General features: G+C 42.0%; 1 protein-coding gene across 1 annotated transcript; it reads left to right on the forward strand.

The window, feature by feature from the left end:
• The first annotated feature begins 18,456 nt into the window (after positions 1–18,456).
• On the forward strand, positions 18,457–59,568 carry LOC126248364 (phosphatidylinositol 3-kinase regulatory subunit alpha). The gene is made up of 10 exons (XM_049949292.1): positions 18,457–19,135; positions 21,644–21,778; positions 45,894–46,389; positions 53,274–53,402; positions 55,483–55,690; positions 55,799–56,029; positions 56,219–56,495; positions 56,603–57,027; positions 57,112–57,360; positions 57,437–59,568. Exons 1-10 carry the CDS (start codon positions 18,539–18,541, stop codon positions 57,690–57,692), a joined length of 3,003 nt encoding a protein of 1,000 aa, XP_049805249.1. The 5' UTR covers positions 18,457–18,538; the 3' UTR covers positions 57,693–59,568.
• The last annotated feature ends 12,521 nt before the right edge of the window (positions 59,569–72,089 follow it).

Below are 72,089 nucleotides of genomic sequence, written 5' to 3' on the forward strand. Positions count from 1 at the left end.
CATGTTAAAAAAGTCGCGAATGTATTTGTATGCCAAAATTTTTGGGAATATTTTTAAAGGTGCTGAAGAAGGTAGAATGAGGGAGCTGGTACCCCAGTTTTCAGTCAGTCTCATAAATAAACGGGAACATATTTTTTGTGCTCCGATTTGCGCATTTTTCCGCTGGTAGACGTACAGTCGTAAAATCTACATCTACATCCATACTCCGCAAGCCACATGACTGTGTGTGGCGGAGGGTACCCTGAGTACCTCTATCGGTTCTCCTTTCTATTCCAGTCTCGTATTGTTCGTGGAAAGGAGGATTGTCTGTATGCTTCTGTGTGGGCTCTAATTCGTCTGATTTTATCCTCATGGTCTCTTCGCGAGATATACGTAGGAGGGAGCAATATACTGCTGGACTCTTCGGTGAAGGTATGTTCTCGAAACTTTAACAAAAGCCCGTACCGAGCTACTGAGCGTCTCTCCTGCAGAGTCTTCCACTGGAGTTTATCATCTCCGTAACGCTTTCGCGATTACTAAATGATCCTGTAACGAAGCGCGCTGCTCTCCGTTGGATCTTCTCTATCTCTTCTATCAACCCTATCTCGTACGGATCCCACACCACTGAGCAGTATTCAAGCAGTGGGCGAACAAGCGTACAGTAACCTACTTCCTTTGTTTTCGGATTGCATTTCCTTAGGATTCTTCCAATGAATCTCAGTCTGCCATATGCTTTACCGACGATCAACTTTATATGATCATTCCATTTTAAATCACTCCTAATGCGTACTCCCAGATAATTTATGGAATTAACTGCTTCCAGTTGCTGACCTGCTATTTTGTAGCTAAATGATAAGCGATCTTTCTTTCTATGTATTCGCAGCACATTACACTTGTCTACATTGAATTGCCATTCCCTGCACCATGCGTCAATTCGCTGCAGATCCTCCTGCATTTCAGTACAATTTTCCATTGTTACAACCTCTCGATACACCACAGCATCATCTGCAAAAAGCCTCAGTGAACTTCCGATGTCATCCACCAGGTCATTTATGTGTATTGTGAACAGCAACGGTCCCATGACACTCCCCTGTGGCACACCTGAAATCACTCTTACTTCAGAAGACTTCTCTCCATTGAGAATGACATGCTGCGTTCTGTTATCTAGGACCTCTTCAATCCAATCACACAATTGGTCTGAGAGTCCATATGCTCTTACTTTGTTCATTAAACGACTGGGGGGAACTGTATCGAATGCCTTGCGGAAGTCAAGAAACACGTCATCTACATGGGAACCCGTGTCTATGGCCCTCTGAGTCTCGTTGACGAATAGCGCGAGCTGGGTTTCACACGACCGTCTTTTCCGAAACCCATGCTGATTCCTACAGAGTAGATTTCTAGTCTCCAGGAAAGTCATTATATTCGAACATAATACGTGTTCCAAAATTCTACAACTGATCGACGTTAGAGATATAAGTCTATAGTTCTGCACATCTGTTCGACGTCCCTTCTTGAAAACGGGGATGACCTGTGCCCTTTTCCAATCCTTTGGAACGCTACGCTCTTCTAGAGACCAATGGTACACCGCTGCAAGAAGGGGGGCAAGTTCCTTTGCGTACTCTGTGTAAAATCTAACTGGTATCTCATCAGGTCCAGCGCCCTTTCCTCTTTTGAGCGATTTTAATTGTTTCTCTATCCCTCTGTCGTCTATTTCGATATCTACCATTTTGTCATCTGTGCGACAATCTAGAGAAGGAACTACAGTGCAGTCTTCCTCTGTGAAACAGCTTTGGAAAAAGACATTTAGTATTTCGGCCTGTAGTCTGTCATCCTCTGTTTCAGTACCATTTTGGTCACAGAGTGTCTGGACATTTCCTTGAAAATAATACTTGTACAACTGCAAGATCTCGCTGATGATACGTGGACTGTCTATTCAGTGTAAGTTGCCTGATCGGGCCTAGGAAGCCGTAAGCTGGTTCACTGCGAAACATAAAATAGATATTATTGTGGAACATTTGTTGTTGTTGTTGTTGTTGTTGTTGTGGTCTTCAGTCCTGAGACTGCTTTGATGCAGCTCTCCATGCTACTATATCCTGTGCAAGCTTCTTCATCTCCCAGTACGTACTGCAACCTACATCCTTCTGAACCTGCTTAGTGTATTCATCTCTTGGTCTCCCTCTTCGATTTTTACCCTCCACGCTGCCCTCCAATACTAAACTGGTGATCCCTCGGTGTCTCAGAACATGTCCTACCAACCGATCCCTTCTTCTAGTCAAGTTGTGTCACAAGCTCCTCTTCTCTCCAATTCTATTCAATACCTCCTCATTAGTTACGTGATCTACCCATCTAATCTTCAGCATTCTTCTGTAGCACCACATTTCGAAAGCTTCTATTCTCTTCTTGTCTAAGCTATTTATCGTCCACGTTTCACTTCCATACATGGCTACACTCCATACAAATACTTTCAGAAACGACTTCCTGACATTCAAATCTATACTCGATGTTAACAAATTTTTCTTCTTCAGAAACGCTTTCCTTGCCATTGCTAGTTTACATTTTACATCCTGTCTACTTCGACCATAAAAAGTTATTTTACTCCCTAAATAGCAAAACTCCTTTACTACTTTACGTGTCTCATTTCCTAATCAAATACCCTCAACATCAACCGACTTAATTCGACTACATTCCATTATCCTCGTTTTGCTTTCGTTGATGTTCATCTTATATCCTCCCTTCAAGACACCATCCATTCCGTTTAACTGCTCTTCCAAGTCCTTTGCTGTCTCTGACAGAATTGCAATGTCATCGGCGAACCTCAAAGTTTTTATTTCTTCTCCATGGATTTTAATACCTACTCCGAACTTTTCTTTTGTTTCCTTTATTGCTTGCTCAATATGCAGATTGAATAACATCGGGGATATGCTACAACCCTGTCTCACTCCCTTCCCAACCACTGCTTCCCTTTCATACCCCTCGACTCTTACAACTGCCATCTGCTTTCTGTACAAATTGTAAATAGCCTTTCGCTCTCTGTATTTTATCCCTGCCACCTTCAGAATTTGAAAGAGAGTATTCCAGTCAACATTGTCAAAAGCTTTCTCTAAGTCTACAAATGCTAGAAAGTTTGCCTTTCCTTAATCCTCTAAGATAAGTTGTAGGGTCAGTATTGCCTCACTTGTTCCAACGTTTCTGCGGAATCCAAACTGATCTTCGCCGGTCGGCTTCTACCAGTTTTTCCATTCGTCTGAAAAGAATTCGCGTTAGTATTTTGCAGCTGTGACTTATTAAACTGATAGTTCGGTAATTTTCACATCTGTCAACACCTGCTTTCTTTGGGATTGGAATTATTATATTCTACTTGAAGTCTGAGGGTATTTCGCCTGTCACAACATCTTGCTCACCAGATGGTAGTGTTTTGTCAGGACTGGCTCTCCCAAGGTTGTCAGTAGTTCTAATGGAATGTTGTCTACTCCAGGGGCCTTGTTTCGACTCAGGTCTTTCAGTGCTCTGTCAAACTCTTCACGCAATATCATATGCCCCATTTCATCTTCATCTACATCCTCTTCCATTTCCATAATATTGTCCTCAAGTACATCGCCCTTGTATAGGCCCTCTATATACTCCTTCCACCTTTCTGCTTTCCCTTCTTTGCTTAAAACTGGGTTTCCATCAAAGCTCTTGATATTCATGCAAGTGGTTCTCCTTTCTCCAAAGGCCTTTTTTATTTTCCTGTAGGCAGTATCTATCTTACCCCTAGTGAGATAAGGCTCTACATCCTTACATTTGTCCTCTAGCCATCCCTGCTTAGCCATTTTGCACTTCCTGTCGATATCATTTTTGAGACGTTTGTATTCCTTTTTGCCTGCTTCATTTACTGCATTTTTATATTTTCTCCTTTCATCAATTAAATTCAATATTTCTTCTGTTACCCAAGGGTTTCTACTAGCCCTCGTCTTTTTACGTATTTGATCCTCTGCTGCCTTCACTATTTCATCCCTCAAAGCTACCCATTCTTCTTCTACTGTATTTCTTTCCCCCATTCGTGTTAATTGTTCCCTTATGCTCTCCCTGAAATTCTGTGCAATCTCTGGTTCTTTCAGTTTATCCAGGTCCCATCTCCTTAAATTCCCACCTTTATGCAGTTTCTTCAGTTTTAATCTACAGTTCATAACCAATAGATTGTGGTCAGAGTCCACATCTGCCCCTGGAAATGTCTTACAATTTAAAACCTGTTTCGTAAATCTCTGTCTTACCATTATATAATCTGACACCTGTCAGTATCTCCAGGGTTCTTCCATGTATACAACCTTCTTTGATTATTCTTAAACAAAGTATTAGCTATGATTAAGTTATGCTCTGCGCAAAATTCTACCAGGCGGCTTCCTCTTTCATTTCTTAGCCCCAATCCATATTCACCTACTATGTTTCCTTCTCTCCCTTTTCCTACTGACGAATTCCAGACACCCATGACTATTAAACTTTCGTCTCCCTTCACTATCTGAATAATTTCTTTTACTTCATCATGCATTTCTTCAATTTCTTCTTCATCTGCAGAGCTAGTTGGCATATAAACTTGTGCTACTGTAGTAGGCGTGGGCATCGTGTCTATTTTGGCCACAATAATGCGTTCACTATGCTGTTTGTAGTAGCTTACCCGTACACTTATTCGGGAGGACGACGGTTCAATCCCGTCTCCGGCCATCCTGATTTAGGTTTTCCGTGATTTCCCTAAATCGCTTCAGGCAAATGCCTGGATGGTTCCTTTGAAAGGGCACGGCCGATTTCCTTCCCCATCCTTCTCTCACCCGAGCTTGCGCTCCGTCTCTAATGACCTCGTTGTCGACGGGACGTTAAACACTAATCTCCTCCTCCTCCTCCTCCCGTACACCTATTTTTTTATTCATTATTAAACCTACTCCTGCATTACCCCTATTTGATTTTGTATTTATAACCCTGTATTCACCTCATCAGAAGTTTTGTTCCTCCTGCCACCGAACTTCACTAATTCCCACTATATCTAACTTTAACCTATCCATTTTCCTTTTTAAATTTTCTAACCTACCTGCCCGATTAAGGGATCTGACATTTCACGCTCCGATCCGTAGAACACTAGTTTTCTTTCTCCTGATAACAACGTCCTCTTGAGTAGTCCCCGCCCGGAGATCCGAATGGGGGACTATTTTACCTCCGGAATATTTTACTCAAGGGGACACCATCATCATTTAATCATACAGTAAAGCTGCATGCCCTCGGGAAAAATTACGGCTGTAGTTTCCCCTTGCTTTCAGCCGTTCGCAGTACCAGAACAGCAAGGCCATTTTGGTTAGTGTTACAAGGCCAGATCAGTCGATCATCCAGACTGTTGCCCCTGCAACTACTGAAAAGGCTGCTGCCCCTCTTCAGGAACCACACGTTTGTCTGGCCTCTCAACAGATACCCCTCCGTTGTGGTTGCACCTACGGTACGGCTATCTGTGTGGAACATTTATACTGTGTATTTCAGTTTTTAATGTCGTCGTCGTCGTCGTCGCTGTTGCTGTTTTAGTAGCTGAAAAAAAAACCACTTCACTTGGTCTTTTGTTTTCTTAAAATATTTGACAACATGTAAAAACCAACATTCAAATAAATCGTAGAAATCTTAGTATTTCGCGCTCAAAAGTACTCTCGGATGTTCAAATAATACTCTCACATCTACTTGCTTTCTGAGTGTCACACTGTTAAATGTTAAGTAATATTAACACACTAATATTCCACTGAAAACACTGTTCTCTACCTCAAGAAATCGAGTTTGTTAAATTTATTTCGCTTCCTATCACCTCCCCTTTCCATTTAAGCACTCTGATCGATTTCGAAACGTATACCGCATGCATCTCGCCATCGCCCATGCAGGGTGGCCAAAACTTTCTGAAAAGCTTGCAGGGGTGTTGCGGGCTCGGTTCTGCTGAGAAATTATTGTTCAGATAAAATTCGGTACCCTGCGCCGTTTCAGAGTTAATTAGCATTAAGTTAGCCAAATTGAAGCGGCCCGCCAGGTACGGAGTTGCAAAATGTGTGCTTCTTTTGGTTTCCGAAAACCGAACAAGAGAGCGGCGCAAAAACTGGATGTGGGGCGGTAGCAAAGCCAACGGCTGAACAGTCTTGTGCGCTGCCATTTATGCTATGAGAGCAACTGACACTAACTTGCGCGCAACGGTCTGATGGCCGAATTTAAATGCTAATTAACTCGGAAACTGCGCAATGTAGCTATTTTTTTTTCTTAACAATTATCTATCAGCACAACCTACCCTGCAACGCCCTTACGAGCAAGGGACCGATGACCAAGCACTTCGGTCCCTTTCCCCCTCTCTCTTAAACAAACCAACCCTTACGAGCTTTTCAGATTGTTTCTGACCATTCTGTATATACCTTCTGAGCTGGAACATACAACACTGCAGGCTTACGGAACATATCCAACATTCGGGCCAGTCTCGGTCATTTTGGCAATAGATCGCCAGTGGCTCCACCGACTTCATGTTCAAAGTCCACTAGTACCCTCTTTTGACACACACACACACACACACACACACACACACACACACACACACACACACCCTTTCGAACACAACCCCCCGCAGTTCCAAGCTGAAAACCACCTTCATGGATGGGGGATAGACGGCTACCATATAATATTGTTTCCGTGGGGCTGCGGAGGTGGGTTGCGGAGTTAGAGCGGCACGCACGAACAAACCACGTACTCATATTTTGATTCCTTTGTCGTGGCAAATGAAAATTTCTGCTATACTGAGATCCGAACTGTAGATTTGAGTTGGTCCTGGGAGCGTGCACACTCATGGCATTGTCTGATCCAGTTTGGAACAAATATTCGTGTTCACGACACAAAATATAGTTGGAACTGCAAGAGTTGATTTCAATGTTTCCATATATTTCTAGTTCTTTTCAAAGCTGTGTGAAGTTCTAATTGTCGCCGTCATGCCCGTGAACTTTTCAAGCAGCTCACATTTTTTTTTTTGCTATTAAAATTTGGTTCTTTGAATTGTTTACTGTCGAAATTATTTGGCACCGGACTGTAAATTTATATATAGTACTCGTGGACGCACTTATTCCCAAGGTACACGTGTCATTCCCAAGGTACACGTGTCACAGTAATGAAGTTTCTAACCGAGTACTTAAGTAATACGTACCCAATCGAACTTTTACTCAAGCTGTTTTCCTTAAGAATAAAAGAAATTTATGAAAGTTGTCTTCAAACTAGTACTAGTTTATAATGCACAATGAATTCACTATGCTTTAACTTCAGAGAAAAATGGCCTGATGATATCTTTGACTCACACGAGTCCGTTGTTACTTTTTGAGTTATTCATTGCTCTTCCAGTAGATAGGGTTGCCATAATATATTGAATCTTCTCTCAGCCAATACGAAACTTCAGTTAATACATGATTATTACACGTCGTTGGACGTTTCCGCACATCGCGGTCCCCCGCGACCCGACTCGACCAGCTTCCTGCTTCCGACTGCATCAAATATTATTCCATCCTGTGTCGATTAGCATAGAACTGACGTTAATCCACAAAAATTAATGTTCTCGCAAAACTTCACTCAGTTGGATGCGCCATGGCGCGCAACCGCGACCTGCCGTACAGGTTCACTCAGTCTGAATCATACCTGATGTTACGATCGCAGGTTCGAATCCTGCCTCAGTCATGGATGTATGTGATGTCCTTAGGTTAGTTAGGTTTAAGTAGTTCTAAGTCTAGGGGACTGATGACCTCAGAAGTTAAGTCCCATAGTGCTCAGTCATTTGAACCATTTTTAATTTTCGTGGAAAACGACTACCGTCCCCATCGAAACGCCCGCTTTGGTGTGATATTCTTAAATGAGGACACCGCTCGAATGGAATGGTCTGAATACTCATCAGACTTGAGTTTTACAGCGCTTGTATCGGATACTCTTGCGAATGTGTTGCACTGCTGATGACCTCGCCGTTGAGAGCACGTTAATTCCAAGATTTGTTGCGTAGAGAATGGCATCACCTTAGTTAACAAGAAATCCACAGAACTTTTGAACAGCCTCATTGAGTGTGTCCGAAATCCTGTCATATCACACAGAGATGTCTGCGTGATGATGGTCCCAACTGCCTCTTTTTTTCCAAGCATGGGGCACAAACAAGAACTGTCTTCAACGATTTTCCTTTAGAGTGCCCGTGGTGGGAATTCCTGCCGTCGGTATATTCAATATAGACTATCTGCCAAAAAGATGCAGCGCCCAGAAGACATGATCGGATGTCAGTCTGACTTCACACACACACACACACACACACACACACACACACACACACACACACACACCAATCGGCGTGTATGTAAAACTGATTAAGAATTGCAGTTCTCTGTGACAGAACGGCCATCAGAGTGCGTCAGTGCCGCGCGGAGTAGCCGAACGGTCTAGGGCGCCTTGCCACAGTTCGCGCGGCTCCACTGCCGGAGGTTACAGTCTTCCCTCGGGTGTGTGTGTGTGTGTGGGGGGGGGGGGGGGGTGTCTTTGCGTAAGTTAGTTTGTGTGTAAGCCTAGGGACCGATGACCTCAACAGTGTGGTCCCATTGGAACTTGCCACCACTTGAGTGCATTAGTATTGTTTGTGCTTAGTTTTTCTACCATACCTGGTAGGGTATATAAGGGGCGTGAAAACCCCCAGATGTTGAGCGATCACTATGAAGGGCACGTAGATCCCGCATACTGTTTTGAGAGGGCGTTTTCTGAGAGAGCGTTATCAGTGCCTGACAGTTTGAAAGGGGCCTCATTGTGGGTGTCAATTTGGCTGGCTGGTCGAATAGTTCAGTATCCAGATATGTGGGGCATTTGGATGTGACACTGGCCCTACGTTGGACTGCGTGGGAACGTCCCTACGTGGGTCTGCGTGGGACCGTGAGGGCAACCTTATCGTTGCCAAGTTTCCGGTCGATCCCATCTGAGCCGGCCAGAGTGGCCGAGCGGTTAAAGGCGCTACAGTCTGGAACCGCACGACCGCTACGGTCGCAGGTTCGAATCCTGCCTCAGGCATGGATGTGTGTGATGTCCTTAGGTTAGTTCGGTTTAAGTAGTTCTAAGTTCTAGGGGACTTATGACCACAGCAGTTGAGTCCCATAGTGCTCAGAGCCATTTGAACCATTTGATCCCATCTGAAAACCGCAAGGGAAGATCGCGGTATTGTGCACCGAGCACATCGTTACCCTTCACATCTTGGTCAACCATCCGAAAACAAGGAATGGAATTTCTGCAACATTTTGTGTCATCCCGCACCATTGGTCGGAGGCTAGCAGCAGCCGGACTATGGAATTACCGTCCCATACATACGCTTAAGTATTGGAGGGTAAAAATCGTAGAGGGAGATCAAGAGATGAATACACTGAACAGATTCAGAAGGATGTAGGTTGTAGTAGTTATTTGGAAATGAAGCAGCTTGCGCAGGATAGAGTAGCATGGAGGGCTCCATCAAACCAGTCTCTGTAATTAAGACGACAACAACAACAACACATACTTTGCCGTTAACACCACAACACAAAGAGCTGCGATTAGAGTGATCCAGTGGCCGGGAAACGCGGACTGCTGGTAAGTGGCTTCCCATTGTGTTCAGCGATGAATAGAGCTACTGCACTACTCTGGATGACTATCTTTGCGAGTATGATGGCGAATGGAGGAGAAATCCCATTCTTCCAATGTTTGGGAGAGGCCCGGTGATGTTAATGCGGGTGGCATGGTATGGGGACCGATCGGGTGTGATGGTAGTGACGGAGAGAATTCTGACCGAACTACGGCATGTCATGGACATCGTTCGACCTTATGCTACGTCTCGTGCGACAGTGTAGTGGAGCCATTTTTCAACAGAACAATGCTCATTCACTCATGGCTTCTCAGTATGAACAGTGTGCGTGATATTGAGGTATTCCCATGGCCAGAAAGATCCCCATATCTGTCTCCTATAGAACATGTGTGGAACCATCTCTGGCGTCAACACCGTCCCAGTGCTAGTGTCCGGGCAAGCTTGCCGCAGGAAAAGATACAACGGATGTATGCATAAAGGCCAGAGCGGACGCAACGTCATACTGATGTGGGCTCATACTTCCAAATTCTTTGTAAACTTGGCTCGATTTTGTAATCACTGAAGTAACATCACATATACCCTCAACCTGTAAAGTTCCATTTCATTTCCTCCTCCACTTCTGAGTGCTTCACTTTTATTGTCTGGTTGGTTGCTTGGGCCCAACCAGCGAGATCATCGGTCCCATCGGATAAGGGTTGGATGGATGAGGAAGGAAGTCGGCCGTGCCCTTTCACAGGAACCATCCCGACATTTAAATGAAGCGATTTAGGCAAATCACGGAAAACCTAAATCAGGGTGCCCGAACGCGGATTTGAACCATCGTCCTCCCAAATGCGAGTCCAGCGTGCTAACCACTGCCCCCAAATCGCTCGGTTTTTTGTCAGGTAGTGTGTGTTCTCATGAACTTCTGATGCCTCAACCCCCACGTTAACAGAATGATGATGATCTATGATAATTCCTAAAAATGTAATCAGTAACAATTGTCACCTTTCTTCTTCTCCTCCACGCTCAATAATTAAAAACCTTCTAACAAAAATTAAAAAAAGATTAAGACAGACTGACGCTACTAAGTGCTCAAGTATGGAGCGTACATCCCTCTCCCGTCCTCTATACCCACAAAATCCTAACGCGACGTATCATTCCTTTAGCTAATTTATCGTGGGTTTCTGTTTACCTCATGTTCCGTTTCTCCTTTCGAACTCTAGAACACCATGTTCAGTACTTCCTTTATCACACCTGTTTACATTTCTGAGAGCCCAAGAACAAGTCTGCAGTAAACCGCTTATCCAGTGCAATTGAGCTGATTAGTTTTTATAAAACTGACCCCAACGTCAGGACACAGTTAAAATTCGAAAACCATTAGCTTATTAATACCTACGAGAAAAAGTCTCTTAGTTCCAAGACCGGAAGAAGGGCGACGCCGGTCGTAAATTTTTAAAATATTTATTGCAGATCGATTTCAGCTACTGTGTTGCTATCTTCAGTGCTGCAAGAATGGAAGACCATAACGAGAATCAGGCATTAAAATACACGGTGACAATTACTGAACTATATCAAGAAAACGTAAATTAGTTACAAACTACGGCGTGCACACACTTTATTCCACCTGTAAACGTCACTACCGATATTCGGATTTAGTTTATGCCATGTTCGATATGCCTGCCACCATTGGCGATGATATGGCGTAGATAAATAGCGAAGTTCGGCATGACCCGCGGAAGTGTCGGAACATCGATGCTTCGATGACCTCCTGAATGGCTGTTTTCAGCTCGGCAATGGTTTTGGGGGTTATTGCTGTACACCTTGTCTTTAATGTAGCCCCAAAAAGGAGTCTCATGTTTTCAGATGCGGAGAATATGACGGCCAATCGAGGCCCATGCCAGTGGTATCTGTGTACCCTAGAGTCAGAATGCGGTCCCCAAAGTGCTCGTTCAGGACATCAAACACACTCCTGCTTCGATGGCGGCGAGCCCCGTCTTGCATGAACCACATGTTGTCGAAATCAGGGTTACTTTGGATAATGGGGGGGGGGGGGGGATGAAATCATCTTCCAAAACAGTACCATTAGTTAGTCACTGTGCCATAAAGGAATATCGCTCCGATTATTCCGTGACTTCACATTGCACACCACACAGTCACCCGTTGGGGTGAAGAGACTTCTCGATCGCGAAATGCGTATTTTCACTCCTCCGGGTGAAGAGACTTCCCAATCTGGAAATGCGGATTTTCAGTACCCCATTGCTCCATTTTTGCTTATTGACGAACCCATCGAAATTAAAGTGGGCTTCGTCGCTAAACCAAACCATGTGTATGCGCGTACTAATTCCCATCACGCCCCGTGGTCAACCGTGCAATTTGAACGTTTATATACCAGTTATAAATCAAGCCATGATGACTCATCGTAAATAAAATCGTACATGATACCACACTTCTATTGCTGCCCTCATTTCCATGCAGCTAACCTCGATATGTGACGTCAGTATTAATAGCGCCCTCTTTATTATTGTCAGAAGTATACTACATTTTCAAAAATATTTTTTAAAAAATAAAATGTATTAGTTTTACGTAAAATCACAGTGGCATCGTTAATACTAAAGTATATTCATTAATTATGCTAAAACTAGAAGGAAGACTCCACATATAGGTGGCACAAATTGAAATACGAATAACATTTCTTTTTGTATAGAACAACAAATCAACACTAATATTTTTAAAGAATTACAAATTGTGGAGACATATCGCACCCACACAGGGAACCCCTTGAGTGCGATGTCGCAAAAGGCCCATGATGTTTACGGCATTAGACGCCAGAAATTTTGCCTACCATGCAACTACAATATTACCTACTAAGGGCAACAGAGGGACGGCACTGGAGGTATCCAAAGGTGAACACAGCACGCGGCTACGGAGCGTAGTTGAACTGCTTAGTCGACGAGTAACTCAGAACATAGCTACAATGCTAGCTACCGGTGTTGATTCAAAAGCACCGAGCGAGGTGGCGCAGTGGTTAGCACACTGGACTCGCATTCGGGAGGACGACGGTTCAATCCCGCGTCCGGCCATCCTGATTTAGGTTTTCCGTGATTTCCCTAAAACGCTCCAGGCAAATGCCAGGATGGTTCCTTTGAAAGGGCACGGCCGACTTCCTTCTCCATCCTTCCCTAATCCGATGAGACCGATGACCTCGCTGTTTGGTCTCTTCCCCCAAACAACCCAACCCCAACTCAAAGCAGAGCAATGGCAACTATAAACAAAACAAACATTGCGTTATATCTGCAACAACAGTTGCCGAAGTTGACATTTTGTCAGAAAGGAACGCAAGGAATTTTGCTGAGTGAGAAAGAAATGGCAGATTAAATATTAGCGTTTCTGTAAGATGAGTCAGTAAATTGTGTGGTGTCGTATACGCTCGACTGTGCGGACAGTGTACATGAGGAGTACAATGACGACGACATGTGCCTAAAAAGTGAGAATGATACTGAAACATGTTTCGAACTATGTAGTTCATCATCGTTGTCGGACAGGGAGCCACAAATCCTGTCTCCAGTGAAACGTAGTAGGGGACAATCGTTGTCAAAGGAGCGGATACTAAACATAATTATTTACATCGAAGATCGTCCTCAGCATAGTAAGATAACAATTATGGACATATTTCGAGTGAGTCCGCAGAAATATGACCGTGTAGAGCATAAGAAAAAACCACGGATATTCAGAGGAAGACAAGGTGCACTTGTTACAAAAACTGATGTTTCCGCGTTTCAAGGATGCTCGATACAATTTACAGGATATGGATGATACTGACTTACTATGCTATACACATCGAATTACGCGCGACATAGGTTACAGTGATTTCGAGGGAAACGGTGGATGATTGCAAAACTTGAAACAGTTCTTCATGTTCGGAAGACGTAAGATAACGAAATTCAAACAAACCGTCAACTTGACGATGCACAGCAAATTGCCGAATTTGCCCTAAAATTTGTAGATAAGATAAACAAACATATCCCATCATTCAGTAAGGAATTTGTTTTCAACTCCGACCAATCGGGATTTGAAGAGAAATGCATGTGTCTACATATACAGGAAAGGAACCTTGGAAATTAGAAATACCAAGACCGTTGTATCAAGATCAACTAACATCAATGCTTTAACGCATTCGTATGCAATTATGCCGACTGTTAATTTGGATGGTAGATTGGCTGGAAGGTTATTTATTGTGATGCGGGAAGTTGAAGGTGCTCTTCACCGTAGGATTCTTCCTTGTGTGCGTGATCTTACAAGGACGGTAGTGAATATTTGCGTCACAGCAAGCAAGAGTGGGAAAATGGGCGTAAGAGATCTACAACTAAGGTATGAGCACTGCTTTTGGCCAATAGCTGGTCAAAATAACTTGCTTTTATGTGATTCCTGGACTGCGTGTAAAATCTTGCTCTTTTAGAGCAAACTGTCCCTCCTGAAAAGTGTGTGACATAGCTAGTTCCACGATAAGCTCCGCAACAAACTGTTTCGCACTCGGTTGCATGCCATCACATTCCATCAGTTCTCATCACCCTGTTACACCAATATGATTCTATATGCATTCTTGAAGAGTAGATTCCTAGCTGAACGTCATGCGCGGTTTGTAACTCCCAAGCAGTTCGCCTTCGATTTTGATGGTGCGAATCTTTGCGATCAGTGTGGCGCGCCATTTTTCATTTGGTGTTCATTGTGCAAGTTAATGGTTTGTTTTGAACATTTCTTGAATGTCGACGATGTCCATCACGAAATTGGGTGCTTCTATTGCTACCTGCTCATTGAGCAAGGTGGGGTGGAAAGATTTCTGATAAAAAAAAATCTCCATTTCGCCAAGATGATCCAAAAATCTGTCCGTATATTGTCTGTGTAGCAGCCTCAGTTGCGTGGTCTGATCATGAAGTCTACGCCTAGTGTCAGCAACATGCACAACAAAATCTGATTTTTCTATTATATCCTTCCTATCTAATCCCACAGGCTCACAAAATCTAATCTCCAGCATTCTCCCAGTTCGCCTTAACGTAACAGGCTTTGCAATGTCCCCATACAGATGATGTGGTGTCCGTATTTGTATTACTCTTACAACGTAGTCGAACATTTGCATCCTATTTCTTAAACAGCAACTAATCCTTGCATGTTCTGAGCTATGTATCCTACAAAAGCTGCAAATGTGGTAGACAGAATATTCAGTCGTTTGAACAGGGTCGCACCGAAAGACCTGTAGGAAACTGGATGGTCGTATCGACAGATTGCTGCACGTGTTGGGCACAGTGTATCGGTAGTGTGTCGTTGCGTTCAACAGTGGTCTGTGGAACATTCGCACACCCGTTGACCAGGTTCTGGACGCCCTCGTAGTGCAGACGCGCGTCAAGATCCACGAGTTGTGCGAGCAGTGGTGGCCGACTGAACGTCATCCAGGGACGAATTCCGGGGACATGTTAGGCTGCATCTGGTGCGACATAAGGGACCATTGGGAATCGTCTGCTTGCAGTAGGATAAGATTACTTGTGTCTTTGGCCAGCCTACCACTGGATACCACAATACCACCAAGCATGGCTACCGTGGCGTAGTGAAAGAGTTGAGCGGAGAGTGGAATGGTGCTCTTGTCTTCAGTGATGAGAGTAGGTAATGTATTTATGCGAGTGATGGACATGCATGTATATGGCGTAGACCTGGTGAGCTGCCTATTCCCAAGTGCATTCGTCCACAACACACAGGTCCCATCCCAGACGTCATGGTTTGAGGGGCCATCAGTTGCAACTCGCGATCTCATTCGGTGTTTCTGCGAGGTAAAAGTATGTGTCGCTCGCTACATAGCATAGGCTGTTATCCCCGTATTACTGCCATTTCTTCCACAGCGAGAGAGATGCTTTTTCAGCAGGACAGTACACGTCCACATACGGCCGCTGCGACGCAACGTGCTCTTCTGGTGTGGCCAGCAAGATCACCAGATCTCTCGCCAATTGAACATGTATGAGACATGATGAAGCGGAAGCTTAGTCGTTCTCCAGGGCCTGCAAGAACCATTGCCGAATTGTAACAAAAGACGCAAGACGCTTGTGACAAACATTTGCTGGATACCAGTCTGCACCTTTATGATCATTTGCATGCGAGAAGACACGCCACCGTTGTCGCCAGAGGAGGGTACACTGTGTATTGATGCGACTGTTTGGGCGCCCTTTACTGTGAAGTGTGTGTTTCATTTTGTCTGAATTTACCATATACTCCTCACTTGTCAGTAAAATGATCTTATGCTTAAGGGTGTTGCATTTGTCTCGGCAGCCTGTATCTGTTCAAGAAAAGAAAAAATAAAGTAAACTTGTGAATACAAGCTTACCAAGTTGGCAACTTAATGAACACATACTTTTCTGCCTTCTTACCAAACCAGTGCGAAGATAGCAATAAATAAATTCAGATATAACCGATCTGTAGATTTACTGCCTATGTTTATACACTAGTTAGTGTCTACAAATTTTTTAGTATTTTTTACGTTGTGGATATAAGGGAAAAAGTCTGAAACTGAAATAATATGAAACGTATGAATCCCAAACGTTAGTCTGTGATAATTTTGCGGTTCTAGCTTGTCAGTGTTCTATAATACATTCGGTGTCACGCTGTTGTAGGAACATGTTCGGAACTAATAATGAGCCTTTTGTGACGGGAAAACGCATGATAAGTTTCCTTAAGTAAACGACGGTACCGGGGAAAAAAGCTGTTCTGTAGTGTTAATGAAAGTGTAGAAAATGCTTTGTGCTGATTTACGAGGGAACAGCATTGTAAGGAATGGCTCTTCAGTACCCTTAGTAACCAATTTCGATGGTAGAGATGTAGGTCCTCCTACTCAGGCAATGCTGACCTGCATGACATATCTTTTCTAGGCAGTCACACTCTGCAGGAAAGGAATATGTAATTCTTGAGCGCTTAGTGATGGAGGATTCGCGTTATGAAATTCATGAGTCCTAGTAGTGAAAGAACTAGCGGTGAACTAAGGCCATAGTATATGATGTATATTATAGTAAACCTGTGTCTGTTGTTAGTCTCTTGTATGTGCTCATTTCAAAAATGGTTCAAATGGCTCTGAGCACTATGGGACTTAACTTCTGAGGTCATCAGTCCCCTAGAACTTAGAACTACTTACACCTAACTAACCCAAGGACATCACACACATCCATGCCGGAGGCAGGATTCGAACCTGCGACCGTAGCGGTCTCGCGGTTCCAGACTGTAGCGCCTAGAACCGCTCGGCCACCTCGGCCGGCGTGTGCCCATTTCACAGTTCATTTTCAGCGACTTAAGTTCATTGACGCCCTTGAATTTAATCATCAGTAATTGATTATATCTCTGCGTCGGAGAATGCCTCGGAAGGCCCAGCGGTACTGACTGACCACCGTGTCGTCCTCAGCAGATAGGCGGATATGGAGGGGCACGTGGTGAGCACAACGCTCTCTCGCCCGGTTGTCAGTTGTCGTGACCGGAGCCGCTACTTTGTCAAGTCCTCAGTTGGCCTCACAAGAGCAAATGATTACATTGGTGAATCAGTGTTCCATTGTGATGAAGATGGGTTATATTTTTGGCTGCATACTCCACATTCGGTGTTGTCATTGCATGGTGATAGTTGTCATACTAAACTGATTAACTCGTAGAGACGTTATACACTTTCTACACGTCATGTAAAACGTCTAGACAGACAATATTCTGAATGGTTAACTCATATAAACCCCAACTCGTTACAAAAGGGAAAGTTAACGAACCTTTGACGCTTGATTGGCGACACGAAAAAGGTAGAGATTATGCGAATAATATTTTGCAGCCGTTCGCTAATGCTCCAGCAATATCATTTCATAGGTGAGGCCCAGTTTTTTTAGAGTGGAGGTAGAGGATGGCACCTGCCCTTGATTCAAGATAAGTAATATACGTGTTATCTTCTTTGTTTTTCGGCCTCTTTTTTTCTCATTTGGCGCGCATACTAGTTGTGTAGGCCAATTGTCTTTAGCAGCCGAATAAATCTTATTAACATCATACGCGTTACGCTTTATTTTAGAGCATCTTCAGTGGTTAGGTTTTTTTTGTTTATTGCATTATTATTATTATTATTATTATTATTATTCCACATGTGTGCTCGAGTTTTTGCAGAGGACAGTGGTACTTCCCCATGCAGAATGTGAATGTGCAGTGAAAGTGCTGTGTGCAAAAATTCAACGCATACATGTGGAAAACGAAGAACACAAACCACAAAAGCACCTGACTAATGAAGATTATTTAAAATAAATCGAAACGCATCTGGTCTTAAAAAGACATTTATTACCGTTGCTAAAGACGGCACTTAACATGTACAAGAAGTAATATGCGACTGATCATGCTTTGCCTTTGTCCCCTTAAACTATTAATACGCAAACTATTCTAGCTTAGAGAAAGTATTTAAGAACAGTCGTAACATCACCAACTGGATAAGCAGTAATACACACACTATGGGGTCTCCACAACCCAGAATGTAACGTTCACACTGCTCATTGACAGACAGCAAATTGGGTTCTGTCGTAGTCTACCTTAACAGCAGTTTCAGGAATGAGGGGAGGGGGAAGAAGGGTTTACTCGGACGAGAGGCAAAAATAATCTAGAAAACGTTGGCTGTGCTAAATGTGAGTACGTGCGCCACGGCGTTGCCCAGCAGCCGGCAGCCTGCTTTGTTCTGTATGTGGCGAAGGTCGTGCCAATAATTGTGCCGCTCGGCGCGCTGCGTGCTGGCGCGCATGCTCTGTGGAGCGGCTCGCTTGTCGTGGTGGCATGGTGGAGAGGGGAGGGGGGGGGGGTGGTCGAGAGGAGGGGGAGGTAGCGGCCTCGCGACTACCTTGCCAGTGCGAGTGAAGCCGGCGACGTGCGTGTACGCCGCACTGGCCGCGTCCCAGGCGCGCCGCATGCGCTGTCGCAGTCTCCGTGCACCAGCGAGTCATGAGGCGCACGCTGCTAGTAGAGTCTAGCGTACCTTCGTCCAATGCACTCAGTTCTGACAATGACGAAGAAGAAGACGTTGTCTCGGTGCAACAGCCAGCCTTGAGACGTTCGCGGCTGCACAAGTCCAACATACCACTCCATTCTGACGACGATAACGACGATGGTGTCACCGAGGAGGGTCCCACTTACTTTAAGCCGAACGTGGACGAAACTGCCAACATTGACTCTGACAGTGACACCAAGTCGTACGATAGCAAAATGCCAAGTGCTGCCGGCGCGGTAGCGTCGGCGCCGCCGATGCCACTGAACGTGGACGCGGACAACTACATGTTCCGGCCGCGTTCGCTGAGCTTCACTCAGGCGTCGGCGCCGGCGTCCGTGCCGCCGCCGCCGGCGGCGGCGGCAGTGGCTAGGACGACGTCGCTGCACACACTCGTCTGCTCGTGCCACCTGTCATGCTGCTGCATGTGTGTGTCGCTCTCTGCCACAGATTGCCACGCCTGCTTCCACAACGTATGCCTGCGCTTCGCCAGCAACCATGTGTGCCAACGAAACAACGAGATCTTGCCGCCCATCACCCATCACAAGGAGAAGGTAAAAGTTTCTCTATTAACCTTATTTTGTGCTGACAGCTTCGCACGGTAGAACGTGGAAATTATATTAAGACGGCCCACGACCTGCTGTGCATGCTTAATGATTGCGTGATTGAAATTTATAAATTGGTAGTTACAGTTAAACAAGATTAAAATAAATAGTTTGTCTAGGCTGTCGTATGTTATGCGCATTTTATGTTGTAGTTTGTGTTTTATTTGTACCGATTACCGCCGGATAATACTGTTTGGTCCATGGTGGTTTAGGTAGTAGGGAGTCCCCTCCATTGTTATACCTTAATGGAAATAGCCTGTCATTTGTATAATTAAATCTGCCGTTCAGTGATCTATTTTCCGCTCTATGGTTTATTTACGATGTGCTTGATTTATTGATTCATTGTGTGGATTGTTACAGAAACATTGTTGATAGTCCCATTCTGTGAAGGCTTCATACGTTTTCCATAGTATATGTTGTCCTGGAAAATACTCGTAGAATATTCACTTTTTCATTTTGGAGTTTACCCTCCGCCAGTTGTTCTATAACGCGGCAATTGCGGTGTCCGAAAGTACGGATCGTCTATGGAGAGCGGAATGTGAAAACAATTTTCTTATCGCTGTGAAGTGTTAATAAATATTCCGAATTGTAATTTACGTATTTTTGCCCAAATGCGTTTCAGGCCTATAGCCTATTGTTTTAGGCTAACTTTCTTTGCGAAAAATAAGTTTCTTGTTATAGCGCCGTAATTGAATATATCGTCGTGTATGCCACAGAGTGGAGAATCGCCTTGACGGCAAGAAATTTGCGTAAGGTCAGTGCCACTGTTCAATGCCGAAGATTCAAGGATTGCTCCTTCTGCCGTTTTACAATCCGGTGCAGGTATGTCGCATTGTGCTGTTATTTTGTTTTGTGTCATTTAAAATAGATATTCGATGTAACTCTTCACTGTCGAATGACATTTTCCTTAGTACGCCGGGTACAAAAAGTCAACTTGACATTTCTGATACGGGAAAATTCGTTTTGATGTAGTCAAATGCTGTGCAGTACACGACTTTGTTATTCATTATGCTAAAATATCAATTTATCAGCTCTATGCCGCCACAGGAGAAACTGTGCGCTGCATAGGTACAAAGGCCTCGTTATTTATATCTTATGAAATAACGAAAAAAAAACTTTCTCATGTCTCGCCAGCTCTGTCAGGTAGACTGATATTGTCATTCTCGACAGCCTGTCGTAATTCTAAGTCTGTATGTGTTACTTTCCTGTTCGTGACTGTAATAGCCCCCCCCCCCCCTTTTCCATATTCCCCAGTGATCAGTGTGTGTGACACCTGACAGTGCCAACAGAAATAGCCTTATCTACACATTTACTCGCGCAAAATTCCATTCTATATAATTCAACTATGTATTAACAATAAATCGCCGTTTTAATTACCTATTCTTGTCACTGTGTCCGCTAAATGGAAGCTATGTAAAACGCGACAGCATTAGTAACAAAATGGTTAAACTGTTCAGTAATGTGCCACGATGTTAGTAAATTGTCATCTTACTGGAAATGCGAAAGTATTTTGTTCGTTTTCAATCTTCTTTCATCAGGGATCCGACCTTAAAGTGAAAGTTGAGTTTTGTGTATTTCGTTCACGAAATAAAAATGGGACATACATTGCATGAAATACTTGTCCCATTTACATACCTTGTATATTGTATAGTCACACCTGTTAAGATTTCATGTAGTCCGTGATGCGTTTTGTGCCTGTGGAAATCATTGTTTAGGCACAAACTTACATGCTACTTTTACTGCGAATCATACAGAAAACATGCGTATTGTTGATAGATGACAAAGGCGAGCGCGTTACGGACTTAAAAACCATTTCATTATATATTATTAATTTTCGTAATTGATGCTGATTAGGCTTTGATTTCAGATTAAAATTTGTTACTTAAAGCTAATACCTCATCGTCACAGTAACCACCTATTAGTGGAAAGGTTTACGCATGTCCATCTCAAACTGTAAGAACTGACGCCAACCAAACAATTTACGAAGGGGCGTTACTGGGATCCCCGCCTTATTTTCTGCTGCAATTCTCGTCTGCTGGGAAACAGATTCCCTAGTTCACGATTTAGTGTTTTCTCTCCGTGTTGTTGAAAAGGAAATAAATGGGGCAAGTGTGCCTACACTGTATGGTAAACGTTACAAAAATCGGAATTGCCCGTATTTTGAATGCTCGAAGCATGGCTGTGTTCCACTTTGAGGTCAAAGCTTTGCATGTATGTGGCAACAGGGTTCAGCTATGCCGCAGCTCAAAGGCAGTCTGCTGCCATTGGCAGACAGCGGGCCAATCACAGACAGGCGGCCACCAGCGGCTGTGAGTTGTTGCCGGGCCACTCCCTGGTTTGCTATACATTAATGCCGAGTAACCTTTTCTGAATATCGTATTAACCCGTCCTCACGAGCCTTCGACCTAAAACCCAATAAAGACTTTCTTTAGACTCTTTCTTTCTCAATTTTTACAGCCCATCAGCGAATGGACGTCCGCCAATGTTGTGGAGTGGATGGCAGCTCTCAATTTGTACCGCTATGCCGGCGTGTTCAAATCGAAAGATATCAAAGGCTCTGATCTCATTCTCTTGGATCGCGAGAAGCTGATGGTAAGTATACGGTAAATTTTATTTATGATTGTAAATGATTTTTTTTAGGACCCAATGATAATGAGAAGAAAATTGATTCTAGCTGTGCTGGCGACATTGTCAGAATTAAATAGAAAGCATAAATTTCCACAACGAACAAACTACGTACGTAACATCAGATGCCAGTAAACCCGCGACTGCACCTAATAGGAAATTAGCAATCCATATAGAATGATTTTGTTTTGTCCTTCATGTGTTGAATATTTTTCAGTTTTCCTCAATTTTATTATTATTTTATCCCCCTCCTGCTCTTACCATGCCACAGCTTCATCTTATAAACAGTGATGGGGCAAATGCTTTTCGTAAGATTTCCCAGTGTATGCTGACGCTTTCTGTAACCAGTCACCAGGAGAGCTGTACGTAATACTTGTCATGTTTATTATTAAGAAAGCGCTCTACGTTCCATTGTTAGATTTTGCATTTGCGTTGAAATACAGGACTCCTACCGGAAGACACCCATATCTCAGGTTTCCAATAAAAACAGCAATGGAAGTAAAATTTAACTAGTCCTACGTGGGCTACAGGGCCATGTGTAGAATATAGTTTCGAAAACATCACAATATAATTACTGTTAAGTATCTGAGTAGCATCCAGTTCCCGTTCTGTACGTAGCCTTTTTCTGCCCCAGATACTTATAGAGCCTGTAGTGTCGCGTTGTACTGTACTGTCCATGCATTTATCGGGCATCTGTACCGAAAACTCATTTTCAAGCAGCTGCTCTCTTGCAATGTTTAGCAGTGGGTTCATAGAACCAGTTTGACTATTTCTCGGTTGTTCCACTCTGGAATGGCCAGTGGGAAAAACTAACACCTATATCTTCCCGTGAAAGCTCTGATTTATTTTATCACGACGGTCGTTTCTCCCCAAGTACGTAGGAGTCTAAAAAATATTTTCACATTCGGGGGAGAAATTTTTTCATTGAAAATTTGTGAAAAGATATCGCCGTGACGAAAAGAACCTTTTTTCGTTTTTTAACTATGCGACCTAACTTCTGAGGTCATCAGTCGCCTAGAACTTAGAACTAATTAAACCTAACCAACCTAAGGACATCACACACATCCATTCCCGAGGCAGGATTCCAACCTGCGACCGTAGCGGTCGCTCGGCTCCAGACTAGCGCCTAGAACCGACGGCCACTCCGGCCGGCAAAAGGACCTTTGTTTTAATGACTGTCACCCCAGCTCGTGCATCGTATCCATGACACACTCCTGTATTTCACGATAACACAAAACGAGCTGTCATTCTTTGAATTTTTTTCAGTGTCCTCCGTCAATCCTATGTGGTAAAGATCCCAGAAGAGGTTGGACAAGTGCATATTGTTGACACGCTCTCTAGTAACTGTGTTGCATATTCTAAGTGTTCTGCCAGTAAAACGTACTCTGTGTGATCATTCCACTTGAAGCAGTTCGTAATTGTATTCCTGGTATTTATTTGAATCGATAACCTGTAACTTTGTATGATTTATCGTGTGAGTGAAATTTAACGGAATTTTTAATGCTAATTGAAGGACTTCGCACTTTTTGTTGTTCTCGGTCGATGGCCACTTTTCGTACCATGCACATATCTTGTGTAAATCATTTTGTAATTCGTATTGATGTTCTGACGTTTACCTGACTGTAAACGAAGATTCTTTTAATATTAACTGAATTTTCCGTCGGTGCTTGGCAGAATATGATGATAATATTAAGAATGAAAACACTTCCTAACGTTTATTTGGTAACGTACCGGTTTTCGGCTTCTCGGGCCATCTTCACGTGACAGCTGAATGTCGCAGCCGTCCGGTGTGGCCGAGCGGTTCTAGGCGCTTCAGTCCGTAACCGCGCTTCTGCTGCGGTCGCAGGTTCGAATCCTGCCTCAGGCATGGATGTGTGTGCTGTCCTTAGGTTAGTTAGGTTTAAGTAGTACTAAGTTCTAGGGGACTGATGACCTCAGATGTTAAGTCCCATTGTGCTCAGAGCCATTTGAACATTTCAATGTCGCAAACACAGGTAAACACGATTCGCGACTTACACAGACATAATTTGTACAGAAGGTTCAAAAAATGAGAAAGTGATTACCTATGAAAAATTGCGATAATTCATTCAGTAAAACAGGGGTAAATGTAAAAATTTAGTTTACCCCGTTTTATATAGTGTAATTATTGTAATGTTTTCCTATGTAAACACTTGCCATTTTCGTATCTTCTGTACAAATTATATCTGTATAAGTCGCATATCATGTTTCCAGTATGAAGATTCTTTTTATCATAAAAATATTCCATTTGATATGTCCCTGAGGATTCAAGGAATTATCAGTTTCGTAGTGGCAGTGGTGGGGGGGGGGGTGGCATTAAAATTGTAGATGGCGAGCAAAGAATGAGACTACAGTAAGAACGTTCTCAAATGGATGTAGGTTGCAGTAATTATTCAGATATGAAGCAGCATGCACGGAATAGCCATGCGTTGACGGCTACACCAAACCAAACACGACAAAATATTTGATGTAAGGCTCTGACACTGATTAATTCATATTAATACTGACCGCCTTGTGTCAGCTGCCTAAACTAGTTGCTCGGTGTCATAGTTCGTCGCGTTCTGATTCCTGCATGGCTCCCAACTATCAACGCGGCGTGTTAATTGGAAGGTGACTAGCTGCTTCACTCTGATGCGCCCTTAAGATTTCCCAAATGTCGAAACGGTTATATGTCTACCATTTTCCAGAAGTATACTTAACGTCTGTTGATCCACAAGGCTGACCGATTTTTCAAGTTTTTAAGTTCGGTTACCGCTAAGTATGGTGTCATCTCCAGTTATCCGCCATACTGAATTTATAGCCATTTAAACAGCTGTCATTTTGCTAGATGCAGGTCTTCCTTTGTTACACGTCCGGATAACCGTGCGTGTTAAAAAGTGCCACTTCCGTGACAGTTAGGTCCGCCTGACGGATCGACGATGGGGGGGTCGGTGTGCCGCCAATCTCGATGTCGGTTTTAGGCGGTTTCCCACATCCCACAAGGTGGGTACTGAGCTGGTACCTAAGTTTCGCTTCACTTATAAACTTCGCAAACATTTATAAAACTTTCGCTCATTTTCACATGAAAAACCCTGCATGCAGTGAGAAGGGGTGCACATATTCCTTCCTTGAGGAGGAGGGGGGGGGGAGAAAGAGGAGGGGGGGCGACATGGGATGGCGACAGGAAAGGCATCCGGCCACCCCTTTAATTAACCGTGCCGTATCAGTTAACCATGGCAACCCTACGCTGATGCCGGACAAAGACACAAGAAAAAGAGTAGAAGGTATTTATATTGTGTTCATGATACTGATCTCAAATAAGGAAAACCTACCTAAAGATGAAACGTAGTCGTCCTGTTACTATGAAGAGACAAAAGAGACACTGAAAGGGAAATTTTTGTGCTGTAACTAATTTGGTTATGAAAAGAATCGATATGTGGTAGTTTATAATAGTATTTGTGCACGAAAAACGGAAAAGAAGGTAACCACAAAACAAATGTTGACTTCTGTCTGTAAATAAGATCATCAGACGAACGTTGCAAGCAAGTGCGTGGATGAAAAGACACTCTAGAGATTCTTCTCTTTTCATACAGAAATAAGCTATTAAAATTCTTTTAGCGCAAATTTTCCTATTTGCAAGCTTGTTATGTGACCAAGCGGGGTGGCGCAGTGGTTAGACACTGGACTCGCATTCGGGAGGACGACGGTTCAATCCCGCGTCCGGCCATCCTGATTTAGGTTTTCCGTGATTTCCCTAAATCACTCCAGGCAAATGCCGGGATGGTTCCTCTGAAAGGGCACGGCCGACTTCCTTCCCAATCCTTCCCTAATCCGATGAGACCGATGACCGCGCTGTCTGGTCTCCTTCCCCAAACCAACCAACCAAGCTTGTTATGTGTAAAACTTTTACATTACGAGGACAGAAGTCCGTCCGTCGTAATACTAACTAAACTGAATGTGATAATTTATGTGCTGAGCCAGATGCCAAAAAGATGCTGTTGAATTCCCTTAAATTTATCAGACTTATGTAGACCTATCTTCATACACTGCCTCTCTGGGAAATATGCTCTTCAGTTACGCTTCAGAACGTTCTGAGACAATCTAACGCCCGACTTGTTATTGGTGTAGCTAGTTGACCTTAAGTAGCTTTTACTTAGCCGCCGGGGCACTCGGCGCTAAAACTCATTCAGCTTTCTGCGTCAGAAGGGAATGTATGCTAGTCGCTATGTTGAAGAGGGTTCTGACGTTCTCTCTTCCTCCGCGGTAAAGGACCGAGTTGTTGCACTTTTCGTAAGTTACATATTTCCTGAGAGCAAAGTACTTTCTGCAATATCAATTGCAGATTTAGTGTATTACGTTTGACTGCTGTTCAGTGGGTATTTTGGGCATTTAGAAATGTCGAAAAAACGAAGGTAATCGGTCGGGTCGTGCCCTTTCAAAGTAACCGGCCCGGCGTTTACCTGGAGCGATTTAGGGAAATCACGGAAAATCTAACTCCAGATGGCGGAAGGCGGATTTGAACCGCCACCTTCCCGAATGCGAATCCATGTGCTAACCACTGCACCACCGTTTATACCGAAGAACGTGAAATGAAGTCGTCAGAAAATATGCCGGGTGTCGCGTTAAAAGATCATCTGTTTTCCCCCAAAGTGAGTGTTTTTTGGCGAATGTGGGGATAGAACTGTGTGCAACCTATTCTGTCTGAAGTTGAGGTGATTCTCCCCTTCTAAATACCATACTGACGTTCGGACCTTAAGTCGCAATAAGAGTTACCCGTCGTAACAAACTCACCGTTCCGTAACTCGTCCATATTACTGTCGAGATATCAGTGACCAACGAATTATTAGCTTCCAAAAGCGTTTCAGTACATAATTGAGTGATCTTGAAAGCATTACGATCAAGAGTATGAATGGCGCGACTAGTTTCATAAACCTTCCTGGTGTTCACATGGCGTGAGGTAGATACGCCACGCTGAACCTAAATTATCGTGGCAGATCGAAGATTTCATCCCAACTCGTCACTGTTAAGAGTTCAGTTTCTCGACTACTGACCCGTCTCGCTCCATGTCTGAACTTCATATCAGATAATAATTGCAAGGGTCATTTTTTGCATGCTTCATATTTAAGCCGCAGAAATCTTCTTGAAAACTGTCGATGTCATTGTCATGTGGTGTATAAATTGATGTCTGGCCAAGTTATGTAAAGGATGATGCACTGCCATTGTAAAATGATACCTCACACCTTAAAAGGCACTAAAACATTGATAAGCGACGGATCTTAGCCGTGTGGGGGCAAATAATTGAGTGGTGGGTATCTAAACCAGAGTTCTAAGCCAAAGTTACCCTTTCTTGCTCACCTCTTTGGGAAGGGCCAAATCCTGAATGAATAATCCAGATACTGCGTGAAAACTGAGAAACAACTTTTAGTCCATAAATGTTTTTTTTTACTTGCCTTGTTAGAACAACTGTCATAGCTGAAGATAAATAACAAAATTGCGCCAATGCTTTTTCCTGTTTTTCCCATGGAATCAGTGTTCTGTAGTTCTACATTGTACAAGAATGTAGTGTATTTCATCCTGTCGCTCCCTTTCGCTTCGAAGTCTTTAATTTTTTACTAGCAGCTCTTTCGTGAAAATTGTGTGATACTACAGGTGTTATTCCACAGTAAATGATACGCGCTGTATGGTTTAGGCAGCCTCATAGCATCTGGAAAAGTGTACCATTCTAAATTTGCCGTTTTCAGTTCCATGATTACATACAATCGCGCATGACGTTCCAAAAATGTCCAACGTATTTAACAAGGCACATATGCAACTTCCAACAGACATATCGCTATTTCCCAGGCATTCTAAGCCTTAGTACTGTGCTCGAGGAACGCTGTATACTGGCGAGTGCAAAACAATACTGGGAGTAGAAGTGGCTTCAGCGTAATAAGCGTTTCAAACACTGTCAAGCTCTTTGTATACACGGTGGCGTGTCATCTATCTAGTGTGTAAATGGTTGCGTGCGAGCGCACCCTTCTACTTCCGACACGTGTGCATACTTTCTGCGCTCGCCTGATGGGACGTGACGTGGAAAGTAGCGACTAGACACAAACAGCGCCTCACATTCAAGCAGGCTTCCAAGCTGGAAACGTTTTGCGTAAGACAGAGGCTGTAAGTAATGTTATCTGCATAAATCGTACGGAAATTTTGTTGACTGTGAAAAAAGGCGATCTGGTTGTAATGAAGGGTAGGCAACTACGGATGCTGACTGTGGGAGAGCAAACACTCTTTTTATGGGAAATCCTTATCGGTGCAATTGAATTGATACAGTGCTTCCTGACGGACCTCTACAATTTGCAAATGACTATCTGATCACTGGGAAGTTCTACGACAGGGATTCAGGAGTTGGAGGTCAGGAAAAATGTTGCTGAAACTCACAGTATAATGCACGTGATAAAGAAGGCGGAGATGGATATTAAATAATTTTACTATGCAGCCCTGAAACAGATAATGGGAAGCCAACTGACAGGTACTGTAGTGCATGTGTACATCCCAAATCTTCAATTTTACCTTCAAGCTTACCTTCAAGTTTGGAAATCCTTTCTGTCTTGCTAGTATTTCCCTGTGCATATTTTCACCTCCTTCAATAAACATTTGGTGGAGCAGAACAAAATGAAAAGTCCCAATACACCAATCATTCTGTTTTAAATTATCACATTTGGAACATCGATAAAAGAACTTTCGGAAAGACTTAGGGGTGTCAAGGTGTGGGAAAATACACATTCTGTTAATACGACACACTAGCAAAGGTGGACGGTGAGAATTGTAATGTGGTGTATTTATGCAATCAGAACAGTACCGTGTCGCCCTGTACGGCGCTCCATTGTGTCTACTGGTGACATGGCGTAGTTAGCATGTGAATTAAGAGCGGATTAATTTATAATAAACGGCTAGTACCTCTCTCAGTACCGCACAGGCTCGCAAATACTCGTCCATTGCTACAGCAGTGTAGCGCACCAGCCGCTTTGACTTCCCTGTTCATGCGACGTGACAAGGTATTTTACGAACAAAAACTTTAATTCTAGCTTTTGTGGTGTAAAACTGCTAAGAAGTTACTTTACTGAGTTGTCATCAATAAAGATGTAACCTAGGAGGAGAAACAACTGTTGGTAACACGAAAGAAATTGTTTTAGCTACAAGATGTAAAATTTTAGTCTCACGGAAACGCCTGAACACTCGTCCATTCATCAATACGGCAGAGATATAAATAAAGTAGTTGCCTTTGCAGGAAATATTCACTGATACGGCTGGCTAAAGTGGAAATAGTTTTGTATAAGCAGGATCAAGGATGGAAAAACAGTACGCGATCATCAGTTAGGTGGACAACGGAAGGTGGCCTCTAATACCTGTTGCGAGTCTGACGATAGCTTCAAACACCTGCGGCGTAGAATGCGGAATCAGGAAGTACGACAGCAGCAGACATCCTATCGTTTATGGATGCGAAATATCAGCAGAGTGGCAGACAGACGGACAAAAATTGGCACTTTCTGATTAGAAGCGTGTCGTAATTTCAGTCCATGTAAGAGACTTTCAAACTCCAGTACAGAAAATATTTAAAAACAATTGATGACTACGTGCTCGCGACCCAGAATTGCCAGTAAAATTAACTTTTGTGTGTGGTATACAGTGAGAATGCCGAAAGGCAGAATACCGCTAGAGATATTCAGAGTAGATGTGGATAGCAATACGGGACGGGGAAGGCTACTAATAAGATGTAAGCGTAGCACCGACATAAATACTGCAGAGATGAGTAAGGACAGATACTGGCGGGAAAGCAGAGAAAGCACATAATGAACTAGGAAAAAAAGCGATGAATAGCAAAGAAACAAATATGAAATTCGTTTTACTCTCGACAAAAAATAGCCCACCCTTTTTTCCCGGCCACAAACCGCGCGTTAAGAAATGTTCAGTGTCGTGTTAAGGGTGGCGGCGAAACTGGCGCGCATCACTGCTGTAGTGGTCTAGTAGAATATCTGGAAGCCTGTGCGATAGTCATGTTATTCATGTTACAAGTGCAAAGTAATGTGATAGACATTTCATCACCCGAACTGGTTTTCTTTGATAACGGCGTTACATTTTTTCCCATCCCTCTGAACCATAACAGATCAGGAAGTGTTGCGCGTTTCCGTTGCGTCTATGATCTACCGCCACATCGATTATTAACAGGTTCCCAACGAGGGCATATCGTCGGAGCTCGTTTAGTTAGCACATTAACGACACACAAATCTTATAGGGGTATTTGGAGCCACTGTATCTGTTGTACAGGGTTATGAAGTAAAAGAAGTCTGCTAAGCGCAATACGACACTGATAACCAGGAAGATCATCGTTACCTTTATTGAGGTATGTGTGAAACAGAGTACATACAGCGACGCGTACTCAAACAGAAATATCATCGTACACCTGTTATTGTCAGGCCTCGGGAAACAGTGATTTCAAAGAAGAAAGGTGCACAAAACCTGGACCACCGATTACCTGGACCGGAAATGCCTTGTGATCCGACGAGTCCACGTTGATAATTCTCTACTGCAGGACATGTTTACATGTGGATAATAACAGGGATGGTGTATAATCTAGACTATCATCTTCCGTCTTTGAAGCAGGTGGAGATTCAGTCGGGGGCAATGACGGCTATATTATGGTCACAACGGGTGAAATATGTGAAACTATTTCAGGTGGCCACGTTCACTAAGTCGTACACGAGTTATTCCAATCAGGGGATCGCATCTTTCAGCCTCTCGCATTTCCGGAAATGTTTGAACTTGATCAAGAAAATGAAATAATGTCTTCACTGGCCTCCATAGTCAGTGGCTTCGAATAGTAACATTCCCCGACCATCTCTCTGGTAATGATAAATTTCTTTGCAAGAAATTATAAGAAACAGTTTTGCCCACCATTCAAGATTTATGGAAATTGATGTCAACTAGTACCCAAGCAGTTTTGGACGCCAAATGTGAGCCTATACAATATTAGGTTGTTTTATCCAATCCTTGTATCCGATTTTTTTAAATGGTGTATTTCCATATATCGATGTACCTCGGTTACTGACAAATCGGGCCGGTAGTGTCTACTATTGTTCCTTTCGTTTTACGTACTGCAGTTTTTCTCACTTCACGCCATCTGAATCAGTATTATCTATCGCTGAAATACATTCCGCAAATCGTAACAATGTTTGCACGTATTGGTTTTCCTTGTCAAGCTATCAATTAGGGATTTTTATTTCGCTATTACTATTTTCCATGGAAAATTTCGATGTCGTGATAACTATTTATAATATCATAAACAATTATCACGACACCGAAATTTTCCCAGGTGGCACACAATATAGAGGGTCTTGGTGCTTCTGTTTGCTTCACCACATTATCTCCACAAAGCAAGGTCACTTTTAGGATTGTCAGATCCCTCTATACATGCTTAGTTTCAAATCTGTGCTCATCATTAACACATCAGTACCGAAAGGGTATTTTATTTGAAAATAGTACTGTGTGGTCAAAGAGCACGACTAACATTGCTCCGCACTTGCATGGCACGGATTCAAATATATTGATAGCCTGTCGTCAACTAAGTGAGATGTCCGCCTCGGTAGCTGCGCTGTCAGCGTGGTGGATTGCTAAGCAGAGGGGCCCGGATTCGATTTCCGGCCGGGTCGGTGTTTTTCTCCACTCGGGGACGTGGTGTTGTGTTGTCCTAACGTTCGTATGTTCCTAATTGACATTACATTATTGAGATGGCTGAATAGAAACGGCCCAAAAGCCAGTAAATTGCAAAAAAGGAAAAAAGCCGAGATGTACAAAGAAAGCATTGTAGTTCATAAAATGGAATTAAACACAAGTGGCACCAGCATACGGCAGATCAAAATTACATCCAATCTCTTCTATACAACATAGAGGCTTCAAAAAACGTGACGTGGATATTATTACTTTGGCAACTCTTTATTATTGCCTATACCAGTAGTTTGTCACTACGTTATTGAGATAATTCACACGCATGTATATGTGGTTTGTGTTTGGAGACTTGAGCCTTTGCAGAATAAACGCTGCTTCATTCGGTGTGCTCTTATCCACGATATCCCTTCGACCAATGTCATCAGTCATTACAGGGTAACGTCTTGTTGCTAATTCACCTACTTGCATCAAAAAGTTATGAGATCTATTAGTTTCAACCTATATTGTGTGTGCTGTTAGTGTTTTAATGTCATACAGGTAAACATTTTGTGACGCATATTCCGAGGGCTGCCTTTGTTTCTGACTATAGTTTCCCTGATCTCCAAATACCTCCATTCGTTCGAAAGCGAAGTAACATTCGTGAAGTTACTCTTTGTGACGGTCCACTGGCATTTGCGTCCTGGCGCTGTGCCTAACCAGCTTCTGTCCTGCCATTACTATTCCATGTTACTGAGATAATGCATCACTTTTATTCATATTAGCCCGAGCTCCGGCCGCTTCTGGAGCACTAGTGCTTCACTTGCCAGTCACGTATTTAGTTCACAGGTAACTAAGCGAGCCGGGCGGCTTTTTGCTTCTTCCTGTATCAGTACAGGGTGCTTACACTGTTTTATCCGGAACAGTTTATTGTCTTTAGGATATCATGGTCGTTCTTCCATGACCAGCGTGCAGAGTGATAGTTGTCAATGAAAAGACTTCTGCGGTTTGCAATACTTGACTATTAAAGAAAAAGAATTAGGCACCACTAGAATTTTTAGCTGCCAACAGTCAAAACTTCCTCTAAGCGGTATTCTGACTATGAGCCAGCCAGCACCTTTTGCAACTGAATTTTGTTTCTTAGCCAAACACATTTGATAAAACATTTTAGGCACCTTCAGTAGTCTTCTATTTTCTGTTCGTGTCCACTGGCTCTTCGGTTAGCATGTGTGGAATTATAATCGCGAAACTTCTCTCTATAAACGCCTGCAATGATCTTACTGTTGCACTTGATCGTGCTACCACTCTAATTTTTAGAGCGAGTTGCGGAGAGAAGTGCTGCCGTTCAGAGTGGCAGGAGGAGAGGGAATAAACTTCCTCCCTAAAGTAGTGTTACCAATGAAAAGAAAAATGCAAACGTAATGAACACGTATATGTTTCATGTAGAACGTGAAATTACCGAGTACGGAGGAACTGCATTATAAAAAAGAGTTTTAACAAAATTTCGAGGTAACAAACGTTGAGCATAGGCTTTATTGTTATTATTATGCAGAAGAGTTCCTAGACTGCAAAGGCTGGTGGTTGCTTACTGGGGACTATGGAACCGACGAGTAAACAGTCGTCAGCACGGTGCATTTACAGAGGTTGAAACATACACAGGGCAGGCTGCGCTGTTCTATTTGACCACAAACGCTACCTGTGCAAATTTCCTCAATATGTGGTCAGAACAGTGTTCTGTGTGTTGTGCATTATACCGGAGCTAGGTGAATTCGAACGTGGGCAAATCGTTGGCGCTCGAATGGTGAGTGCTTCTGTAACTAATCTAGTCGAAGTGTTTGGTTTGTCAAGAGGCACTGTATCAAAGATTTGTAACGCACACAGGAAAAGCGGAAAAACATCATCAGCTAAGTCACAATGCGGACGGACGCATGTGTTGAGTGTTCGTGACGAAAAGTAAGAGGACGACAGCTGCAGAAGTCGCTGCAGAACTGAATGTCGCACTCGCGAACCTTGTCAGTACAGAAACAACACAAAGTGAGATCGTCCCGGCGGAGGTTCGAGTCTTCCCTCGGGCATGGGTGTGTGTGTTTGTCCTTAGTATAATTTAGGTTAAGTAGTGTGTAAGCTTAGGGACTGATGACCTTAGCAGTTAAGTCCCATAAGATTTCACACACATTTGAACTTTTTTTTGGCATTTCAAAACCGCTCGTCAGTGATAGAAATGCCCATAACAGGAAAACCTGGACAATGGAGCAATAGGAGAAAGTAATTAGATTGGATGAGTCTTGTTTGATACTGTTTTCAAGTTCTGGCAGAGTTCACGTCCCAAAAGTGAAATATGGCGGGGGTTAGGTGATGATTTGGGCACCCATATCATGGTATTCCATGAGCCCCATGGCTCCTCTGCTAGGTCGCTTTACTTACAAAGATTGTGACCATTTTGGCTGATCAGTTCATTCTCATGGTACAACATTTGTTCCTCAATGGTGATGCTGTGTTCAGAGACGACAGGGCCCCTTCTCACACACCTCACATTATCCCGGACTGGTTTTCTGAGCAAAAGGATGAATTGTCGCATCTACCCTGACCACCAGATCTAAATATGGTCTATTTTGGAGAGACTGGTGCGTGATTCCTATCCATCGTCATCATCGCAACCTGAACTTGCCACTATTTTGCGGGAAGAATGGTAGGATTTCCTACGCCTATTACGTATGGTTGTATGTTACGTACGTCGTTTCCATATTTTTATCCACTCGTCTACTTGTGGAGTAAAATTGCCTGAATGCGGGATGGGATTCTTGCAGTGCTTCCTCCATTGTGTTAATTTCTACGCGCAGTTCTTCACGCAACGGATTGATATGTTAATGTAGAACGAAATACTCGATGATTTCTGCAGTGCCGCCATCGATTCCATAAATCATCCCTCACAGTAGACAGAAGATTCTAAAAGAATATTCGGTGCACAAATAATGAATAGACGTAGAACTACGGTATATTTGATTATTTTTTCACATACCCAAAGTGTCCTGGAGGTGACAATCACTTTACTGTCCTGGAAAATACCTTGGTATCAACCAGACACTGACTGTAGCGCATTCCCATTCTAAAGTCTTGACTTACACAAGTTGCAATTATAGGATCTATGAAATTAGTTACAGTGTAACTAATATTATAAATTAAATTAATATTGTATAAAATGAACGTCACTTGCCCTTATCGCACTTCCAAGGGATAGAGCCACAATTACTTTTGTCTCTGTGGATGTAAAGTTTGGCCGGCCGGGGTGACCGAGCGGTTCTAGGCGCTACAGTCTGGAATCGCGCGACCTCTCCGGTCGCAGGTTCGAATCCTGCCTCGGGCATGGATGTGTGTGATGTCCTTAGGTTAGTTAGGTTTAAGTAGTTCTAAGTTCTAGGGGACTGATGACCTCAGAAGTGAAGTCCCATAGTGCTAAGAGCCATTTGAACAATTTTTTGACGTAAAGTTTTATGTTGTGCAAACTAATAGGTACTCACTTCTCACTTACATCTGGTTAGATATCCAACACAAACATAAATTCTTGTGTGTCAATACATTACTGAAGCAAAATCTTTTCGAAAGGCGGAAAACACCAAATCTACTTGGTTATTTTGTTTACTGTTAATAGGATATTTGTGTGAAGAGCAATCGTTGTTGAACACTATCTTTGTTTTGGGACTCTTGTCAATGAGCATTGAGAAGACGGCTTCCTTAAAATGAGGACATGATAATTGAACTCTGAATGTACACACATCAAAAACAGTTTTGTATCACCCCAGTTCCCAGAACTCCTGAAGATAGACGTTGATTGTGGATACTGTATCACAGACAGTCCCTTTGACTGGTCAGAGAGGTCACTAAACCCGCCCAAAGATGTAAACAACCATGCATGAACAGCGCCTATTAGACGAAAGGGGTCAGACAGCCGATCAGTACCAGTTATTCCACCAAGAAGGAGGTACACGGCTCGTGTTGTCTGTAGTTCAACCATGCCTAGACGGTCAATACCGCGGTTCGATCGCGTCCGCATTGTTACTTTGTGCCAGGAAGGGCTCTCAATAAGGGAAGTGTCCAGGCGTGTCGGAGTGAACCAAAGCGATGTTGTTCGGACATGGAGGAGATACAGAGAGACAGGAACTGTCGATGACATGCCTCGCTCAGGCCGCCCAAGGGCTACTACTGCAGTGGATGACTGCTATCTACGTATTATGGCTCTGAGGAACCCTGACCGCAACGCCACCATGTTGAATAATGTTTTTCGTGCAGCCACAGGACGACGTGTTACGACCCAATCTGTGCGCAATATGCTGCATGATGCGCAGCTTCACTCCCGACGTCCATGGCGAGGTCCATCTTTGCAACCACGACACCATGCAGCGGGGCCCAACAACATGCTGAATGGACCGCTCAGGACCAGCATTACGTTCTCTTCACCGATGAGTGTCGCATATGCCTTCAACCATACAGTAGTCGGAGACCTGTTTCGAGGCAACCTGGTCAGGCTGAACACCTTACACACACTGTCCAGCGAGTGCAGCAAGGTGGAGACTCCCTGCTGTTTTGGGGTGACATTATGTGGGGCCGACGTACGCCGCTGGTGGTCATGGAAGGCGCCGTAACGGCTGTACGATACGTGAATGGAATCCTCCGATCGATAGTGCAAACATATCGGCAGCATATTGGCGAGGCATTCATCTTCATGGACGAGAATTCGTGCCACTATCGTGCACATCTTGTGAATGACTTCCTTCAGGATAACGACATCGCTCGACTAGAGTAGCCAGCGTGTTTTCCAGACATGAACCCTATCGAACGTGCCTGGGATAGATTGAAAAGGTCTGTTTATGGACGGTGCTACCCCTTTCTGTGAAAGAATATGACCTGGCCTCGCTTTCTCTTGTATAAAATATTTTTCTGTTCAGTAAAGAATGTTAGGAGTGGCGCTAAAATCCTGATATAAATTTCGACTGCTCACGGATGATCCCAGCTTTTCTTCTATCCACTTAGTACCGATACAAATACCGCTCATTTTAGCGGTGCGGCAGTTTTACATGAAGCAGGATTACGTAATTCTCTCCATTTGGGAAACATTTAGAAAGTGAGTCTTTTTGTTGTTTTTGCCACTCCTCGTTAAGTATCTGACCAATAATTTTTGTGCCACTGGCAACCTTAACGTATGACCAAAATTTATCGGTGTTTTGGACGTGGTCATGAGGTAAGGTTTTGCTTCGGTAGTCTTGGAAATGAGTTTAAATTAACACGTTTCTGTCCGAATCTCTAGTCGTTTCATTGTGATTATAGTGAAGGGGGCACTTTCTCAAGAAGCGTCTTACTATACTTTTTATATCATGCGAGGCTGTCAACCATTTTTAACTGCTCTGCAGGCTACAGGTTTTATGCAACGTTTTAACAGCTATTTATCGGAAGACTAGCCACAGACCACTACATTTCCAAAGCCAAAATTAAGCAGTTCAATTTCTCATGTTTCATATGCTACACGACCTCCTGCCAGAGTAAATACGAAATTTTTACACGTTTTGTTGGTTTTCTAGCCCTTCGGCCTCTTCGTAATCATTATTACATCTTGGTCATTGTCACGGATCCTAGTTTCTATGCGAATAGAATATCTTCCAAGGCATCTGATTACTTCGTCTAGTAATTTTTCATTGTTAATGGCTTCGCAAACAGTCCTCTTTACGTACAAAAATAGGGAAAACACAACACATTACCATATCTAACACCGTGTATGAAAACTGGTGACATTCAAAATAGCTATCACTCGTCGCGGAATGGATAAAATCAGCTCCTGTATCATTTTCGAAGGAATCTTATACCATTTTTGCTACAAGTTAGTGGCAAGTTCAGGTAACGTTCAAGAATGTGGATGGAGATCACACACCCTTCTTTGCAAAGTAAACCATGAATGCTCAGTATTGAGATCTGGTAATTGTGATGGTCGCGGAGATACAATAATTCATCCTGGTGCTCACAAAAATAGTCCTAGACGATGCGAGCTGTGTGAACAAGTGCCCTGTCCTCTTGGAACACAGCATCACCATTGGGGATCAGATATTGAACAATGGGATGGACGTCATCAACCAAAACGGTGACGTAATTCTTGAAGTAATGCGACCTTGTGAAGTACCCATGGAACCCATAGCACACTATGGTTTCCCAGATCATCACCGAATGCTCGCCGTGTTTCAAACAGTTTGGAGCACTGTACAGCAATACCCATCCGACCGAATGACACACTTCCATTGCTCCACAGTCCAGGTTTTATGGCTACGGCACCACGTTTTGTTATTACGGGCATTTGTATCACTGATGAGTGGTTTTGAAATTCCAGCTCGCCTTGCAATTCTATGCTTCTGGGTGTGTCTTCCTGTTGTTTTTGGTGCTGTGAGGGTTGCGAGTGCGACATTCAGTACTGCAGTGACTCTTGCAACTGTCGTTAGAGCAGCTCCGACATCATGCACTGTCTACTGCACAGAAGGCTGTTCTGACCGCGATTGACACTTGCAACGTCACGAGGGCATTGCTGAGATCAAATACAACAGTGCGACCTTCAAGAGGTTCAAATTGCTCTGAGCACTATGCGACTTAACTTCTGAGGTCATCAGTCCCCTAGAACTTAGAACTAATTAAACCTAACTAACCTAAGGACATCACACACATCCATGCCCGAGGCAGGATTCGAACCTGCGACCGTAGCGGTCGCTCGGCTCCAGACTGTAGCGCCTAGAACCGCACGGCCACTCCGGCCGGCCAGGGCGACCTGCGGGCTTGGCTAGCATCCGCATCTGTGTTCAGGCATGCACGTCTCGTGCTGCTTCCGTATTTTTGTCCAACCTCTGTACCTATGGGTATATGGGAAACGTAACTGTGGACAGGGCCGTGTATATGATCTGTAGACCCCTAGGCGGATCTAAATATTGAAAATACTGCTGTAACTAAGTCGAAGCAAAATCAGTTTCAGAATTAAGTGTTTAACGCACTATTTAAGGCTTACTATTTGTTTAAAGTTTTATTACTCCTTTTATGATAGAGAAGACAAGATAGAGAAAGAAGGAAAATATGATTTCAAGGACAAAGAAGTAATGGATTTGACATTCAGGGAAAAGAGGAACAACAATTGACTAAATGAAGTAGAGGCAGCAGACGGTAAAATGGTGAGTGAACCCCAAGCAATAATGAGAAGATCGAAAGAATATATAGAATGGCTATACGCTGCAGACAGACGACCAAGTGAAGAAGAGCTTGGGGTAGAAAAAGATGAAGTTTCAGATGATAACTAGTGAGATTGATGCATCTATGGAGGAGCTGAAAAATGGAAAGGCAATGGGAATTGATGAGATTGCTGCGGAACTGTTAAAGTCATTGGAGAAAGGAGGGAAAAGGGAGTTGATTGAATTGTGTAATCAAATATACATGACAGGAAAATGGTCAAAGGACATTACAGAAAGTATGTTAATACCTATAGAAAAGAAAAAGAACATCGAAAAGTGTGAGGAACGTAGAACAGTATGCCTGATGTCGCATGCAGCCAAGGCTGTATGGAAAGCTGAATTGCGTAATAGGAGATGAACAATTTGCTTCCAGGCGAGGAGTGGGGACTAGAGATGCCATTGGGCGACTGAGAGTCATAGGGGAGAGGTACATGGAGAAGAAAAGGAAGCTGTATGTTGTGTTCATTGATCTTCAGAAGACTTTTGACGGTGTCATATGGGACAAACTAATGGAAATCCTAAGGAAACATGGAGTTGACTGGAGGGATATGCGGCTAATTAGAAATTTATATTTGAACCAGAGAGCAAGAGTAAGAATAGGTGGTGTGATGAGTGAAGAAATTGAACTGGGAAGAGGTGTAAGACAATGTTGTTGTTTTTATAACCAACGCTGTTCAGCATCTATATGGAGGAAATTAAAGTTTTGATGAAAGAAGAGGAGTTTGTATAGGGGGTCGGAGAGTGAAGTGTATAAGATTTGCAGACGACATGATTGTGATGGCAGAGAGTGAAAGCGAGATGGAACAAATGTTAGATTATCTAAACACAAAATTACAAGAATATGGAATGAAGATTAACAAGAAGAAAACGAAAAGCATGGTAAATGGTGGAAAGGTGAGAAAATGTCGTATGAAAATAAGTGGTGAGGAAATAGAGCAAGTGAATAACTTCAATTACTTGAGAAGTGTAATAACTGATTATATGTATTGCTCAACAGAAATTAGGAAAAAAATTGCAATGGCAAAAGAAGGATTCAAGAGGAAACAGAAATTACTTTGCGGACCACTAAATAAAGATCTGAGGAAAAGACTTGCCAAATGTTACATCTGGAACGTAGCACTGTATGGTATGGAGACCTGGACATTGAGGAAGGAAGATGAAAGAAGATTGGAGGCACTAGAGATGTGGATATGGAGAAGAATGGAAAAGGTGAAATGGGAAGACCGAATAAGAAATGAAGAAGTATTAAGAAGAGTTGGAGAAGAAAGAAACATGTTGAAAGTCATCAGAAAGAGAAAACTGAACTGCATTGGACATTGTTCGAGGAGGGACTGTTTATTGAAGGAAGGAATGGTGGAGGGAAAAAGGGGAAGAGAAAAAAGAAGATATCAAATGCTGGACAATATCAAAGGAGACAAATATTCAGACATGAAAAGATTAGCTATGGACAGACAAAAGTGGAAGAGGCTTAACCCGTAAAAAGACCTGTCGTAAGGCAGAATACCATACTACTACTACTACTACTACTACTACTTATGATTTTAATGTGTTGATGAGAGTAAGTAAATAAAAATAATTGAACTGTTTACAGTATTCGTAGAAATTTAACATCACTATGAACATCTACAATTAAAAACAATGTTGACATTCATATCCATAGACATATCTTGCGCAATAGATTAGACTTGGTAATCTAGGGACACAGAAACCTCAACGGCAAGCAACATTTCAATGTAAATTGAAGAGTTGGTACGTAGATGTATATGTAATATTGAGCTCATCACTTCCCCATCTCCAGAGTTCTGAGGATGATTCTGGATGACAAGTGAAAGTATATCATTGATGTTTTTGAGAGTAGCAAATGAACTTACCTATAACTTGATTTTACTGTTATTTCTCTTTTGTAATCTTTCGTTTAGAACCTCCGCTTTTTAATTCCTCTCCATTTTAATGGCGATTAATGTGCTTTTTACAGCGGTACGCAGCGACAGGTATACTTCCGTTACTTTACTGGTATTAGCTTGCAATGACGGGTACAATACTGTGTAATGCGCTACGATGATGGCATTTGTTTATCTTTTGAATTTCCCGCGAAAACGCCTTCGATGACATTATGACGTCACGAGTCAGTAATCAGTTTGTCAGGCGCTATGGAAGTTACGATAATCTTGTAAGTTACCCGTAGTATCGAGTCAACGAATGATGTTACTTGAAAATAGTTTTCCCTAGCTTCAGCAGCTCCAGAAATCGGGGTTCCGCGTTATGTAACTCATTTCAGAGTCCTAAAATTCCGTTAGTATGCATCCAAAAGTCTTAGCGATTTTGCCAACGTAAATATCACGCGTTTGATTGGGAGAAAAAATAAATTTGACGAGAGGGGCAGAGGTTTATGACGTGAATCTTATCTGCTGTCCATTGAAAAATTCAGGTGAATAATCAAAAGATGTGGAGGTAATTACTTCGTGTGGACTTGGTTTTAAATATTTGTGGCGCGGCCCCTATGCAGCGGCCTGCCTGTCAAGATTTTCTCGGAGTCCATCAGTTATTTGGCTGTCGGTATGGGCAACATAACTTTGTCTCCCCTTGATAGTTAAGTTACTCCAAACGCTTTCGCCCGAGTGAGTAATCTCTCCCTCAGCAGACTTGATATTTGAGACTAGTTCATCTCCAATGCTTTATACCCTGTCCTTTCAATAAAAATCTGAGATATCTCACTACTGCTAATTTCTGATTTTAGGCAGCTGTCGGAACCGCATATGACGTGAGCTCCTCTCTTATTAGGAACTGTTTAACTCTGGTACGTTTTTTGCCAAAGTTTCCACAATTTTTCGTTGATACATCTGCCCACATACTAGCCAAGCCAGCGTATGTTGCCTGACGGAAATTACCTTCTACCACTACTAGTCATTTCCTTCCCTCTTAGATTCGCAAACAAAGCAAGAGAAAAACGACTGAACTTAAATTTAACTTCATGATCCTAACGCGAAATGGACGTTTGCGGCAGTAGAGCCGTTTTGCAGTCAGCTTCAAACACCGGTTCTCAAAATTTTCTCGGTGGTGCTCCGCAAAGAGAACGCCGTATTCCCTCCAGGGATTCCCATTTGAGTTCACGCAGCCTCTCCAAATACTCCCGTTTTGATCGAACCTAGCGCTAACAAATCTAGCAGCCCGCCTCTGAACTGCTTCGATACCTTACTTAATCCGACCTGGTGAAGATCCGAAACACTCGAGCAGTACTCAAGAATGGGTCGCACTAGTGTTCTGTGCACCGTCTCCTTCATAGACTAGTTAATTTCCTAAAACTCTCCCAATAAATCGAAGTCGACTATTTGCGTTCCCTACTGCGTCCTTAAGTGCTCTTTCCATTTCAAATAGCTTTGCAATGTTAGGCCTAGATATTTAATCAATGTGACTGTGTCGAGCACTGTATTCGAACATTACGCCGGCCGCGGTGGTCTAGCGGTTCTAGGCGCTCAGTCAGGAACCGCGCGACTGCTACGGTCGCAGGTTCGAATACTGCCTCGGGCATGGATGTGTGTGATGTCCTTAGGTTAGTTAGGTTTAAGTAGTTCTAAGTTCTAGGGGACTTATGACCACAGATGTTGAGTCCCATAGTGCTCAGAGCCATTTGAACCATTTTTTTCGAACATTACAGGATTGTTCTTCCTATGCATCTGCATTAACTTAAATTTTTCTACCTTAAGAGCAAGCTGCCATTCATCGCACCAACTAGAAATTCTGTCCGTCACCTTGTATCCTCACACTCAACGACGACACCTTCCAGCACACGACGGCATCGTCAGCAAACAGTCGCAGATTGTTGTTCACAGTCGCAGATTGTTGTTCACAGTCGCAGATTGTTGTTCACAGTCGCAGATTGTTGTTCACAGTCGCAGATTGTTGTTCACAGTCGCAGATTGTTGTTCACAGTCGCAGATTGTTGTTCACAGTCGCAGATTGTTGTTCACAGTCGCAGATTGTTGTTCACAGTCGCAGATTGTTGTTCACAGTCGCAGATTGTTGTTCACAGTCGCAGATTGTTGTTCACAGTCGCAGATTGTTGTTCACAGTCGCAGATTGTTGTTCACAGTCGCAGATTGTTGTTCACAGTCGCAGATTGTTGTTCACAGTCGCAGATTGTTGTTCACAGTCGCAGATTGTTGTTCAACGTGTCCGTCAGATCATTGATGTACATAGAGAATAAGAGCGGATCTGTCACATTTCCCTGCGGTACTCCTAACGAAAATGCTGTATATTATTAATACTCGCCTTCGGGAACAACATAATGGGTTCTATTACTTAAATTCTACGAACCACTCGCATATCTGGGAAACTATTGTGTATTTTCGTACCTTCGTTGAGTCTACAGTGGGGCACTGTTTGAAACGCTCTACCGGAAATCTAACAATATGGAAACTGCGTGTTGACCTTCATCCATGTTTCGGAGAATATTATGCGAGAAAAGGACAAGCTGAGTTTCCCACGAGTGAAAACCTATGTTCTGAACCGTAGGTAGCACTTCTTGGGATTGATAAGTTGTATAGTGGCTAGTACCTAGTATGACCTCTTGTCCGAGGCAACAGAAATCCCTTTTTTCCGAAGTTTGCAAGTAGTTGCAATAGATACCCCCCCCCCCCCCCCCTCTGGCGGTTGGAACTGCTTCTTCAAACAATTGCGACAGGACGCCATCTTGACATTCTCCAACAGTAAAACTGTCACTGGGTTCCCTGTCAGTTTCAGGTAGCACGTCATAGTTGTTAAGAGGGATGGGAACAGCACACACAGATGTGTCACTGACGCGCCATCGTGTTGGCTGGCAACTCGCAAAGGAGTCTCTTCTGAAAACAGACATGGTCAAGGCGGTCTTGCAGAATTTTGAGTTTCACCCTTTGGAAATGTCTGTTACCTGAAAATGAAAATACGCTCTTCTAATATGTCCAATCGTATTTGCAAATGGATATGTTTCAGTACGTGTGGCCGTAGTGGGTTAATTCACGATGTGTTTCAAAATGGTCGTGCGGTAGCGTTCTCGCTTCCCACGCCCGGGTTCCCGGGTTCGATTCCCGGCGGGGTCAGGGATTTTCTGTGCCTCGTGATGACTGGGTGTTGTGTGATGTCCTTAGGTTAGTTAGGTTTAAGTAGTTCTAAGTCTAGGGGACTGATGACCTCAGATGTTAAGTCCCATAGTGCTCAGAGCCATTTGAACCATTTAAGAACGGCGTACGAATGCCCAGAGCGATGTGACATGAAACGATCATTTCAGCTCTGTTGTAGGCAAAGAAAGAAACCGCTTCGATTTAATAGAAGCTCGCAGAAAACGATAACAACTTAGAAAGCATTTCCTATTTTTTTTTACTGGAATACGTTTCAGTATGACGTTTTAGGAAAGACTACAAGGGTGGTCATCGCTTTGTTCAACACATTACACCTTATTTCCGAAACAGTGAACAGACTAAATTTCTAAGACATATAAAGAAAGGTAAGTCCTTTTTGCGTTGCCTTTTCACATTCCTTTTCCGTTCATGAAAACCCAAGTACGTACGTCGACGATGGAATCTTTGGAATTCCCCTCTTCCCTCATAATAAGTATACTGTCGGTGATACGTCTTACTGATTTCTTTGGAATACCATACGCAGTACTACCGCAAAGCCAGTAGTGGCTTCCTTTATTCGATTGCACGCAGCGCGCAGGCGCCCAGCTCTTGCTGGCATTGGACCAAGCGAGCGGGCAAGACACTGTAGCACGCTCGCAATTAACGTCAGGACGTAACGCACTTCCGCGGTCTTAAGTAAAACGTAAAAACACTCTTTTATATTCTCATATTGACATGAAACCGGTTACGGTACGTGTCGTGCAGTCACTGCGTCTGAAAGAGCTTTTTATTTTTGCGCTTGCGGTTGCATTTTTTTTTGTTTTATTTATTTTTTTCCCTCAGGTAACTGTATACCGTGCACGACATCGCTATCAGGCGCAGGTATTTTGATTGTATCTGTGTCCTGTTGACAGACGGAATGTGGGAATCATAAATCTTTGCATCTCTCTCTGTGCGACAATGATGATAACTTCATATGAGGAATGGCTTAAATTCTTTACAGAAACAAGAACCTCACAACTATTAAAGGAAAGTAAGAGGTCTCTTCAATGCCCTCGATCCAGAATTATCTCTCTCTTTTTGTGTGTGTGTGTGTGTGTGTGTGTGTGTGTGTGTGTGTGTGTGTGTTTGGGGGCAGTCCAGTGTAGTAGAGGACGTTATCAGTACGAAGAGTGGCCAAATTTGCTTATACAGCTCCTAGTCGAACTTGCCACTGCACGGCGGATTCGGAAGACCACAGCACGCCACGTACTGTCGGCGGTATTTCGTTCGTTATTCCTGATCAATTATATGTGCCTCCTATCTACTAGTCATTTTGAATATGGGGTTGTTCGTTGACTGTAAAGATTATTAACGTTCCACAGAGCGGTAAATAAACAGAATGACTATGAAATTGTGGTTGGTTGATGCGATAAACACGGAGGGGAAAAAATGGGGTGGCGAGAAAGACTGCGGTGACTTAGGTCCGATTACACATCTCGGTAATGGATAAAGTGGGAAGAAAATGAATAACGCTCTTCGTAATAAGTGAAAAAAGTAAACTCACGAACAGCGCTCGAAGCAGTTGGAATCCTATAAAAGATAGTTGAAAATTACTGACACCGACATAAGCTTTAACGTATGCGTGTTGGTAGGCCCATAGCATCAATAATTTTTCGATTTGCGGGGAACGTTAAACGAGGAATTCAAGCTTACAGTTAAGGAAAGAGTAAACTGTAGTTTAGCAGGCTGTCTGGCAAATAAAAGCAGATAGTAGAAGTGTGTCAGTAGTTGATTAGATCGTCAGGTAGATATGATGGTAGATTTTAATTTTCGTCATCCATTTGCTTAACTTTTTTTGTGCTGGCATGTCCACGAGATAAACTTCACAAGAAGCTTTCTCGTGTGGAAGGAAAAATGTTTTTCTGCCTTAAGTTAGGTTGTTCCGATCTGTCTTAATAGGTTCTAATTACGTTTACATCGCAGTAATTGAATAACAGATTTTCTGTTTTCTTTAGATCACTGCTGCAATTACATGTTTGAATTATTCCCCTTTGTAAAATACTGCAACTGATGTTTCAGAATATGGGCATAAAGGACGAATTCCATCAAAAGGCTATACTGGTGTGTATCGATGAACTGTGCCGGTCGCAAGAACAGGAACCTACTGTGGCCGAAGAAGAGCGTGGTGGTACTCCTCACAGACTGCGGGAACACAGCTTCTCTAGCCTGGAACGCTGTGACAAATGCAATCGTTACCTTCGTGGGCTGGTGCACCAGGGTCTCCTGTGCCAGGACTGTGGATTTGTTGCTCATCGCACGTGCCGAGCCACTGGATTGGGCTCGTGTCTATCCGCTTCACCCGCATCGTCTTCTGCATCGAGACCTCGCTTCTGTTCATTGTTTGGTGTGCCTCTTTGTGTTTCTGAACGACCTGGTCCCCCTGCAGTCGTAGTGAAATGTGTCGATGAACTAGAGCGCCGAGCGCGCCTCGTCTACAATTTGGACCTGTACAAAATGTACCGTTCATCACCCAGTGCTGATAGGGTTGCTGAACTACGACAAAAGATTGATGACGGTAATATATTATTCCTGCTTTGAAATAATTTCAGACATTTTTACTAGGATGTTAGGTGTGTTGAAAGAGTGAAATTTTGTTTTCTTTTATGTACTGAACAAATAATTAAGTGTACAAGTAATATGGGAATTATTTCCTCTTTTTGTGACTGTAAAAAGTCTTATTTGGACCAGACACATTTCACTTTGTCTTCAGTAGTCAGTTTTTTGGTTCCTACATTATTCTTAACTGCAATGTGTATTGAATAATGCATGGGAATAATGTAAGAGCCAAAAACCAACCACTGAAGATACATAAAGCAGAAAATGTGTAGTACACCCCCCAGGGGGCCCACAGTCCCTTTTGTGGGTACGTGTGTGGCGTGCATGGGGCTCAGAGCTATTGCAGCCTCCTTTCTTTTTCCAGACTGCATTGCTGCCCCTGTTCCTCTCCTTCCCTGTCCTTGCTCCTTTCTCGCTGCCCCCTCCTTTCCCTCTTGGTGGACTACTTTATATAGACCTGGCTATCCTCCCGGCTTTGTTTTGGTGTGTGCTATTGTTTAGTTTGCTGTTTCCATCTCCTTTTGGGCTTTTTTGGTACCCTTGGAGTTTGAGCGCCATTTCCAATGTTTTCCGTTCAGTATATTTCATTTGGGGATGAACTCCCAACCGAGTTTCCATGGTGCAGGATCCCTTCCCTTCCCTTCCCTTCCCTTCCCTTCCCTTCCCTTCCCTTCCCTTCCCTTCCCTTCCCTTCCCTTCCCTTCCCTTCCCTTTCCTTCCCTTCCCTTTACCCCTTGCACCCTGGCCCCTTTCCTGGTAGGTCACCAGCACGGTAGCCAGTCCGTGTGGTGGAGCTGTTAAGTACCCATTTGGCTGAGCCCCCTGACAACACAAGGATCACACTGCTAGTACCTGAGCTGTTAACACCTCGTGTATTCCAAGAAGTCAATGCTCATCACTTTGGGGCATCAGAACTCCCAGCAATGGCCACTGTGCCAGACGGCCCTTGCTGTGGCTAGGTGGCGCCCATGGGGCGAGCCTCTGGTCGGAGTGGGTGGTGCTAAGGCGGACGCCTTGCACATGAAGCGAAAAAAGCTTCAACGTCCTGGCCATTATGTGGCCGTCTCTAAGAGTGATAGAAGACATGACACTCCTTTTTCTGATCCTTCAGCCTTCCCCTCCCTGGCCACACCGTGGGAAGAGGTTCGAGCTCGACGGCTTGGGTTGAAACCTTTCCCTCAGAACCTGGTTTGTACCAGGACAGATGGCGAAAGTTCAGCCACGACCAAGCCTTTGTTATTCATGGAGACAATTTAAGATAAGTATGGCAAAGTGGAATCCATGAGTAAAATGTGGTCTGGTTCTTTGTTCATAAAGACATCTTCTGCTGCCTAGTCTGAAGCCCTGCATGCCTGTGACCATCTCGGTGACATCCCAGTCTCTGTCTCACCCAACAAATCTTTGAACTCGGTACAGGGCATCATTTTCCATCGAGATCTTCTTCTCCAAACTGACGAGGAGCTCCGTGTAAACCTCGAGTGGCAAGGAGTCCGATTTATCCGCCGTGGACAGCAAGGCCCTAAAAATAATCGCACCGATACAGGTGCCTTTATCCTGGCCTTCGAGGGGGATACCCTCCCAGAGAAAGTAAAGGTGATGGTGTATCAGTGTGAATTAAAACCTTACATTCTGCCACCGATGAGATGCTTACGGTTTGAACGCATCTTTTCCCGCTGCACCAAAGATCCCCTCCGCGGTGACTGTGGGTGCCTCCTTCATGAAGGGAGTGCCTGTGCTCCCCCACCTGTGTGCATAGATTGTAATGCGTAGCATCCTCCACGCTTGCCAGCATGCCCAGTGTTTGTGAAAGAACAACGGATTCAAGAGTACAAGACCTTAGATTGACTTGCCTACACCGAGGCTTGTCGAAAGTATGACTGGCTCCATCCCGCGCCTATAGCTTCTACTTTTGCTTCAGCTACATCCATTCCCCCTCCTACCTCTTCCTCTCCCCATCCCTGCCCTATTCGCCCCAAACCTTCCAACTCAACCTCACTCTCCCACTCCCCCCTCCCCATCAGTACCCATACCCACCCCTTCAGGTGCTGTTCCCCCTCCCCCACCAGAGAAGTGCTCCCCTTCATTCTTCAGCAGCCACTGGTACTGGAGCTCCCTCCCAGGACTCCTCTTCCTGGCACCCCCCTGAAAGGCGATCTGCAGCTCCACATTGGCTGCGCGATCCATGGCCAGTGGGCGCCAAGATTGCAAGGTGTAATTCCATGCTTAACCTCGCTGAAGTCTGCTCTTCTCTTCGTTCACAAGAGAAGCGGCAGAAACACAAGAACAAGGTCAAGGCCTCTCCGGTACTCCCTGAGGTGCTGCCTCCCCTCCTCCAGCCAATGAACAGAGTCTGACCCTACCTATATGGACATTACCACATTCTTATCAGTGACAGATGGTGACTCGGCAGCGTGACTGGATCCAGTCCATTCGCTTCCCATTTGGACTTCAGCTTGAGAATCCACCAGTGGAATTGTAATGGCTATTTGTGTCACCTCCTGGAGTTGCAGCCCCCTTGTTTCCTCCTGCTCTGCTGCTTGCATTGCTCTCCAGGAGACCCATTTTATCAATTCTTACTCACCCACCCTTTGTGGGTTCCACGCTTTCTGTCGAAACCGAATTGGCCCCTTGCGGGCTTCTGGTGGTGTTTGAACGTTGGTCCACAAGGACACTGTTAGTAAATGGGTTCCCCTCTATACCACTCTGGAAGCAATTGCTGTCAGGGTCCATCCGGTCACTCCAATCATAATCTGTAATCTCTACCTCCCACCTGACAGGCCGCCCACATCCCTTGGCCTAATCACCCTTCTTCAACAACTCCCTTCTCCCTTCCTGCTTCTAGGGGACTTAAATGTCCACAGCCCTCTTTGGGATAGTCACATGACTACTGCCCTGGGCAGGACAGTTGAAGCTCAGGGCTTGACCTCTGTCTCCTAAATACCAGTGCTTCCACACACTTTAGTGTGGCACATGGCACTTTCTCTGCCATTGACCTCTCCATCTGCAGTCCCGGCCTTCTTCCCTCCATTCAGTGGGGTGTCCATGATGACTTATGTGACAGCGATCATTACCAATTGTTTTGACCTTCCTTCAGTATATCTCGCCCTGTCACCCTCGAAGGTGGGCCTTCTCTAAAGCTGTTTGGGTTCCTTCTCCTCTGCTACCATCCCCCCTGTCTTACTATACAGTAGTATTGATGAGTCTGCACAGACTTTGACTGCCACCATTCTTTCCACAGCTGTTTCAGCCATCCCTTTTTCCTCTGGGTCGCCCTGTCGGAAGATGGTCCCTTGGTGGACTCCGGAAATTGCTGTGGCCATGAAAGACCGCCGCCGTGCTGTTCAATGCTTCAAGTGGCACCCTTCTACTGCTCACCTTCTGGTCTTTAATTGGGCCCGTTACCTCATCAAATTTCAGAAATGGATTTGCTGGGAACGATATGTGCCTACCATAGGACAACACACCCCCTCTTCACAAGTCTGGGTGAAACTCGGGCGAATTTTTGGCCATTGTCTTCCCACCAACATTGCAGGAATTTCTGCGCATGGTGTTGTCCTTACCCATCCGGACTTCGTCGCAGAGCATTTTGCTCAACACTTTGCCCAAACGTCTGCATCGACTCACTATCTGCCCATGTTCCCCCTCCTGAAAGAGTGCTCAGGATGACTACCTTTGTCTTTTGTTTCTCACTGCTTGGAGCCTTATAATGCCCCATTTAGCGAGTGGGAATTCGCCAGTGCCCTCGCCCTTTTTTCCCGACACGGCTCTTGGACCGGATTGGATACACAACCAAATGCTCCAACACTTATCAGTGGCTGGCCACCATCGTACACTGACCCTTTTCAACCGTCTGTGGAGTGAGAGGGTCTTTCCTATCCAGTGGCAGGAAAGCATTGTTATTCCGGTGTTAAAGCCTGGGAAGCCCCCTCTTCATTTGGATAGCTACTGTCCAATGAGCCTTACCAACACCCTCTGCAAGCTCCTTGAATGCCTGGTGAGTCGGCACCTGTTTTTGATCCTTGAATCCTGCCACCTTTTGTCATCGACTCAAGGTGGTTTTCGCTGTGACCACTCTACAGCAGATAACTTTGTCTACCTGGAGTCTGCTATCCGGTCAGCTTTTGCCCCTCAGCAACACTCTGTTGCAGTCTTCTTTGACCTGCATAAAGCCTACGACACCACCTGGCACCACCAAATCCTCACCACCCTTCACGAATGGGGCCTTCATGGTGCTCTGCCTGTTTTTATCTTTCCGGGTCCAAGTTGGTTCCTCGTACAGCACTTCCCATCAGCAAGAAAATGGGGTTCCAAGGGTTCCCTGCTGAGCGTCCCTCTCTTTCTCATCGCCATTGATAGACTGGTGGTGGCTGCTGGGCTGACAGTGTCCCGCTCTTTGTATGCTGATTATTTTTATATCTATGTTGCTTCCTCTGTCATGGGCACTGCAGAATGCCATCTACAGGGGGCAATCTACCGGGCGCAATCTTGGGCTCTCTCCCATGGTTTTTAGTTTTCGGTGGCAAGTCATATGTCATGCATTTCTGCCTTCACCATACAGTCCACCCCATCCGGACCTGTTCCTCGATGGCCAATCCCTCGAGGTGGTGGACACCCATCACTTCTTGGGTCTGGTCTTTGATGCCCAGTTGACATGGCTCCCTCATCTTTGCCAGCTGAGGAGGATGTGCTGGTTACATCTTAGTGTTCTTAGATGTCTGTGCAATACCACCAGGGGTGCAGACTGCTCTATTCTCCTGTGATTGTACAAAGCGCTGGTCTAGCCTTGTTTAGACTATGGGAGTCCTGTGTATGGTTCTGCGTCACCTTCGATATTGCAGATACTAGACCCCATCCACCATTGTGGGGTATGACTTGTGACTGTTGCCTTCTGGACTAACCACATGATTAGCCCTCTCACAGAGGCGGGGATTCCACCACTGCGAGTTTTGCACCAGCAACAGCTGATACCTCATGCGCTCCACATTCGCTGCACCTCAAAGCACCCTAATTATGGTCTCCTTTATCCAGACACGGAGACCAACCTCCCGTGGCGGCGGCCACGATGTGGGCTTACCATGGCTGCCTGCATTCAGTCGCTCTTTTCTGAACTCCAGCACTTCCCTTTACTGCCTCTTTTCTCTGCTCACGCATGTACCCCTCCGTGGTGCGTCCCTCGGCCACAGGTCTGTCTTGATCTCTCCATCAATTCAAAGGACTCTGTTCCTCTGGAGGCCCTTTGCCACCAATTCTACTGCCTCCTCAGTTCATTCCAGGGTTCAGAAGTGATTTATACTGATGGCTCCATGGTTTCAGGTCACACTGGTTATGCTTACACCTATGCGATACATGTGGAAATTCGTTCCTTGCCAGATTTCTGTAGTGTTTTTACTACAGAATTTGTAGACATATTGCACGCACTGGACCACGTCTGCTTCTGCTCAGGACTGTCCTTCACTATCTGTAGTGATCCTTGAGCAGTTTGCTATTGGCCAGTGCTTCCCTCGCCCACACGTTGGTCATAGCTATCTAGGACTCCCTTTCTCTCCTTGATCAATGTCGATGCCCAGTGGTTTTCATTTGGACCCCAGGCCATGTCTGGATCCCTGGCAATGAACTTGCCGATCGACTGGCTAAATTGGCTACTAATGGGCCGTCTCTTGCCACTGACATTCCAGAAAGAGACTTCACTTGACATTATGTCATCAGGTTTTGGGACTTTGGAACGCAGAATGGCACACTCTTTCTTCGCCGAACAAGCACAGGGCGATAAAGCATTCTACAACTATGTGGCAGTGCTCCTTATGGGCCTCTCGTAAAGCCTCTGTCGTCCTTTGCTGGCTACGCATTGGCCATACTTGGCTGACTCATGATTATCTCCTCCATCGTGAGGGGACCCCCCCCCCCCCCACCCCTCTCTGTTGTTGTAGATCAATGTTGACCGTGGTTCACCTCTTACTGGACTGTCCCGACTTAGATGCCCTGCGACAGATTTTTAGCTTTCCTGACCCGCTACCCCTGACAATGGCTCAGCAGCTGAACTAGTTTTAAGATTTCTTTGTGATGGAAGTTTGTATTGCTTTATTTAAGGGTGGGACCTTCAACCTTATCGGTGAGTGGAGGGGATGGCAGGCAGTCTTGCTCCCCCCTTCGCCCCAATTGGACTGGCTTCGACTGGGCTTGGTGGTTCACCCAACACCCTCTGCCTTCCCACTCCTTTATTTATGGGGTCTGTTTTATCTTGAGTGTCTATCTTGTCTGCCTGTGCTTCTTCCTTCATGCCCCCTGTGATTAGTCACTTTCTTTCTCTCCTCTCCTCTCTTCTTTCGCCTTCTTCCTTCCTTCTCTGTCAATAATTTGTAATTTTATGGCCATTATAGTTCCCTCTTAGTGTGAGGTTTTATTGGTTTTAGTTATTCCAAGGTGGGAGGGACTGATGACCGCGTAGTTTGGTCCCTTCTCCAATCCAACCAACCAATGTGTAGTCCAAATAAAATTTTTTACTCTCACAAAAGACTGATGAACTCCCATATTACTTGTAAAATTGTGACTACACAGGAGAGTGTTTGAAGAAAAAGAAATAAAAACGCAACATGAGTAATTAAGTGATATTGCCTTCCTTTGTATACCAGTCTAAATGTAATTTTACTCATGACAATGTGTTCAGAATTCTCTCATGTGTGGCTTTCAGTGTGTTTTGCCTCTTTTTTTGTGCACAGAAAACTTTACTTATTCACACACACACACACACACACACACACACACACACACACAAAATTGATAAAATGTAGTTCTTAAATATTATGTTCTGTACTTCATTTCAGAAGGCATTATTCTTTTCTCCAGATATCCATGGTGTGGATTGGTCATCGTATGAACCAAACTGTATTGCAAGCATCTTGAAAAAGTTTCTTAGAGAACTTCCAGATCCTATTATACCTGTCCAATGGTATGACAGATTTCTGGAAGCATCCCGTAAGTACTTTATCTAAAATCTGATGTCCAAATGAGCAACATGTTCATTATCAGATGTGCATAAGCATGTTTATTATACATTAATTCATTCCAAATAGGAATATTCAATGTGACGGTGTTACTGTTGAACGTCAGCATGGTTACATAAGTATACCTGGTCTTGGTTCCACATTGGTGGAGCAAAAATTATGCAAGTGCATATTTGCTATAACCGTGCAGGCTACATCCAGATCAGAATCCTATTAATTGCTGTAATCAGATTTCACACAAATTAAAATCCTGACATTCCTGCTTCAGCTAATTTTATGAAACACAAAAAGTAGTTTTCCTTAGGAAATGTTGTACTCTGGGCATCTAACTTTTTTGTTAGCTTCTTAGCAGATAATCATTTATGTGCTTTTGTAAGTGTTTGTCATGTTCACTGTAAATTTCTGCTTTTGTATCAACCCGACATTTGCAGAAGCCTTTAGCCATTATGGCTAAAATGATAATAATACACTTGTTTAAATGATGTATCAAACCTGTTGTAAAACACATTCTGTAACATTGCCTAAATTGTGCGTTTGACCAAATTTGAGGGGAAAATTGTGATGAGCATAACTTTCCAATTTAAAATTAGTTTAACAAATCACTTATTAGATTTTTGATTTGTATAATAATGTTTGTGTTATTAGAAATAATAGTAAATAATAGAGGATGTAAGTATCATGGTTTTAAATTAAGACCCAATTTTCATGTAATAAAATCTTGGGAACTTCCCAATTTTTCTCTCTTCACCAATAACATAATAGATTAAGTGGACATCATTTGTGTAAATATCTCAATTTGATCTTAAAAGTGTGCTGCACCTAAGATAATTTATTGTGCATAACGTTAAGAATGAGTTTTGTAGATATAGTGACATGAAAGTATACATTGTGATTTAAAGAAATTGTCACATGTGATCTGAGGCTTTCCCAGCATATACACTGCTTTCTAGGTTCTTGGGTGTGTCTTATTCCTACAGGAGGTAGTATTGGTCAAAACTAGAAGTAAAGCTCCTATGTTTAAATGTCCAGAAACCCAATACCTGTTGAGATATGGGCCAATCTGTCACTTCATTCCTAAGTGTCTGTTACATACACTATAAGCAGTGCTGCATGTGGTTACCACACATTGTCACACACCCTTCAGTCCTTCACACTGAATTGTGCAGTCTTTCAAATACATGTGGCTCCTTTTGAATAGTCAGATGCATTGATCACACATTGTCAGGGGACTGGACACACACCAGTGCCTTTAAATTTCCACATAGCCAGAAATCCAATGGATTCGGGTGTGGTGAATGGGGAGGCCACATTACTGTATCATCTTAACAAGCATCGCACATGAAATGTGAGGGTGAGGTCCTGTCACGTGATCTGTGGAAGATTAGTAAACCACATTGGTTGTCTTTATTCAAGGGTAATGGTAATCAATAGCACTGGTAATTCATTATGCAAAAATCAGTGATATACAGCACCTGTTAATCTGTTAGGTAAAATAGGTGGCCCTTTGAACTGTCACTGACAATTCCTGCCCATACAATAATTCTGAGGTGGTCCTGATCCCTCACCTCCAGGATTTGATCTGCTCACATGTGCTTATTATGGTAATTTACAATGCCATCTCATGTGAATCCTGCCTCATATGTAAATAAAATACGAGTAACGGATCTTCAATGGACTACACCTCAATAGGTATTGGTTTCTAGGCATATCATGAAAGGAACTTTTCTTCTAGTGTGGACCAGTACTACCTCCCACAGAAATAGGAGACACCTTTTTTATGCCCTGGGATTGATTTGGAGCTCTCCTGTAGAGTTGTGTATTATAAATGCAATAACTGTTTGATGTGCATTCAGATTTATAGTATTTTAGCAAATTATTTGGATCCAGAAAATCATTTGTCTTGTGAAGAAGGCCCAAATCTTGTACTGGAGATGATAGCAGGAAAAGAATGTTTGTTGTAGATCTGTGTTTACTAAATTGTAGGAACAAGTACAAAATTCTTGGTGAATTAAGAATTTTTTGTAATGTGTTTTATTTTAACTGTCTTACAGGAATCAGGAGTGATGAACAGTGTGCTGCAACTCTTTGTCACCTTGCAGCTGAACTACCAGAACATCACAAGGCGACTTTAAATTTCCTGATGGCACATTTCTGTAGACTCTGTCAAATGCAGCATGCAAGAGGATTCAGGGAGCCACCTACAGTGTTAATTCAGGTCTTGTGTCATATCTTCTTGCGTCCGCCGTGGGAAAGGATAATGTAATTAAAAAATTGCAGTTATACAATTATTTGGCCTAGAGAAAAGGTTTTGTGTGTCTATATGTATTGTGTTAATTTTGATTGCATTATTTACTCTTGTTATTTCAGACAAGTTGTTTACAACACAGAGTCTCATATACGTATTATGGAACTGTTACTGCTAAATGGGAAATGGGGGGAGAAACTGCCAGAATTTGCATCTGCACCAACACTCCCTCCAAGGAAGGTTTCAAGACCCCATCTTCCAGCTGTGGAACTGGAGACAGAGAAGGAGAAAACTGTCTCAGATTCTCCTCCAAGCCTCCAAGAAGCGGAATGGTACTGGGGTGATATTACAAGGTATGCGTGTGGCTGTTGCATGATAAAACTGGAGTTCATTTTGAATGTGTGCTACACTCTAGTGTAGATATTGTACAACTGTGCAGTTAACTCTTACATTAATATGTCAAAAATTAATTATTTCTTCAAAAGTTTTCATCTTATTACTTTTATTTTATTTTTGGCCTACATTTCCCTTATTTTCTTCAGGGAGGAGGTGAATGAAATACTCAAGGATACACCCGATGGGACATTTCTTGTGCGAAATGCATCCAGCAAAGGTGGTGAATACACTCTGACATTGCGGAAGGATGGTACAAGCAAATTGATTAAAATCAGCCATCGAAATGGAAAATATGGTTTCTCAGAGCCTTTCAAATTTTCCTCTGTTGTGGAATTGGTTAATTTTTATCGGAATGTTTCTCTTGCTCAATATAATGCCACACTAGACATTAAGTTGCAGTATCCTGCCTCCAAATTTCAGCAGGTATTTGTTTCATGCTTTACTGATAAAGAAAAAAAAAACATTAGCCTTTTGTCTGTTATTTTTTAGTGAAAAATAATTTGCTGATTGAAGGTTGCACTATGTTACAGGAAGACGAAATATCAAGTACAACTGATGTTCAGAAGGTGGCTCAGAAACTGAGGGAAATATACAGGGAATATTCTGTGACAATGAAAACATATGAAGTTCTTTCAGATGACTTCATTCGAACAAATCAGGAAATACAGTTAAAAGTACAAGCTCAGGAAGCATTTGCGGAAGCTATATCGATGTTTGAAGAACAGATTAAACTGCAAGAAAGATTCCAAAAAGAAGCGCAACCTCATGAAATTAAGTCTCTTCTTGCAAATTCCGAAATTTTAAAACAGAGATTAAAGTCACTCATAGAGAGTAAGAAACAACTCGATGACAATATGAAGCAACAAGTTGCTTATAGTCGCAGCTTGGATAGGGAGATGAATTCTCTGAAAGCTGAAATAATTCAGCTTCGTAGGCAGGAACAACGTCACTTGAAGTAAGTGAAATGAAGACCTGACTGCATATTGAGAAGATGTGAATGTGAAATAGTTACTAAAGTGTGTAATTTGTTTTTTCTCAGGTGGCTAAATGCCCATGGAGTTAAGCCCCACCAGATAAAAAATATATTATCAGATGAAGCTGGAACATCGTCAGGACTGGGGCAGATCGAGATAGATGGTGATCTGGAGTCTCTGCCTCATCAAGATGAGAGTACCTGGCTTTTGCGTGACTGTTCACGTGATGATGCAGAGCAGCTGTTGAAAGGGCGGCCAGATGGAACGTTCCTTGTTCGACCAAGCCGCACAGGGCAGTATGCCCTTTCCATAACGTAAGTTGGTTTTATTTGCCCATAAATTTATCTTTTATGTCATAACTGCCACTGAAGATAATCTGTCATTTTGCAGGTGCAAAGGCACAACAAATCACTGCATAATTTATAAGACTGAGCGTGGGTACGGATTTGCGGAACCGTACAACATTTACGAATCGCTGAAACTATTGGTGCTCCATTATGCTCAGAACTCTTTAGAGGAGCACAATGATGCTCTGAAGACAACATTAGCCTACCCTGTGTTTGCCTCTGGACCCACTCAACCAAACCAGACGGCTTCGGAAAACAACAGCTCGAGTTCTGGTTATGTATATTCACAGCCACGATGAGAATTCAGACTGTTCCATGACACTGCTGACTGTGATATGAACTATGTGCCAGAAAATATGTCAATGTACAAAAAGGAAAAAAGCCGTACATGCATCGGCAAATATAAATATGAAGAATTGTTGTTTTGTGTTACCAAAATAGGTATGTGTGGAAGTGACTGACTGAAGAAGCATGATGTGTGTACTTGGTACTTTTAAAATGTCAGTTTCCAGAAGACAAAACAGGAAACATTGCTTTCAGTAATTACATGTGCTGTGTTTCTTGTGACTCCATTCTTTACCTTTGAGACTGATAAATGGACATTCCTGTGTACAGATTTTACTCTAGGATTGTACCGGACATTTATAGCCATACTTTGTGATGTTTTTGTACAAGATTAGTATTTTAAATATTTATTTACTATCGATTTGGGGTCTATTGAAGTAAGTGTATTTTGGCAGTGATCTTGTGAATGATAACCAAAGAAATGTGTGTGTGCTATTGAAAAGATTGGCAAGGACTTGCAGATTCTGTATGTAAGAGTTGGCAAAATTTGATGAAAAATCTTTAGGCTTTGTCTCATATTTAAACACATTTCTGTATATCATGCTACCTTAACAGAAAAGAAATGTGTTTTATAGTTATTCTGTAAGAGTTTGTGTGTTGTGACTATTAACAGGAAACTGAAGAATGAAAAGAGTCAAATTCTGTATTTCCAGTAATGCAAAGTATGAAATTGGCTATGTGCTTTAAAGCTTTTATGAATGCTTTAAAGCTGTGCTCCATACATCTGCCAGACATCATTAAGATGTAATTTACATTTGTGATGTCTTAGAACCAGAGCTTACTGTAATATATTCATCGTCCACAACTCTCACTCTTATCACTGGTCATACTGAAACAAACATCACAATTGCTTTGTAAATGAAACTTGGTCAATAGAGTGAAATATTTTGTTCTATCATTTAAGAGTTTAGAGTGAGTGATTGGTGTCCACATTTTCAGCAACCTGAGTTGATCCTGCTCTATGTAAGTACAGGCCACTGCAATATAAGCATTTTTTCCAATTTTTGGCTGAGAGAGAAGAGATCAATCATTATCAAGTAATTGGTTCTAGCCAACATAGCCAGAGAAAACCAAATAATGCTTTAAAACAATATGCTAATGTGATGCACAGTATAAATTTATACAGGGCTGATAGGTGAGCCAAAACTTTGGGATGATTCTATAATACCCATAAACGACCTATAAAACCATGAAGATACTACATTAAGGATGGTGAATAAACTAGATTTCAGTTTGTTTTAGTATGAATGTGCAGAAATATCATTTGGTACATCATAATTTGGTTGTTGCCAGATTGTACATTAAATAACTTTGGTGCTCCCTTTTTTTTTTTTTTTTTTTTTTCGAAACCATAAAAATATCAGATGTTTCCAAATTATTAAAATCTTAATGTCAATATATGGTATTGTCCACTAAGTGTGAGATATTTGTTATTTTGTCTTCCTGTTGCATCCATTCACAATACTCACAATAATTATTGTGATTCTAATAATCTGATGAATTATAAATGATTTATGTATACCTAAATTTGCATTCTTGCTGCACATCATCCACAGCTGGTCTCCATTCCAGTTCAGTATCTTTTAATTCTTCCATAAATTATAGTAGAATAGTTCCTCTAATCATTTATGCTTTATATTCTACGATATTTTTCTTACATTTCTTTTTTCATTTCGTATATTTCCCATTCTGTTGGTGGTGCAAACAATTTAAGTTTTGCTGTTTTTGATGTCTCAGCCAGATCACTAACTGTTCAGGCATTAGAGTACCCACTACGGGAATGTTACTATGTTTCACAGTTCAATTAAAATAGCTGTGAAGAAATAACAACTGAAGTTTGTTTTCTTTTATTTCTTCCACATATTACACATACTAAATATTACTGATATTTCACACTGCCTGAAAACACCTCCCCCACCCACCCACCCCAACTGTGCCTCTTTAGTACATAACAGAGAAAATAAAAGTATAATAATAAGTCGTCTTATTATGTTGTCTGGCTGTCATATATGCTGTTACTCCACACTTACATTCAATCTAATGCCAGTCTGCAGAAACTGAGTTATATCCTAAAAATTATACACTGACAGAGAACACTAGGGAAAAAACGGGACAAATTTTGGTACAATGTTGATTTCAGTTCGATACGGAGCGAAGTATGTTTTAGAGATAAAGTTTTGTGTGTTGGTATGTGTGTACTGGTACAACATTATCTTGTGATGACACTGACACCATTTACAATCAGCACATGAAGTATTTCAAATTTAGTTGTCTCACATAGCTGCAGTGTAAGAAAAATCTTAAAGAAGCACAGGTGTGGATTATAGTGTTCTTTATTATTTACACTAAAGGCATTTCAACATAAAATAATGCAAACCTATTGAAGAGTGCACATATTTTTATCAATGAATCACCAGTATTCAAAGTTTCTAACCTTTATATGAGCTCTTGGTAACTGTTGGCTTCAGTCATTGCCATTTAACATTGCTTGTGTGAGACATCGTCATTTGATTGCCAGTCAGGTTGTCTCGTATGTAAGGGATAATCATATCTTCTGTATAAGTTTTATTGTGTCTCATTCCTTTCTCAGATAGTTTGTGGGGAAAATATATGTATGGTACAGTGCATAACATACCATAAGTTCCTTAGTTTTTAATTTTACCATTATCATACAGGCAAGCATGAGGTACTCCTGCATTGTTCAGATTGATGAATGGTTTTATCGTGTCAACACTTCATTATAAACAATTATGTTGTTTGTCACAAATTATTAAGGCTGCTGACACCAAGTTGCTTATTGGTTTCTACTGGTTGTAATTCATGTTTAATGAACTTTGCTATACAGGATTTCTTTAAAACTTCCTTTTGATTACTATATTACAATACAGAATTATATAAAAAAACTTATGACAGAACATTGCAGTGGATAGGGTTTGAAGTTATATGTATAGACTGGTCCAATACTCCAATTTATTCTCAGCACCCTGAATTCCCCAAAACTTGTTGAACCGACCATTGTGGCAACATTTTGTTATCTTGTTACAGTGGGGTTTATGATGTTTACCACTTATCATTTGCCCGTCTGTTGTCAGTAATGACAATCTCGGCCACCCATACTGAGCAATAAGAAATTATCTTTTATTTGAAGTAGATTGACTGTTGTCCTAGTAATGAATTCTCTCTCTGTCACAGTTGCATAAACTTTAAACTAATACTCCTACACCCACCTGGTGTGCTCGAGTAGTGGAGTTGAATTGAGAATGAGATCTGTCAAAACACACACTAAAATGTTTCTTATGAGAGTGCATCACTTATTCTCATGTAAAACATTCTTCAATAATTTTGTGTGGTGTTACCATTTTCACGAAGGGGCAGTTCCATTGACAGACAGTATAATACTGACTCTAAATTGTGAGGGTATCTATGCACATATCCTATACATGTGTGGTTTTGTGCATTTAATAAACATTTCCCTGTACTCTAAAACCATCTTGTTACTTTAACTGGAAGGACTAACTTTAAACATGAAATGTTGGGTGCAATTTGGTACACTGTAGGAGACAATGTTGACTGTATTCATCACAACATCAGAATCTAAATAAAATTGTGGGAAATGTAAGAACATAAATTAGGTGCTTTCTTAAATTTTAGCACATACAACACAATTAAAATTATGTACTCTTTGGAAAACACTATGACTGGTCATTGAAGACCAATATGGCAAAAAGAATGACAGTGGGGTGTGGACTGGTGTGTGTGTGTGTGGGGGGGGGGGGGGGGGGAGGGGGGGGGGTGCTGACAGTTTTAGATATCACAGTCTTCATTCCAATTTTTGTGCACAATATGCATTGTAAACTTATGGTGACATTGGTAAAAGATGCCAAGCACTGAGAGCAGACTAGAGGTAAATATAGGAAGCACAAATGAGATGTAAGAAGCACAGAACAGAAAACTAGGAAATAAAATACCAGGAAAAAAAACAACACAGACATCGAAGTTAAAGATAGAAAACCAAATGATGTTTGATTTTGTGTGGACAATGAGCACCATAGTTGTTGAAGATGTGAAACAATGAAAGTAACTGCACTTGCCCCCACTTGGTCATAATGGGTAGTGGCAGTCATTGTGGGGATTAAAAATAAACTCTCTTGTACTGCCGATACTGTTGGGGTGTAACTGTGTGATCAGCTCACAAAATAATTTAATAACCTTATCCAAATTGCCTAACTGGTCAGTGGACAGTACATCTTTCATACTGAGCATGCAGGACTAATTATGAGAAGAAAGTTACATAACACTTCTCCCTCCCATCTGAATATACCAATATTACAAAATCAATTTCATAATCAGTGCTTGGTTCACTTGGTGTGTCCACTGACAGTCTCAACCTTACCCGTTTTAGATGTTCTGTACTGTACAGAAATCATACCCACACGGGATAATGGGTGAAAATAAGATTCTGAGGTATTTAGGCAATTTCCATGTCTCGATCTGTAGACTGCTGTTAATTAATCTTTTGTATTAATTGTACCAAGTGAAAATATTTTATAATCTGTTTCATGAATATCAGACAGTGGAGCAAATTGAAATCTAAGTAAAAATGTATTTTCAGAGCTTCTTGCTGTATGTAGGAAACGTTAATTTTATTTTTGTGCTGTGGCAGCCATGTGTTGGTCATTCAGCAGCAGACTTACAATGGTGTAACAGCTACAGTGTATAACAAGCACTAGTTGTAATAGTACAGGTTTTAATTGGATGTCCACACAATATGCAAAATGTGTGAACAACAATATTTGGTGCTGTGCAGATATTGCCCATCCTGGATGCATATCACACTACCATCTGTTGACAACTGTGTGGAAATTCTGATGACAAAAGGCAAATGCAACAACTAGCTGATGATTTCATGTGGATGAAATCACATTATACTGCATGAAATTTGCAGCATGAATTTAAGAAGTTACCAAAAAAATCAGTATAGTATATTTTGATCTGACCTAGTAGTCTGCACACTCTAATATACAATTAAAAACCCTCACTTAGTACTTGTTGCACATTCTATGAGTAAGTAACGCACAAATTTCCTAAGTGCTCAAGCCAGTGGTGGCATTCAATTGGCTAGCTTTAAAAAATACAAGTATTATTAATAGAAAGTTTTTAGAAGAACTAATAAGAAACATACAATAACATTGGCCTGCAGACTGAAGCCTATCGCTTTTTTTTTTTTTTACAGAATGTATGAAATAGATTTATGATACAAATAAAAACTGGGCAGTCAAGTGTTTGACATTTCTGAAATGGCTTAACCCCCTCACTCCCTTCTCCCCCAACCAAATATTTAAGGGAGGAGTTTGTGAGCAATACCTGGGGTCTTAGGTAGAGGATGAAATCTGTATGAATATTGTTAAAGTCTGTGTGTTTTCTATTAATTGCTCTGGTGTGATACTGAGTTTGTGCTATGAAATGCTGGATATATTGTTACTGATCTGACAATGCAGACTCATACTATCATAAAAATACTCATTAGTTTTCAAACAGAATACTACTGTGTCAGGTTAGGCTTCATTCTTATATCTTGAGGTGTGTTTTAATTTGTAGCTCTTCCATCTTCTTAATTTTATTGTTGTGAAGTAGTTATGTATTGTGATTCCTCAAACGTTATAGTATATTTAGCATGGTAATCTGTTTCATACATGGATGGTGGCACAAGCTCTCAAAGACTAACACACCATCAGTAGGTAAATAATGGAAAAAATTGTCTTATGGTGTTTTAGGAAGGAATAGTGAAGCCCAGATAAATTGATTGGAAGTAATATGACAAAATTATGAACTGTTGTTATGTAACTGTTAATGGAAATGGGTGAGTTTGACAACCTGTGTGGAAAATGATGGATATCTTCATTAATGTGTGCAAGATAATGTGTTTTATCCTATAGTTAGGTATAAAGGCCTTTTTCATAATGATACATGAAACAGGTCAGAAAATGTCAGATGCTATAATGCAGCAGCCTCATAATATGAGCAGCAATCCGTGTCACTGAAGATTGCTGAAATCGTAGAATTTAGAAACTTTGTTACTGTGGCCAAATGGATCTCCATCCTATAACTGGGCAGGAAATGTTCCTCATAATTACCTACATACCAGGTTTTAATCAGTTAAATTATCCATTTAATTCCTTTTTTCATTGCAGAAATATTTGCTACTTATAAGTTAACGTAAAATATCACTCAAATTTCACTTTTCAAAATTTTCTCTTAACCTTGTGGTGTCATCCGCTCTCTTTCCTATAAACTAAAGTTAAAATGTGTTTCATTTCTGCTGTTCTATTTCAGTTTATTTTGTTTGCAATCAGTTTTTAAAGAAAAGCTTCTCATTTTTTGTGGACAGAAACTTAAATCATGTTCTTGTAATGCAGAATGACAGTCATGTAACATTCATTACCTTCTACTTAGCTAATCGTATGTGGGATTATCATCTTAGTAAATATACAGGGTTAAAATATTTTTATAGCTTTCTTCTAAGAGGTTGATGTTAACTGTCTGCTTAATACAACAGCAAGACTTTGTAGCAAATGCAAAAAGAGATGTAGTCAGTTAAGACTGGTAATGTCACAACTATAACAGGATGAAATGATGACACTGCAAGTGTCCCTTTCCATTGGCTGCACCATCTCCATCTATTTTTGTACCCCATATGCTGTTGCTTACTGTGTAGGAGGACATTTAGTTTTATTATAATACAACTAGCATTCCATTAGCTGATGAATTTTAAGTGGAAGAGACACTGTGCCATCATTTTAGTGAATTTCACAGTTTTCGTTTTTAGCAGATGTACAGTGGCACTGGCATTTCCAACCAACTGAAATTTAAGTTTATATGAGGATGGGGCACTATTGTGTCCCATGTAATAGTAACCAAGAAGGAAAGTATTTGAAAACATGAGGTGGTGTCTATTTTGCTTGAACATACGAAATGTGCTATTGTCATTTGTGTAATACTCTGACAAGGAATGGATGATAATTGTGTTTGTATCTTGGATTTTTTATGTAATGCAGCAAAACATGTTTTCTTAACAACCTGCTAAATCATTTACATTACCTATACATGTTTGGAAGTATACAGTTTCTAATTAGCATTGTTTTCCGATGCTTTGATAGACGATGTAAGAAATATCACCCATAAGTGCTGCTCAAATTAGTATAAACTGAATAAGAATTGCTTTGTGGGTCTCAATATGTATATGTAATTATAGTTCAAAATGAAACATCACATATTTTTTACTTTGCAAAAATGTTAAGAAATTTATTGAATATTGAACGCAAGCCCTTAGAACGCCATAAAATTTTTATATAGCAAGAATTATCTGACGAAAGGCATCATTTGATGTTCTGTTTTGAACCAGTGCCTGAGTTATTCATAGAATGTAAAAGTAAACTAGTTTAATCATGTAAAAGTTACTGGTGTTTATATGAGAGAACCAGTGACTGTTTAATCTTTGTGTAACTCCGAGTTTGCACATGTGAGGCTATATAATCCTAGAGTCAATTTTCATAAATGTACTGACCATATGTAAAAAACATTTTTTCTTTTAATATTTCTACCTGTAAGAACTGTATCAACACTAAGTATTTGGGAAGCATTTTTATACACATTGTAACAGACAGCAGTAGAATGTAAAACATAGAGTATACATTATAGCATTAACTTTGCAACATTTTGTACAAATATGAAAGTATATCAAAGAATGTAACACGAATGTATTTTTCATACATGTGCTCTTTTATTTCTTCACATTTCATTTCAAGAAAACCATTGACCAATGTGCAATGGTGGTAACACATTTCCTACACCACATGAAATATTGGCTGTCATGTATATATGTAAGTGAATATGAAGTAAATGATAAATGTAGTCTGGACATGGTGAATATGATAAATAAAATCTCTGTAGGTTCAAGAAATGTTGGACATCGAAACTGCCTAATACTTCAGATGAAATATAACTTAGTAATCCATGTCAAATATGATATTTCGTACAGTGTGTATCTGCATTTGGAAACAAAAGACTTTGCAGAACCTCTGTGTATTTTGTGCTTCTGTTGTAGGGAACCACAGTATTTTATTTTATTTGGCATGCAGTCTTTTGAGAATATATGTATAAGCTTTTATGCCAGAAAAGAAAATTGCCAACAATGGAAAATGTGCCTTGTTCCGTCATGTTTAACAATGATATCTGTGGTGATTATTGTGTCCCCTTGCAGTTTACTCTGTGGTATGTCTTTACTCATTATAAAAGCTCCTAATTAATGTGCACCATACATCGTTCACTAGTAGCACTAATGAACCCACCTTATCATAAAGAAAATTGATTTCCTGTTCTCTTTTTTAACTATCCCCCCCTTTCCTCACCATTGACGAAATAGGCTAGTACCTTAATTTACAAGGGCCTGTTAAAGATATGATCCTGTCACAGGATATCTGTCATGATCAATTGTTGAATATCTTTGGTTCACAACTGTCCTGTCCTTGCCTGACATCCCTTACAATTTTATATCATATATGAAAAATGTCTAAGTAATGTAGTCTAGTCACATTATTATTATTATTATTATTATTATTATTATTATTTTAAAAGTGTTATGCCACTGAATTTAATTCATTTACTTGGTTTCCAGTGTGTGGCTTGTTACATTTTTAAATGTGTACAGTTGTTTTATGTTTCTCAATGGTCTCTGATGCAGTTGTTAAGCATTAAAACATAGGGGCTATTCTCATGCTCACAAATATGTCTGTCATTCCAAAGCAAAGCTATTTTTAGAAATTTGTACATGTATGTACTGATATGTAAAACGCAGACAAGCAACAGATCATAAATTACTCATTTACACTGAGTTTTCAAATACAGCTGGAAAAAATGGGCCTGTACTTCTCAATACTGTGCATCTTATTTGACAGTGAAGAAAATATTATTTTTTTATAGTGAGAGAGGCAGAAGGGGGGGGGGGGGACAATAGAGAACCTGTTCTGTTCAACTTGAATCCTCAGCTGCATTAATGGGAATTTATGATATGTTTTCCCGTGTGTGTCATGAGACATATTTTATTATGTATATAACTATCTACACAATCTGCCAAGTTGTTAGTACTATTATAGGCAAATGGCATTATTAACATCAGAAAACTGATTTATGGTAAATGTCTTACATAAGCTGTACTTATTAATTTCATCATTCACACAATGTGTTCAAAGAGAACATGTTACAATTCATTTTAATTGAGGCTTTTCATTTTTTCCTTTCTGTCCATTTTATCAAGTGAACCTCAAAATACAAGATCAATTGTCTTTCTAGAAATGTTTCTGAGAATAAAATGATGGAGAAATAGTACTATTGTTAAACTTTCACCTGTAAAGTTTTGAAAAGTGGGAGTGTTTCAATCCTCTAGCCAGTAAATTCCATCCATGTGTCTAACCTACTCACAATACTTTAAATGATTGATTACTAAACAAAATGTAATGATTTGCTTGAATACCTCCAGAACAAGACCCATACATCCTCACTTAATAGAACTTTCAGAAACTGCTGTGCATAATATTTCATTACATTTAATACATATGTGAAAATATAAAATTAAATTTTATTGTGATATTTTATGAAATACTCTTCAGTAAAGAGCCATGCACAAGTCTTGAGACCAACATGCCATCTCTTTCCTCTCTTATTATTGCACACTGTGCGCCATCTTTATGGGTTTATTCTTTTCAGTTCATGGAATAATCTCCATGAAGTATCTTTCTGTGAGATGTTCACATTTTCTGTATTTGTCTTATTATTTGTCTGTGAAACAATATATGCTATATATACCAAAAGGATCATCATTCACAGTGATGAACAACTTTGTACAGAGTTACATATTAGTTTCCTTTTGCCTGTGGAATAAAGTTGAAGTTTCAGATCAATTGGACTTTTTTGCCTGGGGGGGGGGGGGGGGGGGAAACCAAATTCACTAATCAGTGTAGATTATCTTGGTTTCTTTAGAACCAATTGCAACACACTATTATGGAGCACTTACGTAAAGAGCATGCGTGTTGTCCATCCATTTCAGCATTATTAATACTTAGTTTACACTTCTGTAATTACTGCTCATTTGTAAAATATGGGCAATGTGAAGAGAGGCTTAGGACAGTCTTGAGTTCTTCTGATTGTGCCATTGGGAATAAATTGTGTTACTGTCTCTGCGAAACTGCCTGCGCAATTTACAAATTGCTGTAGATAGGAAATGATGCTTCTTAGTATTCCTTTCCCTAAAGTAAATGATTCATGAATCATTGGGGTGAAAGGAATGGAAAAGAAACAGGATGTAAAAACCCGGGTCCTCTGCTTCTCTAGAATGGTTGCCTTAACCGCCTTGATGATCCAGATATTCTTTCCGTCAACCCAACTTCCCACTCACTGTACCATAAGGGGCCCCACCCATTAAACCATTACATTGATGCAGTTCCCTGTGCTGCTGGAAGTCATTATTTTCTTTCCATTTTTTCACCCCAACTAATTATATATATCTCCCAGCTGTTTCATTGTGAGTGGTGTTTGTAAGTGATTCTGCCACAGTAATATTTTCTCCATGTTGTAAACACCGTGAAGCATGTGTTAAAAGTTTTCAATAACAAATATGAGCCAGAATAATATTTTGTTTCATTGATATATATTTTAAATCCCTTTTCTTCACAAAATAAAGGAATATGGCAATAAGCTCAAGTCAGTCTTGCTACATTGTGTTGAGAAAAAAAGATTGTCTGTAAGTGGATTTGTTTACTGTAATATGATTTTATGAATGGCTTTCAGATGACTCGCATTAGTGCCCACAACAAGAAAAAAACAAAGTTGATTTGTATCAGCATACCTGTAATTATGAAACCTTTGATGTGACTGAATGTAATAAACAGCGTAAGTTCCATATGCGATTTTTGCTAGTATTGTCGTCAAACAATAGTATTTCTACTGCAGAATGTACCAATTTTGTAGAGCAACACTTTCCAAAAAAAATGTTCTTGGAAGGTTCATACTGGCAGTCCTCTTCTTGCTACTTCCAAACTGCATCACTTTATAGCAGTGGCGGTGTGTGCAGTTTTTTCTATGGGGTTCACAGGAAGATGGACAGCAATGTTCTAAATAACTAACATGAACAAGCTAAAAATGAATAACAAAACAATTGCTATACGGAAACACGTTTACCTCACTATGAATGTTTGTAGGAAAATTCCATTCTCCTCTCCTTGAGAGCAGAAAAATCCTGTCAATGATGCATTCACTGAAGACTATGGTGCTAGACACAAAGTCCTCACTTGATGGACAGTGCTGGTAGTGCTATTAGCCGCTCTTGACCCATAGCACTCCACAGGAAAGTTTGCTCTCTTTAGAGCAGAGAAAGATCACTCCACCTCACACATTGTCATTAATATGGTAGCAACCACTTTCAGGAGTTTCACTGTTTCAAGGCAGCTGGAAATTATTTTTGAGCAGAAATTGCAGAAGTGGAACAGCACCTAATTGACCTGTGTATGAAACAAACTTTTCAGAATTAAATAAGTTACAACAACAAGGTGCCCTGTGAAGTCAAAGTGTTCAGCAACTTAAGTGACAATTCTATGATAGACTTCTTTTGCAGCAACAGTTTTTGTAGTTTTGCTTCCCTGCCACTGTCTCTTTGCAGGATACAGCACCTCTCTGTACGTGGGAATCGTGTCAATGATATCCTCAGATATCCTGTATGGTTCTTTTGAAATGTTCTACCCTTTGTGCTGTCACTGGGTCGACTTCTCATTTTTGTATTTGACCGTACAATATGTCAATGTGAGGCATAATGAGACTGAATATCGGTGACCAAAATTGAAATAGTGGGTGTTTCAATTTCAGGTGGAGTCGTCCTGCTTGTGTAATTGTAGTAGTTTGCTAAGATGTACGCTCAATTTGTCCAGACATTCTGCAAGTGACTATCTTTGTACAAAAGTGGTTCTTGATTTAAAATCCCATCCCATGACAGACGTCCCTGTTCACTAAGTCAGTTAACATCGCTGTTTGCTGTGAAGAACTATGAAAAAACTGGGATTCTCGCTAAGATCAGATATAAAAGAAGTCTAGTGCCCATATTCTGACTTATTGCTTGTGCTAAAATCAGATTCAACTTAAGAACATAAATTTAACAAAATTTGCATATTTAAAATGCTCTTTCAGAAGAGTCTGTGCACCTGGACAACTACTACTCATAACAGCTGAACCATCATAGCTTGAGAGATAACTTTATCAAAATTATTCACAATATCCAGTAAAGTTTCTTCATTAGATTTTGCTAATGTTTTTGCATCATGATCAGGAGGAGTGAGGAAATTCTAAAACCTTTCTACGGGTTACATAGCTGATAACCACGACAAACTATGGAATTGTTGAAATTTGTCTAGTCTACAATCACTGACAAAATCAGCAGCAGCTTACTGAATGCAACCTTAAGTTCAGCAGTGAAATTTATAAGACTGCCAAACATTCCTGGATTTAGTGAATTCCTACATCTACATACATACTCCGCAATCCACCATACGGTGCGTGGCGGAGGGTACCTCATACCACAACTAGCATCTTCTCTCCCTGTTCCACTCCCAAACAGAACGAGAGAAAAATGACTGCCTATATGCCTCTGTACGAGCCCTAATCTCTCTTCTCTTATCTTTGTGGTCTTTCCGCGAAATATAAGTTGGCGGCAGTAAAATTGTACTGCAGTCAGCCTCAAATGCTGGTTCTCTAAATTTCCTCGGTAGCGATTCATGAAAAGAACGCCTCCTTTCCTCCAGAGACCCCCACACAAGTTCCTGAAGCATTTCCGTAACACTCGCGTGATAATCAAACCTACCAGTAACAAATCTAGCAGCCCGCCTCTGATTTGCTTCTATGTCCTCCCTAAATCTGACCTGATAGGGATCCCAAACACTCTAGCAGTACTCAAGAATAGGTCGTATTAAGAGTTTTATAAGCGGTCTCCTTTACAGATGAATCACATCTTCCCAAAATTCTACCAATGAACCAAAGACGACTATCCGCCTTCCCCACAACTGCCATTACATGCTTGTCAGACTTCGTATCGCTCTGCAATGTTACGCCCAATGTTACGCCCGATGTGACTGTGTCATGCACTACACTACACTACTAATGGAGTATTCAAACATTACGGGATTCTTTTTCCTATTCATCTGCATTAATTTACATTTATCTATATTTAGAGTTAGCTGCCATTTTTTTACACCAATCACAAATCCTGTCCAAGTCATCTTGTATCCTCCTACAGTCACTCGACGACGACACCTTCCCATCCACCACAGCATCATCGGCAAACAGCAGCACATTGCTATCCACCCTATCCAAAAGATCATTTATGTAGATAGAAAACAACAGTGGACCTACCGCACTTCCCTGGGGCACTCCAAATGATACCGTCACCTCCGATGAACACTCACCATCGAGGACAACGTACTGGGTTCTATTACTTAAGAAGTCTTCGAGGCACTCACATATTTGGGAACCAATCCCATATGCTCATACCTTAGTTAGGAGTCTGCAGTGGGGCACCGAGTCAAACGCTTTCCGGAAGTCAAAGAATATGGCTTCCGTCTGATACCCTTCATCCATGGTTCGCAAGATATCGTGAAAAAAGGGCGAGTTGCATTTCGCAGGAGCGATGCTTTTTAAAGCCGTGCTGATGCATGGACAGCAACTTCTCTGTCTCAAGGAAATTGATTATATTCAAACTGAGAATACGTTTGAGAATCCTGCAACAAACCGATGTTAAGGATATTGGTCTGTAATTTTGAGGATCCGTCCTTCTACCCTTCTTATATACAGGCGTCACCTGCACTTTTTCCAGTCGCTCGAGACTTTACGTTGGGCAAGAGATTCGTGATAAATGCAAGCTAAGTAAGGAACAATGCAGTAGCGTACTCTCTGTAAAACCGAATTGGAATCCCATCAGGACCTGGTGATTTATTTATTTTCAAGCCATTCAGCTGCTTCACAACCCCAGGGATGTCTATCACTATGTCCTCCATACGGGAATCTGTACGAGACTCAAATGGCGGTATTTTTGTACGATTCTCCTGCGTGAAATATTTCTCAAATGCTAAATTTAAAATTTCAGCTTTCGTTTTGCTGTCTTCCGTTGCCAGGCCAGACTGATCAGTGAGTGACTGGATGGAAGCCTTCGACCCGCTTACCGATTTTACGTAAGACCAGAATTTCCTTGGGTTTTCAGCAAGATCTTTTGCTAAGGTATGACAGTGGCAGTGGTTGTATCCTTCGCGCATCGCTCT

Source organism: Schistocerca nitens, chromosome 3 (genome assembly GCF_023898315.1).
Source record: "Schistocerca nitens isolate TAMUIC-IGC-003100 chromosome 3, iqSchNite1.1, whole genome shotgun sequence".
Taxonomy (NCBI): domain Eukaryota; kingdom Metazoa; phylum Arthropoda; class Insecta; order Orthoptera; family Acrididae; genus Schistocerca; species Schistocerca nitens.

Excerpts from the sequence above, each read along its gene's own strand:
- LOC126248364 (XM_049949292.1), top strand. The coding sequence starts at position 18,539 with ATGAGGCGCACGCTGCTAGTAGAGTCTAGCGTACCTTCGTCCAATGCA. Across the intron at positions 46,390-53,273 it reads ACGACAAAAGATTGATGACG|ATATCCATGGTGTGGATTGG; the intron begins GTAATATATTAT and ends TCTTTTCTCCAG. Across the intron at positions 56,030-56,218 it reads TACTGGGGTGATATTACAAG|GGAGGAGGTGAATGAAATAC; the intron begins GTATGCGTGTGG and ends TATTTTCTTCAG.